Consider the following 72,089-nt stretch of genomic DNA (forward strand, 5'->3'; position numbering starts at 1 on the left):
TCATCATCATCATCATCATCATCATCATCATCATCATCATCATCATCATCATCATCATCATCATCATCATCATCATCATCATCATCATCATCATCATCATCATCATCATCATCATCATCATCATCATCATCATCATCATCATCATCATCATCATCATCATCATCATCATCATCATCATCATCATCATCATCATCATCATCATCATCATCATCATCATCATCATCATCATCATCATCATCATCATCATCATCATCATCATTATTAAACTGATTCTAAAAGCAACTCCGCAGCTGGTTTTTGGGTTGGGAACAGCTTTAGCTGAAATATTTAATCGTAAATCAAATTCATCTCCTAATAGCGTCACATATCATTCTACTTACAATTTTTCAGTTTTTCTTCCTGTTTTCCTTTAGGCTAGTTTTCAATCCGTTCTCATAGTAACTCCGCAGCTGGTTTTTGGGTTGGGAACAGCTTTAGCTGAAATATTTAATCGTAAATCAAATTCATCTCCTAATAGCGTCACATATCATTCTACTTACAATTTTTCAGTTTTTCTTCCTGTTTTCCTTTAGGCTAGTTTTCAATCCGTTCTCATAGTAGGCTTTAGATCTTCACCAGTAGCTAAATTATAATACGGGAAATAAAGAAATTCTTCCGAATATTTGGTGTTTTCTATATGCACAATCTAGAATTCACTTCGCTAATTCAATATCAACTTAATCCTGCTTATCATCATCCCTGACGTCTACCATCACATCTGCAGTCACTGTCAAAGTTGAAGCATCCCTCGCACAGTACGTTCCATGCGACCCCTGTGGTGCTTTGTCACATGTATTCGCCGGGGGGTACTCGTCGTCACATCCCCCCGCCCGTAAAGCGCTCTCCTGGTCAGATTTACGTTCCTCAATGACGTCGAGTAGCGCAAGTTTTACCACCGGCCTACGAAATACTCCTTTAACAGTCTGCACCCACGCTTGACGTACACGTCCGTCTCTGCCGCAGACTAATACTCCTTTAACAGTCTGCACCCACGCTTGACGTACACGTCCGTCTCTGCCGCAGACTACACGTTCCACCTTTCCTCGCAGCCACTGACTCCTTATGGTTTCGTCCACGACTAGAACCAAATCTCCAACTTTTAGATCCCTCACCTCGTCGAACCATTTTGAGCGCCGGGATATGACCGGAAGATACTCCTTCAACCATCGTCTCCATATACCGTCCGCCAAATGCTGGGCCAGCTTCCATCCACTCCTCAATGTCGAACGGAAGTTCACAGATTCGACTGGCAACTGCTTTACCCCGCTTGAACTGCCGAGCAGAAAGTGATTAGGGGTTAAAGCCTCTTGTTCAGCAGACTCAAGCGGAATGTATGTCAGCGGACGGCAGTTGATCATGGCTTCTGTCTCGATTATCACCGTTTCTAGAACTTCGTCATCTGGCCGACGTTGAATCTCAAGAATAGTTCCGACCGCAACCTTAACGGAACGGACCATCCGTTCCCACACTCCTCCCATATGTGGGGCCCCGGGAGGGTTGAACATCCAACGTGTTTTGGAATTGGTGAATACGGTCGCCATATGATGATTTCGCTCCTCTATCTCGCGCTTAAGTTGATTGTCGGCTCCGTGAAAATTCGTCCCGTTATCCGAATATATCTCCGCCGGAGAACCCCTTCTAGAGACAAACCGACGAATTGCCATTACGCACGATTCAGTTGTCAAGTTATGCACCACTTCCAAGTGCACGGCTCGGATGGTTAAGCAGGTGAATAGTGCTATCCACCGCTTGCAATTGTTTCGTCCTACTCTCACCAATACTGGCCCGAAGTAGTCTATGCCCACGAAGGTAAAAGGGCGTACAAAGGGTGTTACCCGTGCTTCAGGCAAGGGTGCCATTGGTGGGGAACGAGGAACGGCACTGCGGATACGACACTCCATACATCCACGGGACACTTTTGCGATAAGCGAACGTAGCTTCGGAATCTCAAATTTTTGTCTCATTTCATTAACAATAGTCTCACGGTTGGCATGTCGGAAGCAGCGGTGAAACCAATCCGTAATGAGGAGACTGATTCGATGATCCCGAGGTAGAATGGTAGGGTACTTAGCTTCATCCGGTATCCAAGAAGCTGCACCAAGACGACTTCGTTTACGTAATATTCCGTTCTGGTCCATGAACGGCCACAGTTTATGTATGCTGCTTGATTTAGGAACGCCTACATGGAAATCCTCTGGTCTTCCACTGGTCTTCTGCAGCAATTGAATTTCTGTACCGTAGAACCCTCGTTGCGCCTGTTTCCATAAAAATTCTTCCGCGGTCTTCAACTCCCATTGTTTCAATGCACCACGCTCCAAGGTCTCGCCTCGTTGAGACCGTTGAATGTTCTTAACGAATCGGTGAACGTATGCCGTAGATCGAAGAAGTCGTTCCCATCTGCTGAAACGATCGACGTCCACGAGTTCATTCGCTGCAGGAAGATGCACATGGCACGAACGGAGTTCTTCTTCTGTAGTCAGAATAGGTTTACTTCTTTGGGGCCAGTTTTCTTCTGGCTGTTGAAGGAACTCCGGTCCGACGAACCATGGGTTGGCCGGATCAATTTGTGGTCCGGAGCCCCATTTAGTGGCAACATCCGCCACATTCAGTTTCGATGGAATCCATCTCCACTCTCCAACTTCCGTGCTCGAAAGTATTTCTCCAATCCGGAACCCCACATACTGATGATAGCGACGTTGTTCAGAGTGAAGCCAAGCTAGTACCGTCGCCGAATCAGTCCACAGGAATCGTTGTACTACAGGAAGACCGTGCATAGAAATTACACTGGTCAACAGGCGAGTTCCTAATACGGCAGCTTGGAGCTCCAAGCGCGGGATCGTTAACATTTTCAGTGGTGCCACCTTGGATTTTGCACCGACAAGTGCTACTAAGGGACCGCGACGAGATTCCACTCGGAAGTACGCTACGCTAGAATAGGCTGACTCACTAGCATCGACGAATACGTGCACCTGAAGTGACCGGTACACCTCCGCCTCCGCTGTGGGGAAGTAGTAGCGTGCTATCTGGATTGAGCTAAGTTGATGCAGAAGTTTGCTCCACTGGAGCCACCTATCGTATAGCCGCTCATTGATTTTGTCGTCCCAATGAGCCCCGGAAGCCCAAATATCCTGCATTAGGATCTTTCCGTGTATGAGATAGAACGCAATCAGTCCTAGGGGGTCAAAGAGGCTCATAACCACCCTCAGAACCTCTCTTTTCGTAGGAACGTGCCCCTCCCGAATGATGACCGCTAAGTCACTGCGCATTGTTAGGTCGTATGTAAAGCAGTCACTTGCAGGGGTCCATCTCATTCCAAGAACGGATTCAACACCTTCTGATTTGTCCAGGAATAGCGATTTGTCAGCATCTTCGGATTTTTCTCCAACTTCAACAGCTATTTGAGAGTCGTTTGATAGGAAATTGCGCAACTCAAACCCGCCTTCGTGATGTATCATCTTCACTTGCTTGCCAACCAAAACAGCCTCCGCGTGGGAATCAAAACTATCCAGATAGTCATCTACGTAGTGATAATGGTGTATCGCGTACGCAGCTCGCGGATATTCATCAGCAAACTCATCAGCATTCACATTTTTAACATATTGGGCTGAGCACGGAGAGCTGGTAGACCCAAAAGTTGCTACGTCCATTACAAATACTTTGGGATGGTGGTCAGGGTCATTTCTCCACAGAAACCTTTGGTATTGTCGGTCCTCTTTTCGAATTCGTATGCGATGAAACATCTCCTTGATGTCAGCTGTCAGCGCGTAGCGGTATTTCCGAAAATGGCAGAGTATGGATGGAAGCGAGGACAGCATATCGGGTCCCTTTAGAAGGGCGGAATTTAGGGAAACACCTTGAACTGACGCTCTTCCGTCCCACGTCAGTCGAATCTTTTTTGGTTTTTTGGGGTTTTTATGGACTCCCAGGGGCAAATACCATGTTTGATTTGGCTGCACAGCCGCCAACTCTGACTCGGAAGCGACATGAGCATATCCCTTTTCGAGATACTGCTGTATTTGAAGACGAACGTTGTCGTACGTCGTTGGATCCTTGCTGAGCTTGCTTTCTAATGCACGAAGCCGTCGGGAAGCCATGCCGCGGCTGTCAGGAAACTGCACATTCTCGGTCTTCCATAGGAGGCCCGTCTCGAAACCAGTTGGAACTCTGCGAGTAGTCCTCTCTAATATCATGCGAGCTCTTTTATCTTCGTCAGACTCCAGAACTTTTTGGGGACTTGTAACGCCAGAATTTTCCAGGGTGAAAAAATCACGTACGATCTCACTCAATTCTCGATCCGGATCGGTCCATCCTCCAAAGTGAAACCCACAAATTACTGACGACGTTGGTGCCTGTGAACATCCATAGATACTCCACCCAAGGCGGCTTTTTGCCGCGATAGGATCCTTCCATCCTCCTTCTCTAACTTTCAGTGGCACCGTGAGTTTCAAATTGTCAAGACCAATGAGGATCTTTGGGGCGACGTTCATATAATCCTGCAACGGCAAACCTTTTAGGTACGGGTACCTCAAAGCCAAGTTCCCATAACACATTGACTGCGATGGTAGCAAAAGTCCTCCTACAGTCCGAACATCCGTTAGTTTGAATCGTCGAATCGATCCTGCTCCGGAAACTTCCATACAAACTCGCTGGGATTTAGACTCGTTCCTCTTTATGTCTCCAGTCCATTGAAGACTCAATGGTTCTGTGGGACCATCAATTCCCAGCTGCTTAGCGATGACGTCTTCTAGAAGGGTAAGCTGGGAACCTTCGTCAACGAATGCGAACACGTGAACTTCGCACCCGTTCCCATATAAAGTGACCGGCATGATTCTGAAGAGTGGTCCTGCCGTCGGCTGCAGCTCTCCTAAATGGTTATTCAAAACGGCCACATTTGACGGTCCACTATTAGGGTGCAACAATGTATGATGTCTCATTCTGCAATCTTCAAATTCGCATCCTTTCCATGTTTTGCATGGCCATCGTCCGTGTTGATTTAAGCACGTCCTACAAAGTCCATTCTGCTGTACTATTTTGTACCTTTCATCGATCCCCATTTGTTTGAACGTGGAGCAGTCCCAAATCCTGTGTCCTTCCACGGAGCAGACCACGCAACATTTCTTCGACGTCCGTTCGGTTGAGGCTTGTGATTCAGAATGGGCATGTAGAAACGCTCGTTCCTTTGGCTTCGTCTGGTTCGTCTGTTTGCTGGATTTTTCGGAGAAAACATCATCCGCTACCTCATAGGCCAGCTCCACCATCGTGGACATAAACTTTCCAAATGCAGTTAGATTTGGCTCGTGCAGTGAGCTCTTATACGCGGCCCATTTTAAACGGTAGTCCACGGGAAGCTTGGTAACTAGGTCGTGAAGCAACGACGGATTATTCAAATGGGAAACTTGTCCAACATTCCGTAAGTGCTCGACCAGGCTGTCAACTGCTAATCCAAATTCGATGATGCTGTTTAGATCGTTTGCCCTGGGGGGTGGCAATTGGCGAATGCGACCTGTCATCACACGTATCAGCGTTCCAGGACGCCCATACCGCATCTCCAAGGTCCGGATGACGTGGGGAACGCTGCTAGGGCATAGCAACTTGCTTCGTACTGTTTCTAATGCCTCGCCCTTCAAACAGCGCTGCAATCTGATGAGATTCTCATCATTCGAGAAACCACAGGTAGTGGTCGAACGCTGAAAGTTGCTGTACCATAATGGCCACTCTTCTGGACTGCCCGAAAACGGCGAGAGGTCTTTGCCCATGACCTGGCGTGCTGCAAGTTGTCGATTCGTTGGCCCATCATACTCCTCCGCTGGTAGACAACCACCTCCGTGTGATTTTGAAGCGTTGGATTCGGTTTCGAACACGTCCTCTACACGATCGTTTCTGGGTTGACCTTGCGAACGATATTCTCGTTGCGTCCGAATATTGGAGGCATCAACTCTGGAATCTTTGACCGGAACATCGATACCGCTTCTATCAAGATTCAAATCGGCCAGCTGCTGTCTTAAACCTGGTTCGATCCCAGAATGATGGGGTTGATGTAACGTTTTTATCGGAATCTTGTTGTGTGCAATATCGGCATCGGGAAGAAGTTCGTTGTTTCTTTGACGAGACGGTGGGCGCACCTCTGGAGCTGCTTGTGATTCCCGCTCGCACATTGCACCTGGAACGATGGCTGACGTGGACGGTTTAACTATCCCCTGCGACTGCCGGTCTGAATTCTCCAGCCACTCCACTACGCGTTTCCTCGAGTCCGCAACGCTTGACATTTCGCTCGTACGACTACTGCCACACTGCGATATCTGTCGTACCAGCTTGGCCTTATCTTCCAGCGATTGTCTTTTGATAGCCATCTGTTGCTTCCGATACGCCAGTTCTTCAGACATCTTTCGCTCCAAAAATTCCCTCTCGTCAGCAAGCTTCCTGGCTTCGAATGCCCTCTCCTTCTCCTTCAGTTCTTGCTCGTGCTTCAGTTGCAAATCCTTGATCTCCTTCTCCGCTGCTAATACTTCTTCCTGAATACGCTGTTGTTCTTCTAAAACCTGCATTTCCATCGCCAACCGCGCACGCACACTTGATGTAACACTTTTATCGCCAATCGTCTTCTTCGTCCTTCTGGACGTCTTACTCCCAGCCGTTGACTTACCAGATCTTTTGGTGTCCTTTTCAGGCACCGCCAGCTTGGAATTCCCATTCGATGCTACTTCACCTGTCTTGGATTGGATAGCCAGAACGTCTTTGGTTTGCTCCTTAACATGGCCATATTCACCTTTCATCAGGGGTTCGCAGGTCGAACAGTACCACTCCCGATTCTTGACTTCGGCATTCACTTTCGCGCATGAATAATGGTACCAAATCTGGCACGAATCACACGCGACCATATCATCAAATGAATCCGGTCGATCACAAGCGGTACAGCTCCTATGGGCCTGGGAATCGTCCCCTACTTTTGCCATTGTTCCGAGACACACCGGTATGAAAAATTCTAAAGGATATTAAACTGATTCTAAAAGCAACTCCGCAGCTGGTTTTTGGGTTGGGAACAGCTTTAGCTGAAATATTTAATCGTAAATCAAATTCATCTCCTAATAGCGTCACATATCATTCTACTTACAATTTTTCAGTTTTTCTTCCTGTTTTCCTTTAGGCTAGTTTTCAATCCGTTCTCATAGTAGGCTTTAGATCTTCACCAGTAGCTAAATTATAATACGGGAAATAAAGAAATTCTTCCGAATATTTGGTGTTTTCTATATGCACAATCTAGAATTCACTTCGCTAATTCAATATCAACTTAATCCTGCTTATCATCATCCCTGACGTCTACCATCACATCTGCAGTCACTGTCAAAGTTGAAGCATCCCTCGCACAGTACGTTCCATGCGACCCCTGTGGTGCTTTGTCACATGTATTCGCCGGGGGGTACTCGTCGTCACAATCATCATCATCATCATCATCATCATCATCATCATCATCATCATCATCATCATCATCATCATCATCATCATCATCATCATCATCATCATCATCATCATCATCATCATCATCATCATCATCATCATCATCATCATCATCATCATCATCATCATCATCATCATCATCATCATCATCATCATCATCATCATCATCATCATCATCATCATCATCATCATCATCATCATCATCATCATCATCATCATCATCATCATCATCATCATCATCATCATCATCATCATCATCATCATCATCATCATCATCATCATCATCATCATCATCATCATCATCATCATCATCATCATCATCATCATCATCATCATCATCATCATCATCATCATCATCATCATCATCATCATCATCATCATCATCATCATCATCATCATCATCATCATCATCATCATCATCATCATCATCATCATCATCATCATCATCATCATCATCATCATCATCATCATCATCATCATCATCATCATCATCATCATCATCATCATCATCATCATCATCATCATCATCATCATCATCATCATCATCATCATCATCATCATCATCATCATCATCATCATCATCATCATCATCATCATCATCATCATCATCATCATCATCATCATCATCATCATCATCATCATCATCATCATCATCATCATCATCATCTATACCCCAAAGAAAAATAAAATTTTAGAGGACGAATGACGCTGCTGTATTTGGGTTCACATTACCCATATTTGAGTATACACTATATTTTTAAATTTACCATGGCACAACGTGATCATTAACCAACAAACGCTTCTTGTATCCGTTTGGTTTTCTCCCATATCAACCGCTTCGATAGCCGAGTGGTAGCGTGCGAGCTTGGTGATTTCAAGGTTCTTGGTTCGAATCCAGTTGCCAACAGAAACTTTTTTTAATTGTAAATTGGGTCCATGGTAAAATTAAAAATATTATTCTGTTTGAAATGAAACGAAAATCAGTCTGCACAAATTTAGCGGCGTTGTGTATTTAAATTGACCATCAGAATAGTACTTTCAACCTGAGTCTCTCGGACTGACTCAATATGCTCTCTCAGCGGGAGCCAAACATTGAAGATGGAGGTTATGTTAAACCTTGTTGAACCTGTGTGATTGATTGAAGAGTATTGTTATCTAGGTGCTGCGGATGTAATCAAAATTGTTGTCACGATATCTCTATTTGCCGCTGTCAAGCCGTTGGAAAGCGAGGAGAAGGATAAACATTGTTTTGAGCCTATTTTAGCTAATTTTGTAACAACTATTCATCAAAATTTCCATCGCGAATGGAAAATAATAAACTTTGAACACCGGAACAAAATTGGAATAATGGTGGATTGATCATGTTTACCATTTCCGAACAGCGTCGCGACGGCGTGTTTGACAACCGAGCTGAGAGGGGTGGTTGCAAGAAAATTGAACGCTCGTGAGTGTTTACAAGCTGTGTGCCGGGAGTGTGTAGGTGTGTGTTGGCTAGCTTGAAAAATAAAACCGTTTTTATTCGCAGTACTCAGCTTTCAACCGCAAGCCGTCTTTCAGTGTAGTTTTCATGTTGCCTGGTTTACATGGAGCAAGTGACCTGATTCAAGTCAATGGAAAATGCCCAATTGAACGCAAATTGAACGTGTAAACACCACCTTTCATCTCAGTTGAGCAACTGATGCTTGACTTGTACGAGAGTTGAACATGTTGAACTATTTCGTTCCAGTCAAACGAAATCATCTCACTGAACCCGCGGCTCCCCAAGTAACCACGGTGCTGAAGCCTTATTGCATGCAGATATAAGGTGTATTTAGTGCAATCATTACTTTACATGCAAACTTAAGGTTGATTTAAAGTGGAAGTGGGCAATTATAGAATCAAATTAAGATTATACTGGTATAATCTTGAAGCAGTCGCATAATTGCCCATTTCCACTTTAAATCAACTTTAAGTACCATGTAAAGTAATGATTGCTCTAAGTACACCGTATATCAGCATGCAATAAGGCTTCAGCATCGTGGTTACTTGGGGTGATTTGGATTCAAGTCATCTGTCAAATGAGCTGAATTCAATTCAGTTTTCTTACGCATCGCACGAATTGAACAATGTAAACACTTAGCTTGCTTCAACTGAGATGCGTTCAAGAGCAATCAAGTGGCCGTGGCCGTTCGAGTCGGTTGCTGAGCCGACACATGATTCATTTCGAATGAATATTTTTTAGAAGTTTGCAAGTGAAATGCTCGATTCAGTTGAACAATGAAAATGTGTGTGGTATTTACGCATATTTGAGTAGAACTTGGAGTAGGTACACTTTTTGGAAAATAAATATTAGGTAAATCACAGACAAAGAGACGTATTACATGGAACAAAGTGCGATTAAAATCATCATCACAAAAGTATAATCACAGATAACAGACGTTTATGCTTCTATTGGCAATGTGTGTAAAAATGCTCAACAGCCATTTTGTATGTAACGAGCAGCTGAAACTCATATGGCAATCATTTAGAGATGGCGCAGTGATCGATAGTCAGTGATCGCTTTCAAGATTGCATGCACTATGCAATTTAACATTCAAGATTGTTTTCGATCTTGAATGAAACTGGAACTTTGAACTATTCTTGCATTCAAGTTAGATGTAATGTCGCAATAAGTTGAGTAGATGGCGGTTGTGAGCCAACGTATATTGTCGGGCCGCCACCAAACCGGACTTCGCACAATCAAGTCGCGACGCGACCCAACTCGCGACGTTTTTTAATCATGTCAAATGTAGTGCGCATCCTTCCCGTTGTTGTCAGCAACACAGCGCACTAGATGCGAAACAGTTGCGACACTTGTGGACCAAGAAAATGGCAATTTTTGATTGAATGTTGGTCTTGATTCCAACCGGATAGACAATATCGTTTTGAACATTTACACAGGATTCTGCGAAAAATTTGTACTAGCATAAACATCTGCTATCTGTGGTATAATCGCTTAATGCTATTTACGCTGTGTTTCGCAAACTTGTTCGCAAACGCACTGAGTAGATGGCGGTAGTACGCAAACTCGTACGCAAACGTCAAACAGGAGCATAAACGATGCGAGCGCCATGAGCGAGAGATTTACGAACTACAGAATATTTTAATAATCCGTTGAAAAGAGAAACAATGGGAAGTGGGTAGAGTAAAGACCACAGACAAACAGACGTAACACTCTTCAAAACGGCTTGGCACATGCATTTAACGATCAATTCAAATTTCATTTGATTTGTGCGATGGTTCCACCAGAAACACTACACGGTAAGAAAGAAAAATGCTAAAATGCATAAAATATTTACTAAAACCATATCGATCTGTCCACCCATTGGAATGCATATTTTAAGTTTATTTAATCAATGCATATATTTCGTTTTTGCATTGGGATGCATATATCGGCTTTATTCTTCTAGAATGCATATTCGATTTTGTTTTTGTTTTTTTTTTTTTATTCTTCGCAACTATAGCAAGAAAGCAATTACATACACATTTGGCTAAATTTAAACTTTATTTCCATTGTAAAATACAATTATTTCAAAACTCAACAATAACAACTAATGATACGCATGATCCATGTGATGCACCAGCAGTTCCTAGCAAGGCTCCCAAGTGCTCCTGAGGTTCCTCCACCGTTCGAAGTTTTCCGGTTGCAGTAATTTCATGTTTTCGTTGATGATAAAATCTGTTATGGAAAGAAAAATATTGTAATTGATTGCTTCAATCAAATATCCAGCTTTTACTTGCCTCAATTAGAAAATTCGCGGAATCCTGGCGAGGTTCCAAGTTGTTCCCGAAGTTCCTCCACTGCTTCGAGTTATCCGGATCCGTTCAGACAGGCATTGGATCTTTTCGGAGATGGCAAAATCTGGTATAGAAAGAAAAATATTGGATTTTATTTACTACCAAACAAATATAAAGATTTAACTTACCGAAATTAGGAAAATCCAGCAAAATATCCTCGGACGACAAAAATCCATTAAGAAGCAATGGCGGTTGGCAACTGAAATATTTTCATAAGTCCTTAGAATAATAACAATGCTCCGATATGCATGGAAACTAATAAATTTCAGATATCCTTTGGAGTGTATAACATAAATGAACGTAATGCATACATTTCACACATGTCAATGTTTAAATCTACGAAATGAATAATTATTATTAAGAAATAAGCTAAAAAGTATATTGATATTTATCCGTGTAGTGTTCGATTGGTTTGACGTTTACCAGTGTTCACGTTGCTGAATGATGCAAACGAAAATTACAGGCAATTTGTGTAGTAGTGTGTGTGTCCGCAAAACGTCGAATCGAAATCCATCATGGCCAAAAGTGTCGCGCGTCGTTCTACCAACAAGTGGCAGTGCTCATGAAAATGACATCGGGCAAAAGTTTCCGATGAATTTCCTCTAAGGGTGTGAACCATTTCGCTTGTTCGTTTAACTTTTAGTTAAAATTTGACACTTGGATAGTTATTTGCCATCGAAAAGTTGAAAAATAACCACGACGGTGGCCCATTTGAAATTTGACAGAGTAGTTATTTGGAACAAAATACAGTACGCAGCCAAATCATTGCGAACAAAAAATAACTATCGAACTGTCAAGACTAACCCTGCTCGCGAGTAGGGTTATTTTCAAAATAACTATCGAAGTGTCAAATTTTAACTAAAAGTTAAACGAACAAGCGAAACGGTTCACAGCCTAAGAGTTACGGCTGTTTGTCTGTGGGTAAAACTAATAGTCTATTTTACGAAACGACAACAGTGTTGATATTGATATTAACACTCACGGGCTTGGGCGCAACCTCCTGTCAAATTTTCATTCATGAAATGAGCGATCAGCTGATCCGAAACGTCTCGTAAAATGGCTCATTCTTTGCGTGCAGGAGGCTGACTTCCACTTAAACAAAATATGTTTAAATTTGATATAATCTTTTTTGTTCAGTGTTACTTGCAGTGTCGTCGAGACTGAACAAGTTTTGACAGCAAGTCGCGAACCGTTTTTTGAATGTCGAAGACGCACCGACGATCTCCGAAGCGAAGCACGATCTCTCTTCGGCGGGCGAGCGTCGCGACGGTTGATGAAGCCGTAAGCAGCACAAAATATTGACAATTTTGAAAAGTTTTAATAGAAGATGCCAAGGTGTGTCGAGCGATGCAAACAGGACGGTCATTAATAATCAACTACACTCCAAAATTCTTCGCATAATAGGCCGTCCGCAATGCTGTTTTATTTTGTATGGTGAGTTTTAAAAATTTTAAAACTCGCCATACAAAATAAAACAGCATTGCGAACGGTCTAACACCCCAATCACAGGTACTAGAAGAGCCTGCTTCCGAGATCTGACTGTGCGTTCTTTGGAGGCTTCATTTAAATATAGCGCATTTCAGGCCAAACATTTCAATAGGTCCTATCTGCATTTGAGAGGCTCTCTTTGTTTACTTTCTCTTTCAATTATTGCAATGTAATGGTACACTTTTCAACTATTATTGTAGTACATATTAAAAGACGATTATTTTGACCATCGTTCAATGCAAGGAGACAATCAAAATACAAATAAACAGCTGAGATATTAACGAAAGAGAGGGAAACCAAAGAGAGCCTCTCTTCTGCAGATAGGACCTTTAGACATGTTTGGCCTGATTTAGTTCACCACTGGACTATCGCACTAGTTTTCAGGAGTGCGAAAACGCTAATAAAAGTGCGCGATTGCATTAAATAAATCAACTCGGTGTCTTCAGAGCACTTGTTCACCATAGATTGAAGAAATAGTGCGCCGAAGACATCAACCTGATTTGATGCAATCGCGCACTTTTATTTACGTTTTCGCACTTATGAAGTGGCAGTTCGCAGTCCAGTGGTGAACTAAATGCGGTATATTTTATGCCGACGGGCAGTTTAATCTTGTATTGATTAAAGTGCGTTTGCGTCGTTTGGGAACCGCTAACCGCCCAGCCAACGCGACGCCAGCCTGCACAGTGTTTCGTTCAGTCAGTTCGACGCGACGACGCCCGCCAGCTCAGTCCCACTGCGAGTGCCGATCGGTTCGGTTGTGTTCTGGTGCGGTAAATGACTTCGCGGTTCTCCTTTGCGCCGTGTTGGTTGGTGGGTTGATTAGTGTATTTTCCTTTTGCTGCTGCATTTTTGCACCTCCCCCTGACCCATCCGCTTGTATAGTGTCCGAGTCCGAGTCTGTCAAGTTCAAGAGTCAGTGCGTTTTATCCGTGCGGATTTCCCAGCCAAAGAGGGGGAAAACTATTTAAAAACCACAAGTATTTCGGGTGCTCTTGTCGCGGTTTCAGGTGCAAGTGGCGGAAACGATTTTTCACTGTTGTGCAAAACAATATTGCACACCACCGCAGAAAATCTTGAAGTGTTGAGAAAAGTGCAGCCAAGTGGGATACATAGATCCGTGGGTGAAGAAGTGCCGTGCCGACCAGAAGAAGAAAGCAAAAACCTCGGTGTAACCGAGAGGAGAAAGGAGGAAAGGATTGCAGAGCAGATTCTGCTGCTGCTGCTGCTGTCACTACTGCTGTGCGTTGGCCGGGGACGGGTAGGTGTTTTCCTAGCGCTGAGCGTTGAGTTTGATAAATAAAATTAAGTTGAAAAGTGAACGCCCGAGTGATGCAAGATTTGCAAATTAGAGACTGCTTTCATTGACAGCTCTATCGTGGGGAGCCGCTGCGGATGAAAATAGGAGTAGGTACATACAGTAGCAAGCGCTCGAGCTCTGGGTTACGTGCCTTCAGAAGGGTTTGTTTTAATACAGTATGAGACAGAAAAAAAAGCTTATAAAACTTAATCGGTACCTTATTGACAGTCATGCGATCTTAGTTTTTACACAGACTGTGGAATTCGCTTACAGTTTACCATCATCTGTTAACCATATTATTAATTGAGAATTAATCGACAATTTTCATATTTTGACATGATTTAATCAGTTAATCTTATTTAATCACTTTCATGTTTATCAATTCGTAACTTTCTAATTCTATATATTCCATTATTTTACTTGTTAACATTAAGGCCTTCACTTGCGAAAGTTCTTTGATGATCTAGAAAATTTTTGGAAAGTAGTTCTCTACAGAACCATGCTTCATGGACCTATAGAATGTTACACCGTATCAGTAATGTAACAATAATCTATTGATTTTGCTTATAGATCTTAAGGTCTTTAATCGCAGAAGTTCTTGGATGCACTATATTATATAACTTCTCTGCCGAACTATGCTCCATGAACCTAGGGGCAGCAGGGACTAAAGTCCTGGGGCCTGACGCATCCCCCCGCTTGCGAGTCAGCCGCGTAGTCGCCGGCTAAGAATAGGACTACTAACCCCAATTCAAGGTGTCAAGCGACCCGTGCTGAGGAATGAGTGATCGAGGGGGTGAAAAAGATGCTCGATCTTTAACGGAGCCTGTGGGGTACCTGGGCACCCCCCACAGTAAGCTGTCCCTTACCGCGTTAATGCAGGGCTCTGGCGTGGTGAACATTCTTTCCCGTGCTACTCGTGGGATTTAATCATGAAGTCAAATAAAAATCAGAATCTAGGTGGAAATAGTGGTGGGATCAACCCCTTCGCAAGAAGCGGGTTGATGAGATCTCCGACAAGGAGAAGTGAGGAGATAGGCGCTGGGAGTTGCGTACGCAGCTCAAGCGTGGGTGCTCCAGTCCACTTCCCGGCAAGCCAGCCGGTGGAGGTTATGGACGGAGCGTGGTTGTTGAGAACCGTCAACCGAGGATCCAAAGGACGGTCCGCAATAGAGGTGGCTGAGCAGCAGCTTGGCAAAATCATCGACTTTGCGTCCACTAAGTCGAACATAAGCAAGGACCTGAAAACGGCCTTGCTTCGACTTAGGGCGTCGATCGACGATGCCAAGCAGGAGCACGCGGCACATCGCGTTGCTGACTGCTGCAGCAGCGGAGCCTGCAAATGAGAAAGTGCCGAAGTTTACCCAAACGGAGGCCTTCTCCTTCGCAGGAAGTCCGAATAAGGCGGAAGCGACTGCTCGCGACAAACGGGGCAAGCAATCGCAGAAGCGGGCGAGGCAACCGTCAGGCGAGGAGCTGTCTGGCGGTGCCCGCAAGGCCAGGCGAATCATTACCCCGAAAGTCGGTAATAATGCCGGAAGGTCGGACCCCAGCCAGGGTTCCCGGAAAGTTGGGAAGGGTGGGCCTGAAAAGGCTGGCCCGTCCCGGAACGATGGGAACAAGGGGTTGCGACCGCTAGTGGGCCCTCAACAGCCACAGAGTAGGGCGATCCATGGGGAGGACCCCCCTTGGACGAAGGTAGAGCGGAAGAGGAAGAAGAAGGCGAATCCGCAGGTAGTAGCGCAGGACGCCAAGCCAAGGCGTAGGAGGGCAGGTGCCAAGCGCGAGAAAGGCGACGCTATCGTCATCAAGACGGAACAGTCCAAGTACTCGGACGTCTTGAAGATGATGCGAAGCGAAGCCAAGCTTGAGGGTCTTGGAGCCGACGTACGCAGTATTAGACGTACTCGTACGGGCGAGATGATCCTGGAGCTGAAGCGCCAGAAGGAGCACAAGGGCGCCGCCTATAAGAGGCTGGCAGAAGAGGTCCTTGGTGAGGGTGTGCAGGTGAGGGCTCTGACACATGAGGCGACAATGAAGGTCAAGGACATCGATGAGATCACCGAAGTGGAAGAGCTCGTCACGGCACTGCGGCAACAGTGCGATGTGCAGGTGGCCGCCGCAGCCGTTAAGCTACGGAAAGGGCCAGCGGGGACACAGATAGCTTTGGTTCAGCTACCTGTGGCGGACGTCAAAAAGTCCGTTAAAGTAGGGAGCATAAAGGTGGGTTGGTGTGTATGTCACCTGACATTCCACGAGCCACCAGAGGTTTGCTTCAGGTGTCTGGAACCAGGACACAAGTCGTGGGACTGCAAAGGCCCCGACAGGCGCAAACTGTGCAGGCGATGCGGCGCTGAAGGTCATAAGGCCCAAAGCTGCACGAGTCCGCCCATCTGCATGATCTGTACCGGGAAATCCTCGAACAACAGACATCCGATGGGTGGCCCAAGGTGCCCGGCCTTCAAGAAAGCCGCAGTGAACAACAAATCACAGTGCAGGTAACGCAGCTGAACCTGAACCACTGTGATGCGGCTCAGCAACTGCTTTGTCAGGCAGTTTCTGAGTGGGAGACGGATATAGCCATCATATCGGACCCATACCGAGTACCCGCCGGCAACGGCAACTGGGTCGCGGATGGGACCAGAAAAATGGCGGCGATATGGACGACGGGTAAATACCCCGTTCAGGAGTTGGTGTCTACTACCTGTGAGGGCTTCGTGGTCGCCAAAGTAAACGGGGTCTTCTTCTGTAGCTGTTATGCGCCTCCGCGGTGGCCGATCGAGCAGTTCACGCAAATGCTGGACCGCTTAACGACCGTGCTAACAGGGCGAAGGCCGGTGGTAATAGCGGGCGACTTTAATGCCTGGGCCGTGGAATGGGGAAGCCGTTTCACGAACCAGCGGGGTCAGATCCTGCTAGAAACACTGGCCATCTTAGATGTCGACTTGGCTAACGTCGGTACCAAGAGTACCTTTAGTCGAAACGGAGCGGAGTCAATTATTGACGTGACCTTTTGTAGTCCTGGCCTAACAAGTAGTTCGAACTGGAGAGTAGATGATGGCTACACTCACAGCGACCACCTGGCGGTTCGCTACAGTATCGACTACAATAACAGCAGACAGCGGATAGAAGAAGAGGCGGCTAGGCCAAGGCCAAGCCCTCGCAGGTGGAAGACATCATACTTCGACGAAGGGGTATTTAGGGAGGCGCTCCGCCGTGAGCGAAACTTAATCGGTTTAGACGGCGACGAGCTGGTAGCGGTGCTCTCACGTGCGTGTGATGCGACCATGCCTAGGCGAGTCCACCCTAGAAATGGGAGGCCACCGGCTTACTGGTGGACCGACGCGATTGCGGACCTGCGCCGCGCCTGCCTACGGGCTAGGCGGCGGATGCAGCGAGCACGATCAGAGGAAGAGCGAAACGAACGGCGGGTGGTGTTCGCCGCTGCAAAAGCCGCGCTTAAGACCGAGATAAGAGCAAGCAAAAAGGCCTGCTTTGAGGGTCTCTGTCAGAGTGCCAATACGAACCCGTGGGGTGACGCCTACAGGATCGTTATGGCCAAGACGAGAGGTGTGATGGCTCCTACAGAGCAATCTCCAGAGATGTTGGAGGGGATCATTGGAGGACTTTTTCCGCGTCATGATCCTAGTCCTTGGCCTCCTTTCGTAGGACAGCCGGGGGCTGGGGCTGGCGATGAGGAGAGGGTCACCGATGTGGAACTTGCGGGGATAGCTAAGTCCCTTAGCGTAGGTAAGGCCCCAGGTCCGGACGGAGTTCCGAACCTAGCCTTAAAAGTAGCTATTGCAGAGGCTCCCGAGATGTTCAGGTCTGCTATGCAGAAATGCCTGGACGAGGGAGTTTTCCCAGAAGCTTGGAAGAGGCAGAGCCTGGTACTATTGCCAAAGGCGGGGAAACCACCCGGAGACCCGTCGGCATATAGACCAATATGCTTGATTGACACGGCGGGGAAGGTGCTCGAAAAGATCATCCTCAATAGAATGTTGCGGTTCACCGAGGGCGAATATGGTCTTTCGAGTAACCAGTACGGCTTCCGGAAGGGGAGGTCCACCGTAGACGCTATCTTGTCGGTTACAAAAACCGCCGAGAAAGCACTCGAGCCTAAGAGGAGGGGAATTCGCTTTTGCGCGGTAGTGACTCTGGATGTAAGGAATGCGTTTAATAGCGCCAGCTGGTCTGCTATTGCCGATGCGCTCTTGCGTCTGGGGATACCGGAGTACCTGTACAAGATTCTCGGAAGTTACTTTCAGAATCGTGTACTAGTCTACGACACGGAGGTGGGTCGGAAGTGCTTTCACATAACCTCAGGAGTCCCGCAAGGTTCCATCCTGGGTCCGGTGTTATGGAATGTCATGTACGACGAGGTGTTGAGGTTAGAGTATCCAGTGGGAGTGGTGATTGTCGGATTTGCCGACGACATTACGCTCGAAGTCTACGGTGAAACGATCGAGGAGGTAAAGTTGACTACCCACCACTCGATCAAGGTTGTGGAGGCGTGGATGCGGTCCAGGAAACTGGAGCTGGCTCACCACAAGACAGAGGTGACGGTTGTTAACAACCTGAAGTCGGAGCAGCAGACGGAGATCAGTGTAGGAGACTGTACTATCCTGTCAAAGCGCTCCGTCAAACACTTGGGCGTGATGATCGACGATAAGCTTACCTTCGGTAGCCACGTCGATTATGCCTGTAAAAGAGCCTCCACAGCTATTGCGGCACTGTCCCGGATGATGTCCAATAGCTCTGCGGTGTACGCCAGTAACCGCAAGCTTCTGGCTAGTGTTGTTACATCTATACTTAGGTATGGCGGCCCGGCGTGGGGCACCGCGCTAAGTACTAAATGCTACCGACGGAAGCTGGAAAGTACTTACAGGCTTATGTGCCTGAGGGTTGCGAGCGCGTACCGTACCGTGTCACACGACGCTCTCTGCGTCATTACTGGTATGGTGCCTATCAGCATTCTTATCAGTGAGGACATGGAGTGCTTCGAAATGCGCGGCACAAGAGGCATACGCAGGACTGTCAGGATGGCCTCTATGGTCAAATGGCAGCGCGCGTGGGACAGTTCCACCAAAGGAAGGTGGACCTATAGGTTGATACCGAGGGTAGATAGTTGGATTAATAGGCGCCATGGGGAAGTCACATTCCACCTGACACAGGTCCTTACAGGTCATGGTTGCTTCCGACAGTATCTACACCGTTTCGGGCATGCGGATTCTCCCGAATGCCCAGTGTGCAATGGTTTAGAGGAAACGGCGGAACACGTTTTGTTCGTGTGCCCGCGTTTTCGCACAATGCGTGACCGCATGCTTGCCACATGCGAGGAGGACACAACTCCGGACAACTTGGTCCAGAGGATGTGTAGGGATGAGTTTGGCTGGAACGCCGTTTCAACGGCTATTACCCACATCGTCTGGGAGCTACAGAGGAGGTGGCGCGTGGACTCGGAGAATGGCTAGTCCAGATGCAGTACAAGAGGTGGTCCAGGGGTTCGGAGTCGGCTTCGTAAGTCATACCGGTGCCCTGCGGTCGAGATCGACCCTTACAACGATTAAGTGGCCGCGGAGAGGAAGTCCCGGTAGTGGTGCTGTCGTGGCGTCGGTCTACTGGGTTGGATCCGAGCCCGCGGTTGGAAAGGGGTCCCCGGCAAGGGTCGGGGTAGGTGAGATCCTGCTGTCTGCAACCTACGGGTGCATCTGATAGGGCCTGAAGGGTAGTGATACCCTTCCTTACGGGCAGGTCAGATCGGGTTGCACGTGGGCATCAGTTCTTGATGTCCGCTCAGCAGTAGGGCGCGGGCGGGGTTGACCCTGCCCGCCTTCCGAGGACAAAGGGAGTGGCGAGGACCACTCGGGAAACTGGCTAAGCGCCAGCATGCTACCGTGATGGACTCTCCAAAGCGAGTCATCGATGTTCGTTGCTGCAGGCTACGCAGCTAACCTTGTGGGTGCGATGTGCACTAGCCCCTCTCTGAAGCAATACCTTCTTGGTGGTTCCGGAGAGAGGTAGGGTTTGGCGACCATAGGAATGGTTTAGTGGGTACGAGGAGAGAGTAGTCCTGGATTTTACTTTTGTTGTAGAAGACGGCCTGTCAGACCTACACTACCCTAACCTTCTGTTAGGGTGTCTGTGGAGCAGATTATCCCCCTATGAAAAAAAAAAATGCTCCATGAACCTGTAAGATGTTACATCGTATCAGGAATGCAACAAAAATCTATCAATTACGCGTGTTAAATATTAAACTCTTTACTCGCGGAAATTCTTGGATGATCTTGAACATCTTTAGAAAGTAGTTCTCTAGAGAACCATGCTCCATTGACTTGTAGGATGTTGCAACGCATCAGTAATGTAACATAATTCGTTGATTATGCTTGTTGATCTTAAGGCCATTTTTCGCGGAAGTTCTTGGATTACCTAGAATATCTTTGAAAATTACATCTCTGTAGAATCATGTTCCATAATTCTGTATGATGTTAAACCGTACCAGTAATGTAACAACAATTAAATAATTACGCTAGTAGATCTTTGAGCCTTTAGTTGCGGAAGTTCTTGGATGACCTAGAACACGTTTACAACACTTGATCAATTACGCTAGTAGATCTTCAGGTCTTGGCTTGCGGAAGTTCTTGGATGATTTAGAACACGTTTACAGAACCGTGCGCCTAGTTCTTTGGGGAACCATGCCCCATGGACCTATAGTATGTTACACTGCATCAGCAATGTAGCAATAACCCATTGATTTCGCTTATAGATCTTAAGGTCTTTAATCGCGGAAGCTCTTGGATGCCCTAGACCATCTTTGGAAATCAAGGCTCTATAGAACTATGCTTCAAGGACCTGTAGGATGTTACACCGTATCGGAAAAGTAACAAAATCTATTTATTGTAGGTAGATATTAAATACTTGAAAAAAAATTATTGGATGACCTAGTACACCTTTGGAAATTAGTTTTCTACAGAACCGGGCTCCATGGATCTGTAGGATTTTACACCACATCAGTAATGTAGCAACAATTAAGTGATAACGCTCGTAGATTTTCAGGCCTGTACTTGCGGAAGTTCATGGAGGTCCTAGAATATCTTTGAAAACTACGTCTCTACAGAACTATGTTCCAACAGTAACAGTCATGTAACAATAATTTATCGATTACGTTTGTAGATCTTTTTTTTTTCTCTCTTTTCGGAACATAAACCACTGCGACCAATATTTGATCTATTGTGGCATATCCCGTGTCATTTGTATAGTGCATGTCGTATTACTTTATCACCATTGAGAAGTTATAAAGTATTCGGTTTTATTACAGTAGTCATTTTCAACTTGATCGCAAGGGAGGATTCTGATTGATAGGTTCCGCTTTGAACACGCTCCTTTTTCAGTCAAAATCGGATCCCCTAACGATAAAGTTAAGAAATGATACCGATATTGACCATGCATCGGAACCCTAGTCCTTACTGTTTCAAACTAGTGAACACCGAATAAAAGATTAGGAATACTAATCCATTTGTCCCTGTTTCAAGGTCTATCTCGGCCACACCTAAAACCGAGACCTATCACTTTCAACAAGGTGTAAAATGTAATAAGGACCAAAGTGTTTTCCTTTGATTACTAAGTTATGCTGTTCCACTAGTTGGAAGCAGTTAGGACTAGGGTTCGGTTTGGTAGATCTTTCACCGCAACGCAACCCAAAAAGGCGATCTACCCACGCTACGGACTCCGTAAAAGATCGAGCATATTTTAAACCCCCTCAACCATTCATCCCTCAGCACGGGTCGCCTGACACCTTGGATTGGGGTTACCTGTTTGGTGGACTTTTACCACCGGAACAGGTGGTCCGTAGTGCTATTCTAAGCCGGCAGCTACACGGGCAAGATCTTAAGGCGCTTACTCGCGAAAATTCTTGGATAACCGAAGTTTTTTGATGGCTTAGAACATCTTCAAATTAGTTCTTTACAGAACCTGAAACCACCTGTAGGAAAACCCACCATTTCACCCCAATAATGACAGTACTCTGGGACAGTAGCATTCTTCCACGCAGCTGATCGTATTGAACTTCCATTCCAAGGAAATAATTCAATCCACCGCAATCCGTCATCTTAAATTCTTCGATCCTTGATTATGCGTAACATGTAACTCAAGGGGATCATATTACACCAAATATACAGTTTCTTCATCGGTTCTTCCTCTCTGAACATAAAGACGATAATCGTGCTTTGATCTCTGGAAATCTAGTTCCACAATAACGCGGTTGAACTTCTCGTCCCAGCAACGGTGGTATTGCTTATAGGCCATAGAGGGATTTATGCAGCTCACATACGTTACCAGGTGTAGCCTTCGCGCTCGCGCCTTGACAGCGATAGTCTCGCTTTATCTTTGTTCGTATTGCTATTCTTGCCATGCTTCCTACAGAATACCCAACGGTCCAATGCTCCAGTAGGACATCATACCAGTTTTCACACTCCGTTGTCCTTCATCGCGTTGAGCTCGTCCTTATTTACAGCAACCTAATAGTCACGATCATCACGGTTAATGAATTCATAATAGAAGATCGGAGGATCTATTGGAAGGACGTTTCAACAACTCTTATCACCAGAAGATCTTTTCAAACTTCTTCCACTTTCGACAGTTTCACGACTCTTATCATCCAGCTTCCTTCTCAGTTGGTTCGGTACCCACACCCAGACATAGGCCTTGCACCCGAAGATTCGCAGATTCCCTTTGGTTTGGCTTTCATCCCCAACGTTCGGCTGATGTAACCTTCTTCGGAATTGCAGCCATCGGACGCCTGTTGATCAGGTACGAACACCACATGTTCTCAGGGATTCTTGAATCAATCAACATACTTCGAATCTTCTTCACCTAAATGATGGCGAAATGATTGTAGTCATAGTCATCAATCTATCAATCTATTGGTCCACAGACGTCCAAATGCACACGCTCCTGGGAACGGATTGCTCGTTCATGACTGTTATTGTTGACGGGTCTCTACACTGTTTGCCTTGGATACACGTACCGCAAAAACCAACGTTCTTCAGCTTCTGTCGGCAAACACGCTGCATGTGTCGCCGTACGCCTCACCGATGACACAGCAAACGCTGCATTACCTTCTCGAGAGTTGGGTCGCCTTCGTTCATTTTTCAACACCGTTACTCGAGGGTCAAAACTGTCCGGTAGAGTAGGGAATAGTTGCGCTACCAAATCTACTCTAACTTGGCACCCACCGTTTTCAACTGCCGCATCAGTTCATCAAACATCTGGCAACTACACCTCATCGACCATCATTTACGCATCCAGAGCTTCCACAATACCGTCTGAATGGATCAATGAAGCCAACTTCTCCAGCATTCCAAATGATTATTTCAGTTGAGTTTGCTGTCAAGAAACACGCCTAAACCGTATCTGAAAGCTACAAAATAGTTCCTTTCAATCTTAAAGTTCCAATCGAGTAGTTTCTCTTTCGTGTAAATGGTACAATAGGCCTTCCACATAGCCTTGGCCGTTTGCTTCTCCCGGACTATCTTCGAGATGAAGCACACTAGCGTAGATTTTGCCTTTCGATCGTTCCGAGTCTGCCGCAGGCAAATCTTGCTCAAGTACTTCATGTACTTCGACGACCGACGGCCTCCAGGTGTAGTTTGACTCTGTACTGCAGTACTGCTAGTTCCCCTTTGAGTAGATGCCCATAACCTGAAGGAGTTCGTTTATTCAATAGCTTAAGGTACAGGTCTGTAGACTAGTGTAGGCTCTACACTAGTCTACACTTCAGGAGGGCTTGGTAAAACATTCCAGATAGTCAGACGACCAATAGATTGCTAACGATCGTTTACACTGAACCGCCCAACTAACCAAAATTGAGTTTTACGCAACTCCATAGTTTGGCCCAATAAGTTAAATTTGAGTAAGTCGTCTAAACACACACTAGGTAGTTTGCCTTTAACTCCAGCAAAAAAATACTAATAGAAAGATTTTAGAGATTTTTAAGCCTTGCATTGCGATTTTCGAACGGTAACTTCGAGTCGGTATACACTGCAACTCTGTTGAAGGTCTATCATCAAACAGTTTCGACTTTGGATTAGTAGTAATAGGAGGCAATCAGTGAAGTACTAGATTGAAAGTAGTGAGCTGGATTTTTGTATGGTGAGATGTTCAATTCTCCATTTTTGCAATGAATTGGTGCAAACAGCGTGGGTTATATGATTTCTTGGCTAATTTGATGCTGTTTGAGCAAAAGTTTGGGTAACTTTGTTGTTGTATTATTTATTTAATGCAAGTTCAACAACACAGTTACCCAAATTTTTGCTCAAACTGCATCAAATTAGTCAAGAAATCATATAACCCACGCTGTTTGCACCAATTCATTGCAAAAATGGAGAATTGAACATCTCACCATACAAAAATCCAGCTCACTACTTTCAATCTAGTACTTCACTGATTGCCTCCTATTACTACTAATCCAAAGTCGAAACTGTTTGATGATAGACCTTCAACAGAGTTGCAGTGTATACCGACTCGAAGTTACCGTTCGAAAATCGCAATGCAAGGCTTAAAAATCTCTAAAATCTTTCTATTAGTATTTTTTTGCTGGAGTTAAAGGCAAACTACCTAGTGTGTGTTTAGACGACTTACTCAAATTTAACTTATTGGGCCAAACTATGGAGTTGCGTAAAACTCAATTTTGGTTAGTTGGGCGGTTCAGTGTAAACGATCGTTAGCAATCTATTGGTCGTCTGACTATCTGGAATGTTTTACCAAGCCCTCCTGAAGTGTAGACTAGTGTAGAGCCTACACTAGTCTACAGACCTGTACCTTAAGCTATTGAATAAACGAACTCCTTCAGGTTATGGGCATCTACTCAAAGGGGAACTAGCAGTACTGCAGTACAGAGTCAAACTACACCTGGAGGCCGTCGGTCGTCGAAGTACATGAAGTACTTGAGCAAGATTTGCCTGCGGCAGACTCGGAACGATCGAAAGGCAAAATCTACGCTAGTGTGCTTCATCTCGAAGATAGTCCGGGAGAAGCAAACGGCCAAGGCTATGTGGAAGGCCTATTGTACCATTTACACGAAAGAGAAACTACTCGATTGGAACTTTAAGATTGAAAGGAACTATTTTGTAGCTTTCAGATACGGTTTAGGCGTGTTTCTTGACAGCAAACTCAACTGAAATAATCATTTGGAATGCTGGAGAAGTTGGCTTCATTGATCCATTCAGACGGTATTGTGGAAGCTCTGGATGCGTAAATGATGGTCGATGAGGTGTAGTTGCCAGATGTTTGATGAACTGATGCGGCAGTTGAAAACGGTGGGTGCCAAGTTAGAGTAGATTTGGTAGCGCAACTATTCCCTACCCTACCGGACAGTTTTGACCCTCGAGTAACGGTGTTGAAAAATGAACGAAGGCGACCCAACTCTCGAGAAGGTAATGCAGCGTTTGCTGTGTCATCGGTGAGGCGTACGGCGACACATGCAGCGTGTTTGCCGACAGAAGCTGAAGAACGTTGGTTTTTGCGGTACGTGTATCCAAGGCAAACAGTGTAGAGACCCGTCAACAATAACAGTCATGAACGAGCAATCCGTTCCCAGGAGCGTGTGCATTTGGACGTCTGTGGACCAATAGATTGATAGATTGATGACTATGACTACAATCATTTCGCCATCATTTAGGTGAAGAAGATTCGAAGTATGTTGATTGATTCAAGAATCCCTGAGAACATGTGGTGTTCGTACCTGATCAACAGGCGTCCGATGGCTGCAATTCCGAAGAAGGTTACATCAGCCGAACGTTGGGGATGAAAGCCAAACCAAAGGGAATCTGCGAATCTTCGGGTGCAAGGCCTATGTCTGGGTGTGGGTACCGAATTAACTGAGAAGGAAGCTGGATGATAAGAGTCGTGAAACTGTCGAAAGTGGAAGAAGTTTGAAAAGATCTTCTGGTGATAAGAGTTGTTGAAACGTCCTTCCAATAGATCCTCCGATCTTCTATTATGAAATCATTAACCGTGATGATCGTGACTATTAGGTTGCTGTAAATAAGGACGAGCTCAACGCGATGAAGGACAACGGAGTGTGAAAACTGGTATGATGTCCTACTGGAGCATTGGACCGTTGGGTATTCTGTAGGAAGCATGGCAAGAATAGCAATACGAACAAAGATAAAGCGAGACTATCGCTGTCAAGGCGCGAGCGCGAAGGCTACACCTGGTAACGTATGTGAGCTGCATAAATCCCTCTATGGCCTATAAGCAATACCACCGTTGCTGGGACGAGAAGTTCAACCGCGTTATTGTGGAACTAGATTTCCAGAGATCAAAGCACGATTATCGTCTTTATGTTCAGAGAGGAAGAACCGATGAAGAAACTGTATATTTGGTGTAATATGATCCCCTTGAGTTACATGTTACGCATAATCAAGGATCGAAGAATTTAAGATGACGGATTGCGGTGGATTGAATTATTTCCTTGGAATGGAAGTTCAATACGATCAGCTGCGTGGAAGAATGCTACTGTCCCAGAGTACTGTCATTATTGGGGTGAAATGGTGGGTTTTCCTACAGGTGGTTTCAGGTTCTGTAAAGAACTAATTTGAAGATGTTCTAAGCCATCAAAAAACTTCGGTTATCCAAGAATTTTCGCGAGTAAGCGCCTTAAGATCTTGCCCGTGTAGCTGCCGGCTTAGAATAGCACTACGGACCACCTGTTCCGGTGGCAAAAGTCCACCAAACAGGTAACCCCAATCCAAGGTGTCAGGCGACCCGTGCTGAGGGATGAATGGTTGAGGGGGTTTAAAATATGCTCGATCTTTTACGGAGCCCGTAGCGTGGGTAGATCGCCTTTTTGGGTTGCGTTGCGGTGAAAGATCTACCAAACCGAACCCTAGTCCTAACTGCTTCCAACTAGTGGAACAGCATAACTTAGTAATCAAAGGAAAACACTTTGGTCCTTATTACATTTTACACCTTGTTGAAAGTGATAGGTCTCGGTTTTAGGTGTGGCCGAGATAGACCTTGAAACAGGGACAAATGGATTAGTATTCCTAATCTTTTATTCGGTGTTCACTAGTTTGAAACAGTAAGGACTAGGGTTCCGATGCATGGTCAATATCGGTATCATTTCTTAACTTTATCGTTAGGGGATCCGATTTTGACTGAAAAAGGAGCGTGTTCAAAGCGGAACCTATCAATCAGAATCCTCCCTTGCGATCAAGTTGAAAATGACTACTGTAATAAAACCGAATACTTTATAACTTCTCAATGGTGATAAAGTAATACGACATGCACTATACAAATGACACGGGATATGCCACAATAGATCAAATATTGGTCGCAGTGGTTTATGTTCCGAAAAGAGAGAAAAAAAAAGATCTACAAACGTAATCGATAAATTATTGTTACATGACTGTTACTGTTGGAACATAGTTCTGTAGAGACGTAGTTTTCAAAGATATTCTAGGACCTCCATGAACTTCCGCAAGTACAGGCCTGAAAATCTACGAGCGTTATCACTTAATTGTTGCTACATTACTGATGTGGTGTAAAATCCTACAGATCCATGGAGCCCGGTTCTGTAGAAAACTAATTTCCAAAGGTGTACTAGGTCATCCAATAATTTTTTTTCAAGTATTTAATATCTACCTACAATAAATAGATTTTGTTACTTTTCCGATACGGTGTAACATCCTACAGGTCCTTGAAGCATAGTTCTATAGAGCCTTGATTTCCAAAGATGGTCTAGGGCATCCAAGAGCTTCCGCGATTAAAGACCTTAAGATCTATAAGCGAAATCAATGGGTTATTGCTACATTGCTGATGCAGTGTAACATACTATAGGTCCATGGGGCATGGTTCCCCAAAGAACTAGGCGCACGGTTCTGTAAACGTGTTCTAAATCATCCAAGAACTTCCGCAAGCCAAGACCTGAAGATCTACTAGCGTAATTGATCAAGTGTTGTAAACGTGTTCTAGGTCATCCAAGAACTTCCGCAACTAAAGGCTCAAAGATCTACTAGCGTAATTATTTAATTGTTGTTACATTACTGGTACGGTTTAACATCATACAGAATTATGGAACATGATTCTACAGAGATGTAATTTTCAAAGATATTCTAGGTAATCCAAGAACTTCCGCGAAAAATGGCCTTAAGATCAACAAGCATAATCAACGAATTATGTTACATTACTGATGCGTTGCAACATCCTACAAGTCAATGGAGCATGGTTCTCTAGAGAACTACTTTCTAAAGATGTTCAAGATCATCCAAGAATTTCCGCGAGTAAAGAGTTTAATATTTAACACGCGTAATTGATAGATTTTTGTTGCATTCCTGATACGATGTAACATCTTACAGGTTCATGGAGCATTTTTTTTTTTTTTTTCATAGGGGGATAATCTGCTCCACAGACACCCTAACAGAAGGTTAGGGTAGTGTAGGTCTGACAGGCCGTCTTCTACAACAAAAGTAAAATCCAGGACTACTCTCTCCTCGTACCCACTAAACCATTCCTATGGTCGCCAAACCCTACGTCTCTCCGGAACCACCAAGAAGGTATTGCTTCAGAGAGGGGCTAGTGCACATCGCACCCACAAGGTTAGCTGCGTAGCCTGCAGCAACGAACATCGATGACTCGCTTTGGAGAGTCCATCACGGTAGCATGCTGGCGCTTAGCCAGTTTCCCGAGTGGTCCTCGCCACTCCCTTTGTCCTCGGAAGGCGGGCAGGGTCAACCCCGCCCGCGCCCTACTGCTGAGCGGACATCAAGAACTGATGCCCACGTGCAACCCGATCTGACCTGCCCGTAAGGAAGGGTATCACTACCCTTCAGGCCCTATCAGATGCACCCGTAGGTTGCAGACAGCAGGATCTCACCTACCCCGACCCTTGCCGGGGACCCCTTTCCAACCGCGGGCTCGGATCCAACCCAGTAGACCGACGCCACGACAGCACCACTACCGGGACTTCCTCTCCGCGGCCACTTAATCGTTGTAAGGGTCGATCTCGACCGCAGGGCACCGGTATGACCTACGAAGCCGACTCCGAACCCCTGGACCACCTCTTGTACTGCATCTGGACTAGCCATTCTCCGAGTCCACGCGCCACCTCCTCTGTAGCTCCCAGACGATGTGGGTAATAGCCGTTGAAACGGCGTTCCAGCCAAACTCATCCCTACACATCCTCTGGACCAAGTTGTCCGGAGTTGTGTCCTCCTCGCATGTGGCAAGCATGCGGTCACGCATTGTGCGAAAACGCGGGCACACGAACAAAACGTGTTCCGCCGTTTCCTCTAAACCATTGCACACTGGGCATTCGGGAGAATCCGCATGCCCGAAACGGTGTAGATACTGTCGGAAGCAACCATGACCTGTAAGGACCTGTGTCAGGTGGAATGTGACTTCCCCATGGCGCCTATTAATCCAACTATCTACCCTCGGTATCAACCTATAGGTCCACCTTCCTTTGGTGGAACTGTCCCACGCGCGCTGCCATTTGACCATAGAGGCCATCCTGACAGTCCTGCGTATGCCTCTTGTGCCGCGCATTTCGAAGCACTCCATGTCCTCACTGATAAGAATGCTGATAGGCACCATACCAGTAATGACGCAGAGAGCGTCGTGTGACACGGTACGGTACGCGCTCGCAACCCTCAGGCACATAAGCCTGTAAGTACTTTCCAGCTTCCGTCGGTAGCATTTAGTACTTAGCGCGGTGCCCCACGCCGGGCCGCCATACCTAAGTATAGATGTAGCAACACTAGCCAGAAGCTTGCGGTTACTGGCGTACACCGCAGAGCTATTGGACATCATCCGGGACAGTGCCGCAATAGCTGTGGAGGCTCTTTTACAGGCATAATCGACGTGGCTACCGAAGGTAAGCTTATCGTCGATCATCACGCCCAAGTGTTTGACGGAGCGCTTTGACAGGATAGTACAGTCTCCTACACTGATCTCCGTCTGCTGCTCCGACTTCAGGTTGTTAACAACCGTCACCTCTGTCTTGTGGTGAGCCAGCTCCAGTTTCCTGGACCGCATCCACGCCTCCACAACCTTGATCGAGTGGTTGGTAGTCAACTTTACCTCCTCGATCGTTTCACCGTAGACTTCGAGCGTAATGTCGTCGGCAAATCCGACAATCACCACTCCCACTGGATACTCTAACCTCAACACCTCGTCGTACATGACATTCCATAACACCGGACCCAGGATGGAACCTTGCGGGACTCCTGAGGTTATGTGAAAGCACTTCCGACCCACCTCCGTGTCGTAGACTAGTACACGATTCTGAAAGTAACTTCCGAGAATCTTGTACAGGTACTCCGGTATCCCCAGACGCAAGAGCGCATCGGCAATAGCAGACCAGCTGGCGCTATTAAACGCATTCCTTACATCCAGAGTCACTACCGCGCAAAAGCGAATTCCCCTCCTCTTAGGCTCGAGTGCTTTCTCGGCGGTTTTTGTAACCGACAAGATAGCGTCTACGGTGGACCTCCCCTTCCGGAAGCCGTACTGGTTACTCGAAAGACCATATTCGCCCTCGGTGAACCGCAACATTCTATTGAGGATGATCTTTTCGAGCACCTTCCCCGCCGTGTCAATCAAGCATATTGGTCTATATGCCGACGGGTCTCCGGGTGGTTTCCCCGCCTTTGGCAATAGTACCAGGCTCTGCCTCTTCCAAGCTTCTGGGAAAACTCCCTCGTCCAGGCATTTCTGCATAGCAGACCTGAACATGAAATGGTGCAATGAAATGGTGCAAAAAGCGTGGGTATTATGATTCATTGACTAATTTGATGCTGTTTGAGCAAAACTTTGGGTAAAAGTGTTGTTGTTTTCTCCATTTCTTGCAACATAAACAACAAAGTTATCTGAAGTTTTGCTCAAACAACATCAAATTAGGCAAGGAATCATAATACCCACACTTTTTATACCATTTCATTGCAGAAACAGAGAACTGACCTCATCATACTAAAATTAAGCTCATTACTACAAATCTAGTACTACACCGAACGTGCCCTATTGATTATTAACGAGTTGAAAAGTACGCAACAAATTCAGCTTCTGTTTTGTCATGTCATTATCTTTTACCAGTAGGGATAAAGAGTAATCGTCGCGCCTTCTTTGTTGCTTGTTTTGTGCCTTTTTTGTGTGAGAATTTTCTTCACTGATTCTCGCGAAAAGTTTCATCGCCTGGTGCGGGAATCGAACCCTCACCCCATAGCATGGTGCGATTCGAAGCTTGGTGACCCTAACCGCACGACTACGACGCTCCACAAGGGTAGGTAATTAATAAATTGTTATCCGATTTCCAAATGATTTCATCTCCGCCCTTTCGTAGTGTTTGACCGACCCACCTCCATTTACGTTCTTAACCCTCTACAGGAAACCTTAAATGATGGTCCATTTCGGAAACCTGGGGTCCATTTGGACCCCAAATTCGTTCTTCTGTATCGCATGATCCTGATTTATTAGAATATCGGTGTCTTCAGTAAAGAAGTTAGGTTGGTCAAGGACTTACAGATGCTGGAACGTTTAATTCGGAATTTCATATATAGGTGGCGCTAGTGAGCATGTATTCAGTATTTGAGCACATATATATCAAGATCCTGACCACATAGAATTTTGGTGTCTTCAGCAAAGTTGTTTATTAGGTAAAGTGTTTACTCATGATGGACCGTTTGTTTGAAAATTTCACACATAGATGGCGCTACTGAGCGTGCAAATTTTATATGAATATAACTCAGGATCCTGATCACCTAGAATGATTGTATCTTCGGCAAAGTTGTTGAGTTGCTCAAGGACTGACAGATGCTGGTCCGTTTGATTCTGAACTTCACACATAGGTGGCACTAGTGAGCATGTAAGTATTAAGTATATGATTACATTTATATCAAGATCCTAACCACATAAAAATTTGGTGTCTTTGGCAAAGTAGTTTATAGGGTCAAGTGTTTACCGTTTGTTTGAAAATTTCACACATAGATGGCGCAGCCAATCGTGCAAATTTTATATTTCATATACCAGGATCTTGAGCACCTTGATCTAGAAAGATGATATCTCCGGCATAGTTGTTGGGTACGTCAAGGACTAACAGGTGATTTAGCGATTGATTTGGAACTCCACGTATAGGTGGCATTACTGAGCACGCATTTTTCATATATCTGATCACTTAGAAAGATGGAGTCTTCGGAAAAGTTGTTGCGTTGGCTAAGTACTTACTGACCATGGGCCGTTAAATTTGGAAATTTGCCATACGTAGATGGCATTGGTCAGCATGCAAATTGTATATGTCATATATTTCAGGATTCTGAGCTCAAAGAAACATGGAGTCTTCGGCAAAGTTGTTGGGTAGATCAACGACTAACAGTTAATCGACCGTATAATTCGGAACTCCGCATGTAGGTGGTGGTACCGAGCATGCAAATTAAATATCTCATTTATTTTAGGATTCATTGTCATAACTTTCAGGTTTACCCATTTTGTTGAACAAGTTACTTTTTGCGTCGTGGCTCACGCTGTACAACATAGTGACAAACAGTAAAATTTATGTGTGGGTATAATGTTTGTTCTACTTACATGGCAAAGTGGCCGTGCGGATAGCATTGTCAAACATACTCGATGGTTTGTGCAAGCCAGCGCTGGAGTCGTAGTGGATTAAAAATTCTATTGTTGAATGAATTTTAAGAAATTTTAATCATTTGCAGCCTATTTGTAACTAAATTTGTAATTGGCTGATTGTGGAAACGACCGACGGATTGGCAGAGTTATCCCTCTATGGTTGGCTTTTCGGTCCGGATAAGTTATAAGCGGGGTGAAATTATTTCATCCGACGTTTCGACCCTTGATTTGGGTCTTCTTCAGGGATTCTTCGGATGAAATAGTATTACCCCGCTTCTAACTTATCCGGACCGAAAAGCCAACCATAGAGGGATAACTTTGTAATTAGCACCGCCTAGAGATGAAATTGTGCATCATCAAACTGTAAGCTCTTAACATACCCAACAGTTTTGCCGTGGAAACCATCTTTCTAAGTAACCAGCGTCCTGAGATTAAAAAATATAAGCTCTTTAGCGCCACCTATAAGTGAAATTTCGAATCAAACGGCCCATCAACTGTTAGTCTTCGACCAGCTCAACAGTATTGCCGAGCACATCAACACTCCAAATACCACGCGAAGAGCAACATGTGCTCTAATACCTAAAATTGTTATTGCTGCGTTATTCTACGAAATGTTATGGACGAATTTCGCGCCAACCCTTCTATGGGACTGGCAGCACCCTCTCAGAATCGGACGAAACTTTGTGGGCATAAACAATAGGTCTTTCTAAGCAACTTTGCATATTTTGTTTTTCGAAATTTTTCAAGAGTGCCACGAAACACGATGAAAAATATTCACTCAATGTAGACATGAAAAAAGTTTTTGTTAGAAAAACTTTTTCCCTTAAATATGTCACAGCAACATTGTTTGGCGAAAATGTAGGTAATTGAAATACCTTTCTCCAGAAAAAAAATCATCGATTTAAAAACATAGGGTTTTTTGTAATATCGGGCCTGATTACGAGTGTCACTTCACGGTGAAAACCAAAAAGTGACACCGGTAATAAGGACGGTGAAAGTGATTCCCCTTTGATTAACCCACAACTTTTTCACCGTGGATTCGCAATGTGTCACCGTGATCGATTTTCACCGTGAAGTGACACTCATAATAAGGGCCATCGATTTAAATTTTTAAAACCTATATTTTTCAGTGAAGGAATCAATTTTGTATTTTTAAGATATTTTTCTAAAAAACTTCATGGAATTTCACGATAGTCCGCCATACAACACTTTTTTGTAGGTCTTGTCATATTTGAGTTACATCGATTTGAAAAAAATCTATGAAAAAAAATTAGGCCCTCTTCAAATGTTACTCTTGAAAAATTTCGAAAAACAAAATATGCAAAGTTGCTTAGAAAGACCTATTGTTTATGCCCACAAAGTTTCGTTCGATTCTGAGAGGGTGCTGCCAACCGTTGGTCGAGTTGGCGCGAAATTCGTCATATGAGAACATCACAATAACAGTTGGAGGTATTTGAGCAGAGTTTGGTATTGATGTAGTATTTGTTGGTTTAGCAGTGAAAATAACCGAAAAACAAGATTTGTTATTACATCATGAAGTCATCGAACAAATGTAACATTTAATAACAATAAAGGTTATTAGTTTATTATTCAATAACTTTGGGATAACAAATAACACAAATAACAAATAACACTTGAAATTTTAGGTATGCATTCATTATTGAAATAACAAGATTTGTTATTTTCTAGCTGTTATTTATACTAAATTTTGGTATTCGTTTTTGTTATTTTGCCTCTTATTAGTATTTAAGATAAATACCTTGATATGTTATTCTCTTGTTATTTTCTTCTGCTCGGGAAGTAATTAAAACCCTGAGATATATGGGTGAGAAATTGTGTTATTGTTGTGTCTTTTTGTCTCTGATGTCACAAGATGTGATGTCTCGCGATCCACAGGTATGTGTTGGGCTCATCAAAATATTTTAACAGTCCCCTGTGAACATTCTGTGTATGCACTGAGTGGTGTTTTTTTTTCTGAGTGCGCGCAGAAATTGTGCTTATGACTTGCAGGCTCTTGTGCTATATGAGATATACAAATTGCATGCCCACTGACACCATCTATGAGCAAAATTCAGAGTAAAACGACTCATCATTTATAAGTTCTTGCAACTTATTTGCAGAATCTTAAATTTTACTAAATAATCTGAATCCTTGTATGTTCACTAGCGTCATCTAATGACAGAGGTTCGAATCAAACGGTCCATTATCTGTAAATTCTTGACTTACCAAGCATCATTAATAAGGACAGTAGAAACGGTAAGAGAGTTATTAGGACCCTGGGATATTTGAAGTATTAAATTTGCATACTCAGTGGCGCCACATATGTGTGGATTTCCGAATCAAATTTTGCATCATCTGTAAGTTAAAGACCTATGAAACAACTTTGCCGAAGACACCATCTTTCTGTATGATCAGGATCTTGAGATATATAAAATGTAAAATTTGTATGCTCACTAGCGCCACCTATGTGTGGAGTTTCAAATCAAACGGCCCATCATCTGGAAGTAATTCACAAACACAACAACTTTCTCGAAGGCGTCATCTTTCTAAGTGATAATGATCTAGTGATATATGAGATACAAAATTGACATGCTCACTAGCACCACCTAGTGGTGGAATTTCGAATCAATCGGTCCATTATATGTAAGCCCTTGACTTACTGAGCAACTTTCCCGAAGACGTGACGCTTCTACAAGCTCTAGATCTTCCGATAATTTCGTTTGAAGGCTACTAAATTGTTTATGTCATATAGCGCCATCTAGTGAGGAAATTTCGAATTAATCAATTAACCGCCAGACTACGCATGACTTACCGAACAAATTTGCCGAAGACATGAATATTCTAAAACATCAGAATCAAAAGATATAGAGAATTCAATTTGGGGTCCAAATGGACCCCAGGTATACAAAATCGTCCGGTTCAACTTTGACATGGAATAAAAATCAAAGTATGCCATGAAATCAACTTTATTTTTGCTTAAATAATAGAACTAGGTCTAGTTTGAAGGTATTGCAAAAATAAAATCAATATGTTTTACCAAACTTGTTTGCCATTACTCCAAAGTTGTCTGGGGTCCAAATGGACCCCAGGTATCCATTAGAGGGTTAATTTTCGGCAGATACCGGTTGCTGATGGCCCGAATAAAAGTAGCGAAAGTAGCAGGCATCGGTTGATAAAAACTTGTAGCTTCTGTGTGGTCTCTGTTGGCTGACACGCACACGTATCGCTGACGCGATCTGACTGCGAAGATATTGAAAGTTTGCGATGTTCTCCACTGCTTGCCCACACACTTAATTTTGAATACCCGAGCAGAAGAAAATATCAAAAACATAATAAAATATGTTATTTTGACTTAACAACTGTATGATAGAACCAGTAATTTTTATGTTATTAGCATAACATATTATGTTATGAACTTGTCTGTCATAAGCGGCAAAATAACAAATATCAAAACAAAAAAAAATGTTCCTGGAAGGCTAACTTAATAACATGTTTTGTTATACCAATCACAACTTAATAACAGGTAATTTGTGAACTTGTTACTGTTGTGTTATTGTTCATCATATATTTGTACATTCTCTATAGTAGAATAATAACTAAACTTGTTCTACAATAAAATATATTATTTAAATGTTATCTTGTGGATATATCCCAATAACTTAAACATAACAAAATAAGATTGTCCAACAAAACATGTTATTAAAAAGATATATTTTGTTAAGTTAACCATAACAAATTATGATATAAAAACACGTTATGTGATTCTTTTGTTATCAATTTGCTATTCTCCTCTGCCCGGGTACAGTGTTCGGTAATTTTTTGACGTTTTTGACAGTTGGTGTACTGAGCCTCAGCGAATTCGATAACCGAAACAACCGAAAAAGTTCTGCTGTTCTATTTTCGTCAAAAAATACCGAACAGGCAGTTCAGGATTGAGTGTGTAAGGTCACCTATCCACTGTAACGGGGAGCTGTCAAATCGTATGGGAAATCCGCGTCGCGTCGCATGACGCGTCCACTCTGGCCTTACCCTTAGGGCGCCCTTATAGTTACGCGTGAGAATGGGAGTGCGCGTGTGCGAAGCCGCAAAGAAGAATATCAACAATAGCAAATCCACGAAAATCCTATGGACGCGCACTCTCACTTTGAAGCGGCACTATGTCAGCGCGGTTAGAGTTCATCAGAGTCGCCGCTTAGCTTCCATCACTTCTCCTCGACGAGTGAACTCCTGCTGTTTCCCTGAATCTTGATAGTTTCACATTGATCAGGGGTTTCGTCAGCATGTCGGCCACCATCTCCTCAGTGGAACAGTACTGCATTCGGATGATCCCATCTTCCTTGAGCGGGTATACGAAATGGTACTTGGTGTTCACATGTTTCGAACGATATGTTGAACGTCCAGACACCAACTGTTTAATACAAGATTGGTTGTCTTCATGGATGATGATCGGCTTGCCTGTATAAACTGAGAAGTCCGCTAGTAACCGGTCGATTCATAGCAGTTCCTGGCAACTTTCTGCGACCGCCACGAACTCCGCCTCCTAACTGCTAAGAGCAATGCACGTCTGCTTTCGGGATCCCCAGCATATTGGTCCACCGCCTAACAGGAACAAGTACCCGGAAATGGACTTACATACATCACCACGTACATCACCAGGTTGGAATCGGTTTTCCCCCAAAACGAGTTCGTGGTCCATGGTTTGCTTGAGGTAGCGGAGTATTCTTTTTGCTTCGGTCCAATCTGCCTGTGTCGGTGCACTCATTGATCTACCCAGAATGGAAACATTAACTGCAATATCCGGGCGAGTGTTTACAGCCACGTACAGCAAAGATCCGATGAGACTGGCATATTGATGGTTGTCAGCCAGCTTATCTGCCTCCTCCTTTTGCTGAATGTGTCCAGGACCCATGGGGTATTTGAACGACTTTGCTTGATCCATGCCAAAACGTATCAAAACCTTTTGAATGTACGTCTGTTGGTTCAAGGAGTACCCTTTCTCCGTACGTCTCACCTGGATGCCAAGGATGGTTGATGTCACCTAGTGATACCATTTGGAAGTGCTTGTTTAGATTTCAAATGATTTCTTCATATTCCCCTTCTTCATGGCAGGCAATCATCATGTCGTCAACGTAAACTATCAGGTAGGTGTACTTCTTTCCATTTCGCCTGACGAACAAGCACGGGTCATTCTTGGACTGTTGGAACTTCATCTGCTTCAAGACTTGATCAAACTTCTTGTTTCAGATATGTCCAGCTTGTTTCAGTCTGTACAATGATTTGCGTAATGAGCATACGGCGTTCCGGTTACCATCTTCATATCCAGGGGGTTGACGCATGAAAATCGACTCCTTCAGGTTCCCGTTGAGGTAAGCGGTTTTCACATCCGCGTGTTTGACCAACATTCCTCGTTGACTGGCAACCGTTAGCAGCACACGAAACGTTACTTGATGGCCCACTGGCGCAAAAACTTCTTCGTAGTCTGTTCCGAACTTCTGATTAAAGCCTTTTGCGACAAGACGGGCTTTATATCTTGCTACGTTGCCGTCTTCGTCTAATTTTCGCACAAAAATCCACTTGCAGCCAATCACTTTTCGATCCGGTGGTAGATCCGCCAAATTCCACGTACCATTCTCGCGCAACGACTTCATCTCATCGTCCATAGCTGCCTTCCATAGTTCAGCTTCGGGGCAGTTCATTGTTTCGTCGTACGTTTTCGGTTCATCAGTTAACTTTTTCACCATTCCAGTTGTCTCTCGGAACCGTTGGGGCGGCACACCCTTTGTGCTACGCGATGATCGTCTAACCGGCGTGATTGCTGGATCAATTATCTCGTCGATGTATCGTCGTATGTATCAGATCCAAGTTCTTTATCGACTGCCGCTCCGATTTCCGCGGGAAAGGCTTCCGTGCAATTTTCTCTTCAGCGCAACATTCGCAGGTCCGGAAAACGTCACATTTCTTGATAGCCACGCTTTTTGTCAATCCTTCACGAGCAACCCACAGAATAGCGTCCGGATCACGGTGTCGTAGCTTGCGATGCCAAGAATGGATGCAGTCTTTCGTGTGATGCGCAGCCTTCATGCTTCGCTCGGCGCTAGTCTCCAGTTGATACAGTCCACCTTTCTTCTTCGTAACTGTTGCTATCATGCCTCCGCATCGAATCACGCGGCCTCGGGTTTTCTCAAACGTAACTTCGGCTTCCTTATTGACGAGACTCCCAACGGAAATCAAATTGGATTCCAAATCCGGTAGGGGAGGAAGGGGTAACCCCGTCACCTTAAGCATTTGGATTTATCAAAATAAATGTAAGACGAAAATTGATATTTTCAGTACGCAGAATATTTGATTCATTAGTTTTTTATAAGACTTGTGCATTGGAATTTTCAAATTATGTTAATTCTGGCGAACAATGCACATAACACAACCATATTAAATATTGATGTTTTTAATTCAGTGCGGGTAAGACCGTCACCCCTATGGGGTAAGTCCGTCATATATATTTTTATATTGATACTTTTGAAAATTTCAATTTTTAAATATTTTCAATACATTTTTGAATTGCAGTGATGGTTTACCAATCATTCTACAGTCGATACTCTTGTTAAATCACTGGTCGGGGGGCACAATTGGAATCCGCTTTTAATAGGAGACTAAGCTTATGGAATTTGGGCTTTTTGGGGGTGTAGCCAATTATCCGGGGTGTGTTAAGAGATAGCGCAATACTTTCTTCGGCAAAGTTTTAGGGTTTGAAAAGATCTACCATTTAGAACTTTGGTTCATATGATTAGTTGGTAACTTGGTCGCCAGAGGCGCCACCAACAGTTTGATGCCAAATTGCACTACAGGAACCATATTAGGTTGTCAAGCAAACGTTACGATATGCGACAGCTCAAGACCCTGATAATTAGAAATAGTGTCTTCGGAAAAATTATTGGATACGCTAATAACTTACAGATGATGAGTTACAAAGTTCGAAATTCCTCTACTGGGCGGCGCTAGTGAGCATATAAATTTTCCAAACCTCATATCTCAGAATCCAATGATTTGGTGTCTTCGGCAAAGCTGATCAGTATGACATAGACTTACATAAAACGGGACACGTGTTTCGGAATTCTGCCACTAGGCGGCGCTAGTGAATTTGCAATCGCTGAAAAAACAATCCACAAATTATGCCCTTAGAAGGTCCAGAAGGAACAGGAAGAGTCCAATCAGGAACTCCTGGAGAAATCCTAGTAGATTTGGATAAACCGTAGGAAATACTGAAAGAAACCTTAGAAAAAAAAACCCCGCAGGAATCCCAGGAGAAACCCATATGGGGTCGTCCATAAATGACGTAGCATTTTTTTTTGACGATTTTTGACACCCCCTTCCACCCCTCGTAGTCTATTTTCAAATACGTAATACATAGCTAGTAGCATAATTCGAGACTCCAACTCACCCCCACATAAAATGCTACGTCATTTATGGGCGACCCCTATAGAAATTTCCCTGGTTGGTCATCAGTTTGTAGTTGCGTGGCATCTAATAGAAATGCCTAGCCAGTTCAACAAACATCTGGTGATCCGAAGAGCATGACGGTGTTACCCCCGCCGATGAGTGACGGGCTTACCCGAAAAGGCCACTTTTCTTAAATTATACCGTAATTTCTGAATAATTGTTGAAACTGACCATTCGATGAATCTTGGCACTAAAGAATAGTACAGAAGAGAATACATAATTAATGAAAGTTAATTTTTGCACTTCTTTTGTATTCTAGAAGCTAAATTCTATCGACGAAATATTACATCCGCCGTTGGTACTATGACGCGTGCGTTTGTTTTGTTTATTTTCTTCGTGTTTGACAGGTTAATTTTGGTATCATTTGTCTCGAAAGAGTAAAAATGGTAAAAACAAATAAGGCGTGTGGCCAAAAAGCTACTAAATAACTGTTTTCTGGTAAAATCATTGGGGTGACGGGCTTACCCACCCTGACGGTGTTACCCGCTTTTCCCCTACGTAGTAGACATCGCTGAGGATGATCTCTTGTTGATCTCCGTTCTCATCGTAACAGAACAAGTGACCGGAACCGACACCCTTGGCATCTGTCTCGTTGCCGTCAGCCAGAGTGATTGTCACGCCCACAGTTTGCTTCATTTCATCGAAGAATGTTCGGTCGCAACACATATGCGAGGTGGCATCGGAGTCGACTATCCAGGTCTTCCGGTACTGAGCCCATAACCTATGGGAATTCGGGAGTTGAATAAGACCTTAGGTTGTAATGAAACTTCCTTCTTCAGCAGAATGAACAATTTATTCTAGAGGACTGACTTATATACATGTCAAAAATAATCATATAGCCTCAATCAATATGATGAAGTTGTAGTACCCGTGTTGCTGTGCCTCACCTCGACGGGAAGTTTCGCCTTAGAGTTCATCAGAGTTGCCGCTTAGCTTCCATCATATTCAGCTCCATTGTTAGAATCTTATCTAATATGGTAGTCTTGTCCCTGGGTGGGTGAACCTTTATTGTTTCTATTCAGCAAATCTTCGAAGTGTTTCTTCCACCTACCTGGCAGCTACCATTGCTTTGTCTGTCAGTATATTTCCTTCCCTGTCAGTGCACGTGGCGGGCACTGGCGCACTCTTATGCCGCGCGCCATTTTGCATAAAACTTTCGCATGTCGTTCCTATCCATGCTTTCTGATGCTTCGGCAATCACATTCTTCTCATGCTGACGTTTCTTACTGCTTCTGGCGGCATTCTTCTCGTTCGTCACTCATTGGCAATACAGAGCCGTTCTACAAGTTTGAAGAGCAACTCATTTGAAGAATAGCCGAAGAAATCATATTTTTTTATTCTTATTGTATTTCTCATGGACCATATGTACAATCCTTGACAATCAGTTTTCTTACAATAATGTTCTATTTATTAGTGTTTGTGTTCGTATTTGGCTTCTACCCTTGAATCGAACAGATTGCAATATTTCATGCCAAAACAAACAAACGTTTATCGTTGTTTCTTCCACCCCACACTGTGGTGAAAGATCGCCTCGTCTTGGCTTCGCGCATACGACGCATTCTTCACTGCTTGCTCGCATGTTCGCTCGGTTGAGGAGCCCTCTAGCCAGGAGGGCAGAGGGTTGGGTGCGCCCTCCGTGGAATGTGAATGCTATCGCTGATTATGCTGATGAGAGGTAAAATCAACACTACCCTGGTTGTTGTTGTTGGTTTGGTGCTGTGCAGAGCTCCTCTTCTACTGTGGTCGTGTGGTTGAAGCGTAAAAGAAGATTCAGTCAGGTCGGTGGAGTATAAACTCTAGATTGAGTTTAAATAAGGGCGAAAGTAACATGAGAGAGTTCTCTTCATCGACTCTCTCTTCTTCAAATTAAAGTGACAAGATGCAAGTTTTGTTGAACTTTTTGGGCATAAATCGCTAGGTTGCGATGCAATCTAGCGTCTAAGTGTAAAAAAGTTCGATTGAATTTGCATCTTGTCACTTTAATTTGCAGAAGAGAGAGTCGATGAAGAGAACTCTCTCATGTTACTTTCGCCCTTATTTAAACTCAATCTAGAACTTGTTTCCCCTGCTGTGATGTGCTGTGCTGCTGCACTTTGCGCTTTTTGGGGTGGTAGTGTAGGTATGGTGCGTCATCAACCCCCTTTCGACACAAACGAGAGGAAGTAGACAGAGGGGGGCTGGCCCAGGCACACTATCCGAAGTTCGTCGAATAAATCGAGGATGCTGTCCAAGGCCGCATGGCTGCTATCGCTATGAGTGGTATTCTAGGGCTGGTAGCGACGACTTGCTTTTTAGTCTATGGCTTACTACCATGTCGTCAAAAAATGTGTTCATGTTAAAAGATGTATCATACAGAGGTTGATTTGAATGTTCTCTGAGCACTTTCACAGTTATGAACTTAGAGCTTTATTTGTCAAATGACATTTTTTTGCATTCATATCGCGTGGTAGCCATGGCGATACATATCTCCAATGAGTATCGTAGAAATGAATATGCAATTGAGGTCATTTCAAAAATACATGACACATTCTACCGTGACGTTACAACGTTTTGATGCATTCGTAGTCAAATTTTCCACTATAACTTATGAAAACGAGCGTAAACCTTAAAATATTTTTTCATATTCGGATTCCTTGTAAAATTTCTGATATATTTGACCTATTGAACATTTAGTTTTCATTAGAAAAAAGGTTCAAAATGCGTATTTGTAGCGTGACGTTACAACGCGCTAGAATCCGTCCCTCTCTAACGCGCTACCAACATCTTAAAAAATCTGCTCGCATTTTTATGATATTCTGATTTTTTTTTCCAGCATTGAAATTTATTGGTTTGTTCTTCAATTCAATGGAATAAAACATTTAAATTTCGGATTTGTTTTCAAATAATCGACTTTTACATTTCGTGACGTTACAACGCCCGTGCAGTTTCAAACAGGGTTCTGCTCGCGTTGTAACGTCACGAAAATGCACATCATGTTAGAATCAGAATAATCAGCCAAATTTACCCAAATTTGTGAATACATCATTTCATCTTCACTGCTTCAAGGGGAACTTTATTCTATTGAAAATCCGTTTTGTGATAAATGGCTCGGAGGGCTAAGTTATTGCTATCAGTAGTTTGAATCTACGCATTCGTAGTCAGATTTTTCACTATAATTCATAAAAAACAACTGTAAACCTCAAAATATTTTGTCACATTCAGATTCCTTGTGAAATTTCCGATATGTTTGACCTTTTTTTTTATCTTTATTATCGAGACTTTCATCCCGAGGCTGGTTCGTCTCCGCGATGTTTGACCTGTTTAACATGAAGTTTTCATTAGAAAAATATGTTTAAAATGCGTATTTGTAGCGTGACGTTACAACGCGCTAGAATTCGACCCCCTCTACCGCGCAACCAACATCTTGAAAAATTTGCTCGGATTGTTATTTTAAACTGAAAATTTCTTCCACCATTGAAATTTATTGGTTTGTTCTTCAATGCTGTGAAATAAAACATATACATTTCGGATTTGTTTTTGGATTTTTACATTTCGTGACGTTACAACGCCCGTTCAGTTTCAAACAGGGTTCTGCTCGCGTTGTAACGTCACGAAAATGCGCATCATTTTAGAATCAGCATAATCAGCCAAAATTGCCAGAACTTGTGGATATATTATTGCATTATTTTCACTACTCCAAGAGCAACTTTATTCTATTGAAAATCCGTTTTGTGATAAATGGCTCGGAGCGCCAAGTTATTGTTATCAGCAGTATGAAAACTCCTTTATGAAGGTTAATGGTACCCATCTTCGGCCTAGTACCATCCATATTCATATAACTTTGTCCCAAAGACTAAACCGTTGATATTACTTACTCCTGAGGAAGATTACAAGTGGTAGTCGAAATACGCGTATCTGTCAAAGGATGAGCAATTAGGGCGGAATTAAAAGGTACGAAACTGATTACACTCATTCGAAGATTTTATAAATAGTTACAACATGTTGAATATTTTTTGAATAAATATAAAGTGCATGATTTTTCAAAATTTCAACTACTTGAACCAAACGGCTTTTAAACTGAAAATTCTGGACAAGATAAACAACTTTTCCAAAGACATCAACATTCTAAAAGTCCAAAGTCTAAGTAATTAGAGTCCTGAGATATATGAGTTTCAATTTCGTAGGTGTTACGGCTGTTTGCCGGTGATTCTTGTTATATAAAAAAATAGATGTAACACTGACGTAATATCCATTCCATATATTTCAAGATCCTAACTATTTAGACAGTTGGTGTCCTAGACAAAATTGTTTGGCTGGTCAAGAACTTTCAATTGATGGGCCGTATGATTTCAAATCCTTCCACTAGAAAGCGCTAGAGGGCATACACATTTTTAGTTTTACTTATCTTAGGATCGTGATTAATTGGAAAGATGGTTGCTTCAATAAAGTTGTTTGGTAGATCAAGGACTTTCAGTTTAATAGCCGTATGCTGCCATACAGTGGTGGTAGTTGCAAATTTTCAAAAGCATGCAAATTTTATCAATTACCTAAAACACATTCAACAAGCTGTAACATTTTATAAAATATATCAAAAATTCTCAAATTTTGACTGATAGTTTCTCATTTTGTTATATGTAATTTCTAAAAATTTGGACTAGATTGGTTAGCTCTACACAAATATGGAGCGCTTTAAGCAGAATCATATTTTTGACCGTTGTTCTATTAAATCTTATACCTTAAGAATAAGTGAATCAAATCAAATTAAATTTTGAAAGTTAAGAGTTATATATTGATCTTTGATTACTATTTGATTTGAATACAATGTGTTCAAAGTAAAAAAAAGTTGCAGCTTGTAGAATACTTTTCAAGAAATTCTAATCCCTTTACTGCTTTTGCAAAATAGAAACTAACGTCTTCTAGTGGCAATGTCTCGCATCTATTGGTAAATCAACTGCAAGTCCTTTACTTACCAAACAACTTTGCCGAAGAAATCGAATTTCTATGTAGTAGGGATCGTGAGATGTATCACTTTTATAATTTGTAAGTTCTCTAGCGCCGCCTGTTGGTGAAACTTTAAATCCAACTACCCATCAACTGTAAGTCTTCGACCAACTTAATAACATTGTAATTTTGTCAGTGTTTCGTCTGTTGGCTACTGATATCACAGAAATTTTCGGTTTGAATGGTATTTGATTACGATTAAAAAAATTTACAATATCACAGTACAATTACATCGTAGACTTTGGCCAAACACCATCTCCCCCGTCCTTCAAAAGTCTACGTAGTTTATGAACGGGCAATGGTACGCAATTTATAAACGATCTCTTGAAAAAGAGTTCATACACAACGAGAACGAAACTGTTTTGAATATAAAACTCCAATTTAGAAGCCGTCCAAGCCAGAAAGATTTGGTCTTTTCCACAGAACCTTTTTTCGTGACGTTACAACGCAAACTTCAACCAGGATAAACTCAGGCTTCCGTGAACCGATTTTCTTTCTTTTAGTCTCATTTGAAAGATATTTTCGAGTACAAAGAGCATACAAAATTTCATATTCGTAACGTTTTCCGTGTTTGAATCAAATTTAAAAATGTTGATTTTTCGTGACGTTACAACGCAATAAAAACCCATACTATGATCAGCCATATTTCAGAGTTGTAAAGTCTTCCGATTAAAAATCTTTTTATGCTAAAAAATCTACATATATTTATCTACAAATGATGGAAGACTTTTGAAAAATCAGTGTGTTGGTATTTAAAATACGACAGTTTGGATGAAAAGTGTGCCTAAATGACTTAAAATCACGATTTTAATGTTAATCTTAATCGTCGTTCAATTTATATTTATTATCATACTAATATCATGCCGAATACATTTTTGGATGGCAAAAGTAATGTAGAATGTGATAAAAATGTCAAATATGCCATAACTCAACTTTGAAAAATTGGTATTGATGATACGGGGCCCGTAGAATGTGTCACATATGTTTGATTTGACTATTCCTCCTGTTCAATGAACAAACATCTATAGATACTCTTAAATTTGAGTCCATGTAACGTCAGCTTTGTGTTTGTCAGCCCTGTATACTATCCGGTGGCAGTTGACGACAAATGCTCGTCGATAGATGTAGGTATATGAAGCGAGCTCGTCGCGGGCATCCTGCCTCGAAGGCGATAAAGACGATCAATAACAAACCCAACAAGCCTCCCTCTTGGATGGTTAGCCAGCGACGACAACGTGGTGACACGCAATGTTGTGGAAATCAAAATTCGGAATCATTCACACCAGTGTAGGTGAGAAAACGAACCGAAGTGAAGGTATTTCTAATTGTCTCCAAATTATTGAATTTGATCAACTTTCCTTTTTAGGTTGTGGCAAAAAAATAAATACATGACATGATAAAAATTAGAATGTATACAATGTTTTGAAAGTAAATAATCAATACTGTGTGTAACGTAACTGTTATAATTTCACTAGAGAAATTCATTTTGCAGCACTCGAGCCTTACGTGTGCATGCACAAAACGAACGAGAAGGACAGCACGAATCTACCTGCCACTTAAACTCAATTTGTTCAACACTAATTGCAGCACTACTGAAGCCGATGTCAAACACGTTAGATCTCTTGTTTGGTCAGATGGGTGTAATTGTCCACTGTCACAAGTCACAAGAAAGACACTCAATTCCACTCTTCATCATGGTTTTTAATTTGGAATTGCTGGATTAATCATAGAATGGTGTATTTTTTTAGAAATATCTAGGTACCTACTTAGACAAATTGTGTTCTGTGGCTCAAGAGTACCTGAACGTGTTTCTCATATGATTTCTCTGAGAGCTGTTGGTCATATAGCATTATCATGATTGACAAACAAGCCAAGTAGATTTTACATAAGACCAATTTGGCTTTCTACTTTATCCATTTTTGATCTTCTACAAAGCTAATTTGGTTTCCACAAAGCCATTTGGCTCTCCACAAAGCCATTTGGCTTTCCACAATGCTATTTTGGCTTCCCACAAAGCCATTTGGATTTCCACACAGCCAGTTTAGCTTTCCACAAAGCCAGTTCGGCTTTCCACAAAGCCAGTTTGGCTTTCCACAAAGCCAGTTTGGCTTTCCACAAAGCCAGTTTGGCTATCCACAAAGCCAGTTTGGCTTTCCACAAAGCCATTCTGGCTTTCCACAAAGCCATTCTGGCTTTCCACAAAGCCATTCTGGCTTTCCACAAAGCCATTCTGACTTTCCACAAAACCATTCTGGCTTTCCACAAAGCCATTCTGGCTTTCCACAAAGCCATTTTGGCTTTCCATAAAGCCATTTGGCTTTCCACAAAGGCCATTTTGGCTTTTCACAAAGGCCATTTTGGCTTTCCACAAAGGCCATTTTGGCTTTCCACAAAGGCCATTTTGGCTTTCCACAAAGGCCATTTTGGCTTTCCACAAAGGCCATTTTGGCTTTCCACAAAGGCCATTTTGGCTTTCCACAAAGGCCATTTTGGCTTTCCACAAAGGCCATTTTGGCTTTCCACAAAGGCCATTTTGGCTTTCCACAAAGGCCATTTTGGCTTTCCACAAAGGCCATTTTGGCTTTCCACAAATGCCATTTTGGCTTTCCACAAAGGCCATTTTGGCTTTCCACAAAGGCCATTTTGGCTTTCCACAAAGGCCATTTTGGCTTTCCACAAAGGCCATTTTGGCTTTCCACAAAGGCCATTTTGGCTTTCCACAAAGGCCATTTTGGCTTTCCACAAAGGCCATTTTGGCTTTCCACAAAGGCCATTTTGGCTTTCCACTAAGCCATTTTGGCTTTCCACAAAGCCATTTTGGCTTTCCACAACGTCATTTTGGCTTTCCACAAAGCTGATTGGATTTTCTGAACAATCATTTTAACTTTACGTAATCCCGATTAGTCGTCTCCTTGAGCAATTGTGGCTGCTGCGAAACAATTTTCGACAGAAATGGCAATTCGATAGATATTTTTTCTTTGCTCTTGTAGTCTTGGAATCGGTTTGTAGTTATCTGGCCATACGTAAGCTGTCCTAGATTTATTTTAACATAAGAAAATATCAATCGAACAAATATTGCATAATGTTAAAAAAAAACCTTTCATGTTTTGAGCAAAAAGCTGCAGCTTAGGAAAGCCTCTTTCTTGTCTCCGATCCTTCATATAATATCTGCGATACTTATCGAAGCTGAACGATTTTCCCATCAGACGGGAGGAAAAAGCAAGATGAGAAAACCGCAAACCGACGACCGTGTTGTCGTCGTCCCCATCTCCCGGTGGACCACTACTGAGCGAACACGGTTCACCTCTGGAGCAATAAATCATCAAAACAACATTTATTTCCGCTGTATGCCACGACCACCACCAGAAGCTTTCCTTCCCATTTCTTTGCAGCAGATCGGTTGCCGGAAAACGTTCGCATCATTGCCGCTGTTCCGCGTCCCGAGTAGAGAAGGATTCCCTTAGGAATTCATGATGGTTATTTTAAACATTCCGTTCCTCCAAGAATTACTTTAGGAATTCCTCCAGGGATTTCTTCCAGGGATTCCTCCAGGGATTTCTTCCAGGGATTCCTCCAGGGATTCCTCCAGGGATTCCTTCAGGGATTCCGCCAGGGATTCCTCCAGGGATTCCTCCAGGGATTCCTCCAGGGATTCCTCCAGGGATTCCTCCAGGGATTTCTCCAGGAATTCCTCCAGGGATTCCTCCAGGAATTCCTCCAGGGATTCCTCCAGGGATTCCTCCTGGGATTCCTCCAGGGATTCCTCCAGGAATTCCTCCAGGGATTCCTCCAGGGATTTCTCCAGGGATTTCTCCAGGGATTCCTCCAGGGATTTCTCCAGGGATTCCTCCAGGGATTCCTCCAGGGATTCCTCCAGGGATTCCTCCAGGGATTCCTCCAGGGATTCCTCCAGGGATTCCTCCAGGGATTCCTCCAGGGATTCCTCCAGGGATTCCTCCAGGGATTCCTCCAGGGATTCCTCCAGGGATTCCTCCAGGGATTCCTCCAGGGATTCCTCCAGGGATTCCTCCAGGGATTCCTCCAGGGATTCCTCCAGGGATTCCTCCAGGGATTCCTCCAGGGATTCCTCCAGGGATTCCTCCAGGGATTCCTCCAGGGATTCCTCCAGGGATTCCTCCAGGGATTCCTCCAGGAATTCCTCCAGGGATTCCTCCAGGAATTCCTCCAGGGATTCCTCCAGGAATTCCTCCAGGGATTCCTCCAGGAATTCCTCCAGGGATTCCTCCAGGAATTCCTCCAGGGATTCCTCCAGGAATTCCTCCAGGGATTCCTCCAGGAATTCCTCCAGGGATTCCTCCAGGAATTCCTCCAGGGATTCCTCCAGGAATTCCTCCAGGGATTCCTCCAGGAATTCTTCCAGGAGTTCCTCCAGGGGTTCCTCCAGGGATCCCTCCAGCTCTATACACATAAATAAAAACTAAAAAAAAAGATTCCTCCAGGAATTCCTCCAGAGATTCCTCCAGGAATTCCTCCAGAGATTCCCCCAGGAATTCCTCCAGAGATTCCTCCAGGAATTCCTCCAGAGATTCCTCCAGAGATTCCTCCAGGAATTCCTCCAGGAATTCCTCCAGGGATTCCTCCAGGGATTCCTCCAGGAATTCCTCCAGGGATTCCTCCAGGAATTCCTCCAGGGATTCCTCCAGGAATTCCTCCAAGAATTCCTCCAGGAATTCCTCCAGGAATCCCTCCAGGAATTCCTCCAAGAATCCCTCCAGGAATTCCTCCAGGAATTCCTGCAGAGATTCCTCCAGGGATTCCTCCAGGAATTCCTCCAGGGATTCCTCCAGGGGTTCCTCCAGGGGTTCCTCCAGGAATTCCTCCATGAATTCCTCCAGGAATTCCTCCAGGGATTCCTCCAGGGATTCATCCAGGGATTCCTCTAGGAATTCCTCCAGGGATTCCTCCATGAATTTACCAAGAAGTTTTCCAGATAACACAAAATCGATATTCTGTAGTCATTTTCTCCTGCTCGGGTTGGATCTTTCTCCTCCATAGTGTACACAGTAGAAACAGTTGCACAATGCACTCCGAACAGCTTGATTGCTATCGTTTGAACCTGGCGCCGCGTCAACAAAGGTATACCAACAACTAACAACAACAACAACCACAAACCAGGAACGAGTCAGTAATTCGGAAAAAAATAAGGAAGCAAATCAAGGTCGCCTACAGCAGCGTCGTCGAGTCGGCTTCCAGTCCCCTGCTAGAACACCACAACAAACATTGCTCTCTTCTTCATAGTCAAGCGCGTTCAAACGAGGTCGACGGGGATGGAGAGAAAAAATATTGCCAATGCCGAAATTTGGTTCAAGGTTGTGGTGGGTATGAACCTAACTTGATAGGACGCCTTTTCTTGACACGTTGGTTGGTTGCGAAAAAAATATTGGTTCTATATCGCTAAATAGAGTCTTGTGTCGCCGTCGCTCGTCGACGTCATACCCGTCTGTCAGCACTCAGCGCAGAATTTGGGTATCGATTTATCACGCTTTGGGTGGCACGTGGAGGCAGGATGGAACAAAATTGATTGTCCATAGCACAGAGGTATTCAATGACAGTATGTATGGCAATTCGAGGGGTGAAATCAATTAAACTTTGAAGATGATAAATGATGGTTGATGCACAAGGCGAGTGCAGACAAGCAGACATAATACTTGGTGGTGCTTCGATCGTGCAGATTCTTTAAAAGTGTAAACAGAAAGGAATCACCCAAGTAGTAAGTCAGTCGAACAACAGCTTATTCAGCCAAAATTTTCGAAATCAAGCTTAAGAGCGGCTTATTCATCTGTTGTACAGCAATAATATTTTTTGGGCATGGACTTTGTTTTATCACTGTTGTCTCAGTACACACTCCGAAGTGAAGTAATCAACAAAGATTCCTCTAGTATGCCTCCAAGGATTCCCTCATATAATTTTTATATGCAAAACATTAGCTATTGTTAAGAGTCAGAATGATATAGTTGGGAAGCCTTTGTCGAGCAATTTAAAAAATAACTCACAAAATGTGAGTACATCATTGAAATACGTACATCGATCTGAATCTGCTAAAGTAATGTGTCCACCATTGAAATTGGTTGACTGTTAACGTCTGTCTATCTGTGAAGGTTGTACATGTGATGTACCAATATTGCCGTTATCATTCGATAACGAACTGACTTGAGCTTTATCAATTATTCAATTAAGGTGACTTCGCAGCAGGAAGGTGCTTTTTTATTCTTTGTCAGATGAACCTGAGAAATAAAACTGTTGATCCACAAAGAGGTGACCAGGAGTAGTTTTTGATTGAATTCTTCCCGTGATTTCTCCTACAGTTCTTCCATAAATTTTTGGAGATTGGTTGGAGTTTCTTTTTAGATTTGTTCAGGAGTGTCTCTCAAGACTCCATCCAGGGATTTTTCCCGATTTTTTGCAAAGTTTTTTTTCCCTAAATTGTTGGTGTTTTTTCCGGGACTTCTACCAAAGTTCCTTTTTGCATTTCGAGGTTTCTGCAAGTACACTTTCCGGGATATCATCTATAGTTTCTTGAGGGATTTCTTCCGAACATTATAACCAACATTCTCCAACAATTGCTTCTATTTGTGATTTTCTTGGAAAACTTTCCATTGGATTCTTCAGGGGTTTTTGCGACATGTTTTTCGGAGTTTATCTTAGAATTTATATTCAGATTTTTCCCACAGTTCCAGTTTCGTGGAAACCGCCCATAAGCCTTCAGGGGCTCTGGGAGTTTCTAAGGAGAAATTGGCTTCTTTAACGATGTTGAGATAATTCGATATTCTGAATCTGCATGTCAAACTGAGCTGAAATCCAAATTTTCATGAATTTTGGAGCCCGGGAACCTATTTAAAAATCAATTTAAAGTTTGTATGAGAGCAATTTGTCGAATCACCCCTCGTCGCAGTTTGTACTGGGCGGAGCTGTCAAACAGTTGCCCAGCTGTCAAAAGGTGATTTCAAAAAATCTCTTTGAAATTGATTTTTGGTACCAAAATAAGGTTCTAAAAATCTGAAAAAAATCATAGTGGCTCAGAAAAAGGTGCTCTTTCGTATAAAATCAAAAAATTAATACATTTTTCATAATTTAAAAACCCAATTCTAGGGGAGTTTCAAAGAGGTTATGGGGAGCTTTTCAGAAATGGCGAGAGAGTTTCAGGTATGTTTCAGGAGATCTCAGAAGCATCCAGAAGGTTTTTGGAGGCATTTCGAAGTTTCTGGGAATTTCGGAGGTTTAAAAGGTATCACACGGAGCCGCCAAACTGCCCAAATTTGAGTTCTTTTGACGCAACCCCATAGTTTGGCCCAATAACTCAAATTTGAGTAAATCGAATAAACTGACACTAGGTAGTTTGCCTTTAACTCAAGCAAAAAAAAAATATACACTGAAACCTCCATTTAAGTCGATGCATGGCTGATCGAAAATAATTTTTACCGTACAGGGAATGACTAAACTATACAGTTTTATATTTTTTGACAAATCTCCTTTGTCATGCGAAGTGTTAAAAAATATAAAATTCTATATTTTTGTCATTGCCTGCATGGTAAAAATTATTTTCGATCAGCCCTGCAACGACTTAAATGGAGGTTTCAGTGTATACTCAAGAGTAGGTAAATTCAACTCAAACGTGAGTTTTTTCAACCCAATTTTGACAAAAACGATATTTACCCAAAATTGGCTTATTGGGCCAAAGTACCCCCGGTGGGTCGATGCAGCTCGCTTTGTTTTTGACAACACCGGTGGGGGAGAAAGAGAAAACAACCTAATTTTGGATAGAATGTTTAATCGATATACTTAGTTTTGAGTAAAATAAACCCAAAAAAATAGGTAGTTTTAGTTCTCCGTGCAGAGCTAGTTTCAGGGAGTTTTGGAGAAGTTTCAGATGATTTTATGGGATTTTCAGGAACGTTTCAGGGGTTTCAGGATGATTCAAGGGAGGTTCAGGAGATATCAAGGGCGACTCAGGGGCTCTCAGGGGGTCAGAGGCATTTTAGGTGCTCTTAGGGGGGTTCATGGAGTTCTCAAGAAGAATCAGAGAGCTATCTGGAGGATTTCTGGGAGATTTCAGAGAGTCTTAGGGATTCTCGAAGGTGCCTGATAGATTCTATAGGACGTTTTAGGGGATCTCAAGGGGGCACAAGGTGAATTCGTGGGGTTCTTAGGGATGTCATAGGGAACATCAGGCGATTTCAGGAGGTTTCAGGGAGTATCAAGTAGTAGTTCAGGGGTACCATGGAGTGACAAGAGCGTTGCAGGGAGTCGAGATTCAGGGTTTTCTGGGGATCGCAGAAAGAATTAGGATACTTTAAACTTAAAACGCCCCTGAAACCTCCCTTCAGGCTCCGCTGAAACCCTCTTGGTCATCTCAAAAAACGCAGGGGCAATTTTTTTTCTCGAGAACTAAGTTCCCTTATTCAAAGCACTGACTTAATTTTTTGATCTGCTTTAATTTATGCACATTTTCAATTTAGGCACACCAGTCCATGGCATAAGAGGAGGTTCCAGTGTGTGCCAAGAAAAACACATGTTAAATCCGGACAAAAACTCTCGAAGTAATGATTAGAGCAGGGGTTTTCAGGCCTTTTAGCTTGCGGTGCACTTTTTGGGATAGAAATGTTTCGCGATGCAGCTTCTTTCCAAGGTCATACTAATTGAATTGCGTCTGACAAAGATTTCAAGATATTGTCGTTTTTCCACCTCATCGAACGCGACGATGTGAGTTCGTCGATAGGGAAACGCTACGTATCGCGTCGCGGTGCACTTGTCAAGGCTTTGCGGTGTACCAAGTGCACCGCGTTACACGATCTGAAAACCCCTGGTTTAGAGAAATCCCAAATGGAACATCCTAAACAATCCCAGGACAATTTTCGGTAGAGGTTCTGGGACAAAAAGAGATCTAAGAGATGGGAACCCCTCATGACGATCACAGGAAGATATATCAAAATCAAGAACGAGGAATAGCATGGAAACATTGGAAACCCCTTGTAGAAGTCGTGAGAAAAAAATATTAACAATAACTCCTGTAGAAATCCCAAAAGGAGCTTCGAAATAATCCCGGAAGAATTAACCACTAGAAAGAATCTTCAAAGATAAATTTCGGAAGAAAGTTCGAATTAAATTTGAAGCGAAACTTCAAGAGAAATCCCGCGAGAACCTTTAAGAAACATCCCAGGAGAAGCTGTAGACGATAATTTCACTCGATAATCTTCACGATAATTTCCTCCCTGGGCTTGGATTATATCTTCCAGGAAGCTTTGATTTCAGGCATGTAGTCGATGTGCTTTGCAGTAATGATTGGAATAGCTGAATGTATAATCAATGGCAAACAATTCTGTAAAAATCAGATCTTCAAGTCATCGTCATCTGATATAGTTATACTGATCATGATGCTGCATAGTATATCGAACATTTGTCGAAGTCATTTATGTGCCGGGAAAATATAATTCCAAGTTGGTGAGAATATTACAAACTGAGGGAGGGTAATAGGCCCAGTCAGACCCCTGAATGGGCAGTGTGGGTTAGTGTGTGGGAATGCCATTGAACGTTTGTAATATTCTCCGAGGCTTTCGAAATCCAACAGGGCGCGTCCCCGGGTTGCGGATAGGGGGAAAAGGGAGATTTTTCGCATTTGTACTGTAATCAGCCAATGTGATATTATCTCCTATGGTGTTGTAGTGCGAATGAATGATCTCATTCTATAGGAATTCGAACCTTGTAGTGTATTGTTTATTAACTTCAATTTTCTAAGATTGACAAGGTTTTGAAGACAAACATGAGATGAGAGAATTGCCTAATAGGAAAGTCACATCAGCAAAGCTTTTACATATGCGAATGCTATCCATGGGGTCATGTCTAGCATTTGATATGTATGGCAATGACTGGTTCTTACCTAGCAGGAGTACTACAAGACCACGCGGACAATTCGATAAAGGGCTTAATTGGGGATAATATATTTTCCAGAACTGAAGGAACATTTTTTCCGGGTGACTTGTGAGTCGGAGAGGGTGGAAGTTTCCGTTTGTTATAATTGACAAAATAAACAATCGGGCGTTTTTTCTTTCTATGACCTGCTTGACATTGTGAGGATCATTGTTTTTTTTTTGGTTTTGGAAGGTATGCGATTCACTATTGAGCCTTTAAATTATTTTGCATCTGAATAGCATTGATATTGTCAAGTCTGTACCAACACCCAATCCCACACCAAAATACCCTTTTCCTATCCCATGGCGTTTATGTGGTCAGCAAAGACTATTCAGCCATTACCCCTCCTTATCATCGGCTTTGGACTGACTTGCGCTCTCATTGCCCCACCAAATGCTGCAAAATGAAAATGAAAATGAAATGATAATCTTCACGATAATTTCCTGAAGAAGTTTCACGGGAGAAATACCGTAAGGGAGCCTAGGAGTGAAAACATCTGATAAAAAATACCGGTTGAGCTGCTGAAGAAAACCCATGAAAAACTCTTGAAAAATTCTGGGAGGAATTAGAAATCACAGGAATAGCTACTGAGGAAATTCTGCGAGAAATCGTTCGAAAATCTCTGGGAAAACTCTTGAGAAAATCCCGGGGGGAACACCGGAATGAATTGCGGAACATAATTCAAGAGGAGTTCCGGAAGAAACTATCAGAAATTCAGCGACAATATCTGAGAAATACCGTGGGAAAAACTGCTGTAGTAATACTGAAAAAAAAAACAAAATTTCTTGGAGAAAACGCTGGAGGAACTGGGAGAAGTCTAGCGAAAAACTATACCTATGAAAGAAATCCTACAAGATCTCTATGAGAAACTTCAGACGAAATCAGTCGCAATTCAGGAATCCTGGAAGATTCCCACGGAGGAATCCCGAACATAATTGCTGAAATATTGGGAAAATACCAGTAGAAATCTGGAAACACCTCTGAGAGAAATTTTATTATGAAATACTAAGAAAAAGGTCATGAAAAGGGAGGAATATTTAGAGAATTTTCGGAAGGCATTTCAACTTTCTAAAAAAGTTCCAGAAAGATTCTCTAATAGAATTTGTAGAGAAATCCTTATGGAGAATTTCTCCAATTTCCCAGATTTACCCGCGTTTACCTACATTTTGCTTGATTTAGGAGTAGGCTTCTTGTTTCTTTTCCGAATATCCAGATTTTTTGGGATTCAAGCAGCACTGCGCGGGAAAGAGTTAGTTGGACAGTTCTGCGTCGTGCATGTAGTAATGGTCTTTACTTCTGAGTAGATGCTACGAGTAGTAAAGTTCGCTCGAGATTTCTGTTGGAGTTCCTTGCGGGATTTCTCCCGTAGCTCTTCTCGAAATTTCTCTTAGAGATTAATAGAGTTCCAGAATTTCACTGATATCACAACGTAACAAAAATTAGCTTTTGGTCTGTCTCAAGAGCGAACTTATGTGTCTCTGACAGATTTTGGGCCGCTGAATCCGAATCCGGGCTCAGATTTGTTCCAGCACGTCACAATTTTGAGCTATAGGGTGCGGGCACCGGTTTTGGCCAGTCTAAGGGAAATCATTTTTAAAAAATAACCAAAAATCCTATGAAAACAACCAATGCGTCAAATAAAAGGTTTCAATCTATATTTTGGAAGAAAAATGCAGAAATCAAGCCAATACTTGATTTTTGTATTAAAAGTGGCACTGGCCAAAATAGAAGCTCTGCCGCAGTTTTGGCCATATTCTTGGTAACTTTGGTTTCTATTTTGACCAATCACGTGTATTTCTTATGGGAGTGGCCAAATTAGAAGCACCCTGGCCAAAATAGATATATGGGAGCAGATTTTTTAAGGAAATATATTTTTTTCTTCCAGTTTTTAATCAAAATGTGTGGTTTTCACAGCTGTAATCATCATATTGTATTAGGATCTACTAGTAAAAATTAAATTTACGCCGGTTTAGATCGCAACAGGCTCAAAACCGCACTATGGCCAAAACTCCGGACTGGCCAAAACTGAAGCTTCTACCCTACCTCAATTCATAGGGCAAAATATGCGATTTTGGGATTTTATGACTGCCAGCCATTAAGCATTTCAGCCTATTGGACGCAGTGGCTTAATTTCCCCAACAGGGGAGGAAAAAAAAAAAAAAAAAGAAGCATGGGAAATTTTTTTAGGCAATCAAAAGGTCTCTCTCTCTCTCTTCTTGGCGTAACGTCCTCATTGGGACAAAGCCTGCTTCTCAGCTTAGTGTTCTACGAGCACTTCCACAGTTATTAACTGAGAGCTTCCTCTGCCAATGACCATTTTGCATGCGTATATCGTGTGGCAGGCACGAAGATACTCTATGCCCAAGGAAGTCAAGGAAATTTCCTTTACGAAAAGATCCTGGACCGACCGGGAATCGAACCCGTCACCCTCAGCATGGTCATGCTGAATACCCGTGCGTTTACCGCCTCGGCTATATGGGCCCTTCAATCAAAAGGTAAATTGGCCAATCCACTTATCCGCGAGCGGTAATGGCGGCGGCGGGTAATCCAACCGGTTCGGATTTTGACGTTTCTTGGGGGAAAGTCAAAACAGTTTCATTCTCCTCTTCACCCCTTCACCCACCGATCGGTGGCGCCAACCGATTGCGATCCCCAAGAAACGTCAAAATTCGAATCGGTTATTTGTGCCCGCCGCCGCCATTACCGTTCGCGGATAAGTGGATTAATATCTAAATTAACGACTCATGCAAAATGTTTTGTTTTACCAAGTCAAATTTGATAGATTTAAGCATTTTATGTTAGTAAGTAAACTTGCAAGCAACTTTTGGAGGGTGACTTGTATGGGAAATATCGTACCTTGAAACTGTCAAACTAGATTTGGTAAAACAAAATATTTTGCATGAGTCGTTTATTTAGATGTTAATTGACCAATTTACCTTTTGATTACCTAATAAAAAAATTTCCATGTTTAATGGCTGGCAGTCAAAAAAGCCCAAAATCGCATATTTTGTCCTATAAATTGAGAGATAGCTCAAAATTGTGACGTGCTGGAGCAAATCTGAGCCCGGATTCGGATTCAGCGGCCCAAAATCTGTCAGAGACACATAAGTTTGCTCTTGAGACAAAAAGATGTTGCGCTGTGTTTTCAGCAATTTTATACTGCGAACAGTGAAACACAACTGCGATAACCAGATTTGAATAAGTTGACCCATCCGGATCCCCGTGACAGGTTCCGCGGGGCCTCATTGGGACCACTTCTAGTTTTCAACCTATACATGCCGTACGACATATCAATCTTCATGATTTCGAATGACTGAGTCAGAAACGATAGACTGAAGTCTGTATCAACTAATATGGCCACCCGGAACATCTGGCATAGGTTCTACGGGAGTGTCATCGAGAACATTCCTGATTTGCAACCAAAACATGTCGTGCGGCGTATCAACCTTCATGATTTTGAGAGAATGGGGCAGAAAAAAATGACTGAAGTATGTATCAACTGATGTGGCTGCTCCGGAACACCTGGAAACGATTCCGCGGGGGCCTCTCAAGCACAGTAACGCACAAAATTTTGAAAAACAGACCCCTCCATCACCCCCCCCCCCCCTGACCCAAGTACAATCCGAAATATCTCCGGAATGGCCACTCGATTTTAATAAATTAGCACAAATTTATGATCGATTGAGGGCGACTTAAAAAAAATCGGATGGAAATTGACGAAATGCCAGCATTCTGAAAATGAGTTGTCGGGGGTCGGGTACGTGAAGGTTAATCGCAAATTGTTGTGCTTTGGTAAAGGACGGTAAGGAGGTAACCCCATAACAGCGATCTAGGGGTGTACCACCTACGAATTTGTTCGACTTGCCTAATGCTAATGCTAATTAACAACTTACCAAAAACAAATAATTTTCAATTACCGTTGTTAATTGATTATCTTACAAATACACAACAAATGTACTTCACTTTTTCATCCCATATATGAACCATAATAAAACAATTAAAAAACTACAAGAGGAAAGTTGAGTGGAAAGACTTGTTTGATTACTCGGATCTTTATGATTACCCCCCATAAATACTGAAAATCTGTGTTTGTTTAGGGAAGATTCAAATATTACGTCCATCGTTTTTCGGGTTCTCCAGACCCCCCCTCCCCCCTCTGTCACGCAATTTTCCTATACCCAATACACGTACTGTCACACTTTTCTAGACCCCCCCCCCTCCCCCAAATGTTGGACGTAATTTTTGAACGTTCCCTTACTGCTTGTCAACATTCCGCGATAAGAGCCGCCACTGTTCGCTGCCTCAAAAATCCCGCCTTTATAGTCGAGTAGTTGTCGCGGCTGCGCTTGTTCTCTGATAAGAATTTGCTACCAGTTCGTTCACGCACTTGATAACAACTGACAAGTGTGACTCACAGTTAGAGCAATTCATTGGGGTGCGTGGACTGTGTTAGATTGCGAAGTGTGATGTTCAACGATTTGTCATTGTTATCAAATTAACTTCATAGGAATAGGTCAAAGGTTTGCGATTGGATTTTTGTGTACAGCTCTGCCACCGTTCTGAATGTTCTGGTAATAATGTTCGCAAAGCGCATAAATTGACCGGATTTTGTGAAAATCGTACCTCGGCTGTTGAGCTCGGCTCATCGCATTACACATTCCAGAGCAATGTGAAGAGTAGTAGGCATAAGAGTCTGTTACCTTGTTGCAGTCTCCGTCGAGATTCCAATGAACTGGTAACAGGATAGTTCACGCAGTTTTTAAAGCTTCAAAGTAAAGCCGTTTTTGTCCATGATTTTCCATAGCTCTGTACGTTTGTTGTACTGTCATACTCCACCGTGAAGCCGATGAACAAGAATTCACGGCGGCTCCACTGGAAGGTTTGCCGTACGGTAAGATCTAGTCGATTGTCGATCGGCCGTCGATGAAGCTAGCTTGATAATTGCTCACGAACTCATTCGTTCTATGTGACAGACGACGGAAGTTGTAGGCGGTATTCAAAATGGTAATTGCTCGAATGGCATCTAATCCCCCAGCGTGACAATTGGATTATTACCGCCCTCTGCTACATTGAACAAGTTGTTTGCAACTCCATTAGAGATTTGTGTAAATGTAAATGCTATGCTATGTTATGCTACGAGTAGAGATCACAAGCTGTTCTTCATAAGTTTATAACACCTATTTTATGTGATTAGAACTTACGCGACTTAACTACATTTATTTCATTTTTATCTTTTACAGGGAATCCTGTATGTCACTACGCTTAACGGCTCCAGCAACAAGTCATAAATCAACGGTAGCGATGTTAATGCTGTATTAAAGCCACATAAATACAACACGGCCTCAGAACCAGCTAAAGTGACCGGATCGTTAGATTACTTCAAACCTCTGACGTGGGAAATGATGATCCAGAAACAGAGCACCATAACATAAATAGGTAGATGAAAAGTGAAATTCCCCCCTGGCGGTAGTGTAGAAATAGTGAAATAGGTTTTCGATAAATAGTAAAAAAAATTGAGTGCACCACGCGCCAAACAAGGTGAGCAAATTGAAATGTAAATACGGGCTCTACCGCTCGCTCGTTCGTCTGCCGATCGTATATTTTGGTTCGCGGATACCAGGTGTACCCCTGTTGTGTTGTGTACCAAGCAGCAAGTGAACCAAGAAGAAAGGTGAAAAGTAAGCGCGAAAGTGGATGTGCATGTATATCGAGAGCTCCCCACTCGTTGTTGTTTCGTTGATCCGCTCATAAAGTGCCCTCTCCCATCCAATCGGTTTTGGTGCAATTAGTGCTGTGCTGGGTGTAGTATATACGGCAGTACCACGTGGTCATCTACGCTTTCCACACCAGCTTGCGGAAAGGTGCGTGATGGGAGCAATCTTTCGTCGCTTCCCATCATCGTCGTCGACGCCGTCGTATACTTCCATCCTAAGCCGCCGCTGCCACCGAGCTGCGTAGAACGAAGTGCTGCGAGGAGAATTGCCTACACCACGCAACACTACACATCCGTAGAAAAACAGCAGTAGTTTTGCTTGCCCCAAGGTAGGTGTAACTCGTGGTTGGTAGTCGTAGGTCGGGTCGTCGTCACGTCACTGCTGGGAAATTATGTCTCTATTGAATTTAATTGCGGTATTTGCTGCACTCGTGGTGGCGTTCGAGTCAGAGCAGTTTGTTCTTGGCGAAGTGATAAATTGAGTTAAATGCTGCTAAAACTAGTCTTACTTTTTTTTTTGTTGATCAAACGTCCCAACTGCAACAGAGCCTGCTTCCATGAGGATTCCACAGTTATTAACTTGACCCTTTGGGGCCTATTTTTACCAAGCTATTAACGTATTCAGAAATATCGACATTACAAAAGTAAGTGAAATATATTTTTGGGGTGTACTAAGTCATAAAATTTGCTCTTGAATTTGAAGCATAATGTCTACACCTGTAATTGTAACTATTTTAATCCAACAAATGTCTCTACCATATTTAATAATCGTATCACAAATTTTGAGGAAGGTCATCCAAATCCATTAGTTGATACTAAAAGATCTTGACCCTGTAATAGATCTTCCTTCCGATATATATATACTTGGGGGATTTTCGGCCTTGCAGTCTTCGGTGTGCAATCAAAACGACATATGTTTTCTATGATTGCACACCGAAGACTGCAAGGCCGAAAATCCCCCAAGTTCAAGAATCTACAGTCGATATCATCCACAAGATATATATATATATATAGATCGGAGCTACCAATGATGTTTATTGAAACTCATAGATGATGCATATACATTACAAGATTACGTATCTCAAATTCGCCATAGTTGATTTTCAACCTTTAATGATGCAAATCAAGAAGAAAAAATCGTGAACTACAGATCACGATCACAAAAGATGGCTGCCATCATTCAAACTTCACAATTTGCGCAAATTGTGAAAGAAATAATTCATTTTCCTTAACTTTTCCGCTTCCATGCGCCCTATTTTGCCATAGTGTACCAGTTATGGCTAATCCCATAAGGAATGCATGTAAATAGTGCGAAGTGGAACCCAAATTTACAATTATGTCCATAACTGGTACAGGGTTCCCATCATTGGCACACGCCGTAATAAATACTAAATGTAGTTTTGGCTCGGTTTCTGTATTTTTCCTGTAAAGTATGAAAACTAATCTATCATTAGAAATATCGATGACATTCATCGGTATTCTTCTTATTTTGTAGAAATACCCAGGTAACCACTAAGCATTTGAATAATCCGTGTATCAGTCCGTATTATGCATTTAAACTGCTTGCTGCCCTACATAAGCAGTTCGAATGCATAACTGCCTTGAGTTAGCATAAGCTGTGCTGCTCAAATGCTTTTGGCTGTTAATTAGCATTTCAACTGCTTGAAGTGTTTTCACTTGGGAGCAATCAGAATGCTTTTCAACTGTTCTTTAAATGCTAGGATCAAAAAGGTTTGGAGATATGTTACGCATTTGGCAACACATATTGTCTCTCTCTTACAGAGCCTATTCTTCTGTTTATAAATTTGTGCATCTTATTTGTTTCTTCATTTTCCCCTACTCATCCAAAAGCACCAAAGAAAACATTACTGCTACTGGATTGGATTGGGAATTTGTCCATCAAAAAATCACCAATTATTTATCATTTCGTCGGAAAATGTATGCCGAATAGGTGGATGCTTTGGTGGATCAGAGGATTGTTTGAAAGAGGGAAGAAAGAATCATATTCCACAGATATTTAAAAGAAGGGATCGTTATGCTCTACCACAATGATACATCTCAATGAAAACAAGTTTTGGATGTTGAATCTGAAGCTGTTATCGAATCATTATATTGGCGATTGAATCATGCACGCCACCGGAACAGCTTTAGCATCGTGGATCATGAGCAACAGAATTAGAAGCAGATATGATTCATCAATCTCCGGATCGTTAATTCAAACCTACATCACTACAAAAATCAGCAAAAAAGTACCACCTAGCACCGGCTGGAATATGGAAGGACGATGAAGCGGGGAAGCAGGCTGAGAGAACAAGAAGCAGACGTCAATCTATTTTTGTTTTTTTTTTTTTGCTCGACGAGGCGTTACGCTTCTTTGACATTTCGTCACGACGTTCCTGAAGGAATAGCACTAAGACAGTCCGTTATTTTGCCAAAACCTGCTGTGAGGTAGCACTATAGGCGCATATACGGCTTATTAGCATTAAACGCCTTGTCGTAAAGGCTACTATAATGCTGAAGGAATGCTATTTTAAATGCTTACTGGTTACTTGGGTAGTTTTGCTTATGTAGTGCGATAACTGATACAGGCACCCTAATCTGTTTTCGCCCTTGTGAAACCCGAATTCTCACAGTAGCCACTGCTTCAAAAAGGAACGAACTTAAAAATTTTATAGAGCTCCGATCAAATCCGAAAATGCAAACTTTTAGCCGTCCGGACGAAGAGAAGCAGTAAATGAAGTTTTGTGACCACTGCCAGCGGTGGTTTATCATTTCTTTGTGATATCAGTTGTGCATCTGTAACGAAAATGCAGCGCTGCAAGATAGATTGACAAGGCTCGAAGCGGAGAAGCAGCAGCGGGAAATGAAATGATTCTGTACAGGAAACGTTGGTGATGCAACAGGAGCTGTTTAGGGTGTGCCAGCAACTGGAGCAAGAGAAACGGGAGATGAAACTCGAGTTCGAATAGGCGCAAATGTAGAAGTAGAACATCGAATGGAAGGAAAATGCGGAAAATGTGAGAAGTTCGTAAAGCGGAAGAATAATAACGGAATGGGAATAATGGAGTATGGGAAAGATCTCGTGAGCTACAAGTCGAGGAACAAAATGCATGGAAAAGCGGATGCAATGGATCACAAGCACTCGGTCTGCTTTACCGATCAGGAGTGAAGCAAAGCAAGAAGGCGAAGACAGTTAAGGATGTTTTGGATTCGAAAATCGCAAGTTTCGAAAAACAAGTATCCGCTGGAAGATTCGAAAAGAAGAAGGTTCGGAAGGTTCCGAAGAACGGAAGAAGCTAGAGAAAATTGTCGGTAAAGTGGAAAAGGCAACGATGGGCAGAAGCGAGATCCGCGGAAGCGAATTCCTGTTCAAGAAGTTGCCAACGTTCTCCGGAAAGTTGAAAGACTGGCCGATGTTCATCAGTATTTAGCAACGAAAGCATGCGGCATGCTGTTCACGGATCTGAACGATATCTCAACATGCTGTTGACGATGGTTTGCACAGCCGCTCCTCCGATAGTGGATCAGCCAACAAGTTTCATTAGAGAAGTAGTTCAGTAGTAGCATCGATCATCTACAAGTAATCGCGGTAATTGAGCACTTGTCAACCCGATGCTATCAAAAAACCTGTTGGATGGCATTCAGGTGGAATAGATATGATACAGCAGGAATAGCAAAGTTGTGATAAATCGCATAGGAGATCGTTATTGGAGAAAGTTCTAAATTCCAGAGTGCTAGTTTTGGAACGAGTTTTTCCCGATTCTCTAACATTCAGCTGCGGTTGTGCGGGAAAATTTAAACCAAAACTAACTGGACGAAAACACTGTAACTATTGAGTACCTGAAAAATGTCTCAAATAAACGGACCGAATCGTTGGATAACATAAAATAATAGTGTTTTGGTTTTGTCAAGAATGAGAAGCCACCACGAAGCAAAAGCTAGTTTGGATCAAATCGACGGAACTGGGAAATGAGAACAGCAAAATAGTTGCGCAACATTCCTGTAGCCCGGTGTCTAATGAGTAGCTAAACGAGCTCATGAAAAGCTATTATACAGTTGGAGGACTCCGCTATTTCCATAGCCTTGTTTCCGGAGCCGAAAGAATACAGAAGAGCGAAGGAGATTTTGAACAAAGGACGAGAAGGATGGTGAAATCACGACAAAATTGAATTTCTCTACAGCTCCCTATTGCTTGTACTCTAATAAACCCAACCTCAAAATAATTGAAAATTCTCATGCGTTTTAAAGACGCGTAGCCCGTCATCAGCATCATTGAAATCTTGCTCGAAATTTCAAAGTTAACCAATTCTTGGTTACTGGTTACGCATATTTGTATGAAAATGTATCAACTCATTCTCATATGCTCACTCGTGGTGAGTGTGATGCTGCGTGGCGGCAGAATTGCCCGTTTTGTATCACTTCAAAAACGCGAGGCAAACAATCATTGAAAATCGAAAAGCCAGATTCATATGAAAATTTTGTGATGCACCAAGTCACCTTAATAGGTCTAACAACCTCAGACGATTTTGATAGATCACTGATAACCTCATCAAAAAGTACAAACACGAAGCGACAACGTCGGAGCTGCTAGCGTAGGATTACAGCAAGGAGTGATACGTTCCGCTGACCGTCGTCTACTTCTCGAGAATGAACATGTTTCGTCTGGTGTGGAACGCCAGAGTGGAAGTAAGGGGAATGTCGCTCAATTGGAAATTTCTGAAGTGGCCGGATATAACAGCCTTGCCTACGGTAACATTACAAGTTACAGGAGCAACACGTCTCGTATAACACAGAGATGTAGTACCAGCTGCGGATGCAAGAAGGAGACAATTGAGCGAAAAGATTCCAGTTCTGAAACGATCCGTTAGAGAAGTCGACCGACGTAATAGACGTGGCGATCTTTGAATGGACGAGCTTACCATGCTCGGTGCAGTTCGTCAAATATCTGAAAGTGTAGGAGTTAGCAGGACAGTTAACAGCGGGGCGGCCGAAGCTATAGTTGAAAACTACTACATTGACGACTGTTTCGATAGCGTGATCACGATCGAGGAAGCTATGAATCGGGTGAACAAAGTACTACTATACATCCACTCTAGAGACGGTTTTGAACTTCCCAACTATGATTTTGGAGGCCATGGTAGAACGAAAAAAGAACCAATGTGTACATAAGGAGTCAGGATCTGAGCGAGTACTGAGGATGGTGTGAAGTCTGACTAGTGACGAGTTCTCGTTTCCCATCAAGCTGAGACAAGATCTGGCACCATCAGACGAGAAGTTACCTATCAAAAAGATCCTGCTGAACTAAGTGATGAGCTGTTTGAACCCGTTAAGACTGTTATTCGTGATGACGAAGTCGAAGTTAGAACCGTTGCATCACATGTCATGTCAGTATCGTGATTAAAGTTGCAAAATGCAGTGCAAGAAGTGAGGCTGGTGAACTCCGTCAGCGAGACATTATGGATAGAGATGGAACAGCGTTCCATGTGGTCCGACTCGAGGACTGTGCTGTCTAAGATTCAAGCCAACTATCATAGGTATAAGCAGGCCCGTATTAAAGATTGTGGGGGCCCAGGGCCCGAGCGGATGTGGAGGCCCCTCAGAGGTACAAATGCGATGAGCCAAAAAGTTTTTCTTTGTTTTTTACCAGTACTCAAGCAAAAGGGTAAAATAAAGTTAATGCTTAACAAGCAAAACGGTTTTTGTGGGGGCCCCTAAAATGTGGGGGCCGATAACCAACTTTGAGCTGCTACATCTCCGGATTCAATGAACCGATTGCAATGAAATTTTGACCATTCATGACTTATATAATGATCTCTGAAAAGCATTTAACTTAACTTGAAATTTTTAACAATAGAAAAAGTTATAGCAGTTTTATTTTTTTCACGATTTTTTAGCAAATTCTGCATTAACATATCTAAAGGGTCTAACTCGTTTTGTAAACAAACATTGTTTCTGTCGGAGAAAACTTTTCGTCAAACGAAATATTCTTCATTGGACCACTGGATGTATGTATGTTGTCTGTTGTCTAGTGTAAGTTATGTTTATAGTCTGTAAAGCCTCTGGCTGGCTAACAATGGTTGTGTAGTATATTTTTTTAAGAAATTTAAAACAAAAAACATAGAGTGATAAAACGATTTATGCTAGCGCCACTCTATAAAAACTGTGGGAAAATGTTCCAATTTCGGTAAAAACAGTTTATCCCTGATAGAAGAGTAAATTACCAACAACCTTGCCGAAGACAGTGGTTTCATACAACTCCGGCCCCGAAGGATTTTAGCTTTCTGTGATCATTGACCATTGACCATTGATTGCATTCGTAAATCGTTTGGCCGGCACAAAGATATGCAATTCTCTGAGAAATCAAGAAAATTTTCTTCACGACAAGATCATGAAACAACCGGATCAACTTAGCATGATTTTGCCTCATTCTACTGTGGCTAATGTTACGCCTTTATATTCCAAGTTCTGAAATCCTGGACACTTAGGATGATTCTGGGTCAGTCGGAGGAATACCTTATCAGCTTTGCAGTTTTATTCACAACATAGTTGATTACTATGTTTTGAGTTGCAGACTGGATAGACAAATTCAAATGGAATAATCGCGAAACAGTCCACGTAAGATGAACGCTACCTTAGTGGTGGTAGAACCAATAGTGATGGTAGTGGCTATTTAGCACTATTTTGAACTAAAAGTTAGCTGACTTTAGCTGAAAAAGTTATTGTTTTGTTAAAAGTTGTTACAGAATTCTAGTTTTGAGCTTATGAACAATTTGGAATAAATAAAACAGTTTTAAGTACAGCCTTTGAAGGTAGGGAATGAGTGATGTTATTAGGCTCACACGAGTCACATCTATTTTTCTGTGCATCAAATGTCAGTTAACGAATTCAGAAGTGATAAAAAGTGAAACCACTCCGTTGGCTAACACCATATATTACTCGGAGTTAACATTGGGTTCACAAGATTGGTGAGGTTTCTCGAACCGCTTCGTCAGTTTCAGGTTTTTTTGACGATTGACTAAATCAACAACCATTAGTACAGTGGAGAATGCAGCGCGGGTACGAATCAGCACCACCACCGCGTATGCCAACAGGTTACCCAACAACAGTAGGTAGGTGGTAGTAACTCGTCGCCCAACAACGACGATAGACCGCGACGAGTTTGTCGCCGGCAAATACATGATATGGTGTGGTGGTAGACAGCTACCTACTTGTTCGTTTGCTCACTTAAGTGGGGCCGCACTTTTTTTTCGGCTCACCTTTTTGCATTGACACAGCATTTTTGCAGACATAGTTTTTCACTTAATGCCAAATGTTACCAGGCAAGTTCCATCCATTGCATTGTGGCACGAATATTGCTGTCATTCTGCTACAGCAATAACGAAGCGGCAACTTGAAGTGCGACTAGAGGTGTTGATTGTGATGGGGAATTTTGAACATCGGCGAAATGAATATTTTTGTTTGTTTCAAAGATAATTGATCACAGTGTTGATAATTTTACAAATTCCAATGCAATCTCAAGGAAAACGGAAAATACAAGTTGAAATCTGAATTTCCAGAACTGTTTATGGAAATTTGGCATTGTCAGGTGGAAGCAGAGTAACTCTCGCTGAAAGTATAGGCTAAACCATACATGCACCATTCATTCTGCAGAGTTGCTTGGGGCCTAAAAAGGCATGCAAAGTTGACCCACCCTACTAGATACTACATGGCGACCGTTGCACTGAACAAGGCGACCACACAACCACATAAAATACTATGGCCTTTTATGGTGTTTCCATTATTTTGAAAGTTTATATTTCAATAGTAACCTGTTGGTTTCAATGGGTGCACGACATGATATACAAAACGCAGTAACTCACTCACTTGATAACGTACTCTTGAAAATAAACTGAATGAGTTCATCCAAACAAGAAAAGCGACATCTTTATCGGTTACCGCTTTGACATTTGAATCGCTTTCGTTGTTTGAAATTTTGCCACAAAAAAAGGAACAATTTCCACAGCAAGAAAAAAATGGATTGTGATTTCTTAGAAAACGCGGATTCGCAGTTAAATTTTTCTGATAATTGTGTATGAATCCAGTCTAGAGTAATCACCACTCATCGTGTGTGCAACATATGACATATTAACGAACGGTGACTAATCGGCGTCATTAGGAATGATTACGATTCGCTGCTGAAATCCCATTTCTGTTCTTCAACGGAACCGATTGCCATCCATCCATTGTACATATTTTGAAATCATGTCACAGTAATCCACACAGAAACGGCACGTTCGCCACAGATGATAATGATGCATGCCAGGACTGTTATTAGTCGGGCGGCCGGGATTGATGGACGGTCGGCCAATGCGATGAAATAAACGTTTGTTATTTCAACATCGTGCTGTCGTCGTCGTCGGTGGCCGGTCAACCAACCACTGCCATCGCAGAGTGAACAAACGATTAGAGTAAAAACGATAATTGATAGAGCACATTATTCGGTGAATAAACCGGAAAACTCGATGCAGAGATAAGACCTTTTGCATGACGAAAGCTTCTATCAATAATTAGCGCGTGATAGTGATATGGGCGTTCCGACTGGTATTCTTTATTCTTAATCAAGGACGTGATTGAAACTGCACTGCAGCAAGAGCGTTAACAATGCTGTAGCGTTGTTACCTGTTGTTACTCGTTCATGGGTATGGCCTACTAAAAGTCTCTAATATCTTATTCTGGATGTGATAATGAGCTTGATGATCTAATAGATTATATATCGAAGCTCTTTGGTTCAATCTTTGACTCGTTCCGTTCCTATGAACATATATGAAAACCGTATGAACCTGTGAACATGTATATCCTGCTCATTTTATCACAGCCATTGTTACCGCCACTTTGTGTTATTTTGTTAGTTAAACGCGCATCGTGAATGACTAATCTCGCAGAAATGCATAAATAAACTCGTTAACGTGTACATACAAACTCATATACAAACGCGAAAATCATTTGTGTTGACATAATGCGATTAAATATGTGATAACAATCAAAGAACTCATGTTTTGCTACGACTGCAGTACCAAAAAGCCCTAATTAATCCACCTAGCGGTGATGGTGCCTTTCTCATGCCTTCGAAAAATCATATCAATCAAACTCAAGTGACATATTTATGAATATCGTACTTTTATCCAATTGACAAAAGTCCTGTTCATAATACAAGCAATCATGTCGGTTAACTGGGTTCTGTTTTCGATGATATTCTTTAAAATTGTCACAGGCACCTAAAATGTGTCTATATGAACCGACGCGCAGTATAATAAATTTCCCTCGATTTTATCATTTTATTCTTATTAACTTTCTCACTAATAAGAGTACGTTACGTAATATAAACTGAACGAAGCATTTGACATTCCTTGTTTATATTACTCATGGTGGCTTTGGTCAATTTATTAAATCGAATGTGTTTTTCTGTTTATTCTTTAGCTTTTAGCTTTTTTATACAATCCACCTTTGTCTACTAAATTTAAGCAAAAAAAAATACAGAAAGGCAGCTGGTTTTCAAATCTACGCAGTATGGGTACAATTGATCCGTAATATTAAATTGTGCACCGCTATCTTGAATTTGTGCTAACATCTTGAATTTTTTCATCATACTTTTGAACTTTTCAAAAATGTGTTTGAACATTGTACAACATCTCCGCGCGTTTTCAAGTACTTTTAGCACTGAAATTGCGCTTTGAATATTCATTTTAAAGAAGAGTATGAAGAGTTATTTTGAAATGTAAGAAAATTATTCAATAATTAAGGTCTGTCACGCAAAGATAATGATAAAATCGGAACATTATTGTGTACCCATATATCATGATATTAAAGCTTAAAATTCCTCAAAACAGCCACCATTTTAGATATTTTGGCCGCCATATTGTATACTCTGGTACGCCATTTTTGGACTGCGTTTTCCCCATACAAAATTATCCCTACACTGTATGTTTTCAGAGCCCGAAACTTCTTAAAACTGCTGTCATCTTGAGTTTTGGGTCGCTAACTTGGATATTTTGGTCCCCATGCCAAGCATACCCATATTGCATGGTTTAAGAACCTAAAACTTTTTAAAACAGCTGCCATCTAAAATTTTGGGTCGCTATTTCGGACATTCTGGTCGTCATTTTTTTACTAAGGACATCTCCATACCAAATATACCCATTTTGCATTGTTTAAAAGCCTTAAAACAACCTCCATCTTTAATTTTGGGCCACCATCTTGTATATCATTGGGTCGCCATCTTGGATTTTGGTCTACCATCTTGTGCTATTTTTGGATTCCGGTCCTCTCCATACCAAATATACCCATGTTGCATGGCATTTAGGCTCTTAAAACTTTTTAAAACAACCTCCATCTGGATTTTGGGCCGCCATCTTGAATATTCATTTTTGAACTCCGGACATTTTCTCCACCCCAATATACCCATATTGCATGGTTTTAGAGTCTTAAACTTCTAAAAACAGACGTCTTTTCTAGTTGTGGGTCGCCATCTTGAATTTTTGGCCGACATCGTATAGTTTTGTGATTTTCAATGCTGATTTCCTTATAAAATTCGGCAACCATGTTAACAAAATTCCGCGCAATTTGATGTGTCGCATGATAAATTTGGTTCAGTTTTATATATGATCAGTTCACCGATGCTGATTCGGATCACTGAAATGGCCATAACTCCGGAACGCCTTGACCGATTCCGACCATTTTTAATAGCAAACAATGCGGTAAAATTCCGGTTCGATTCGAACTATAATCCGTAAGATCGGCCAATGGAAAGTCCCTTAAAAGTGAGTGAACTTTTTTTGCGCACAGACGTACATACATACACACATACAGACATCATCTCTATTCGTCGAACTGAGTTGATTGGTATATGTGACTCGACTCTCTGAGCTTTCTATCGATAATTCGTTTTTTGAGTGAACATATAGCCTTTCAGTACACTTTGGTGTATAAGATAGGCAAAAACTAAAGGAAACAGTAAACAGCCGGCAATATCGTCTGAAGTTTTTTATTTTGTTTAATTTAATGAGAAAAATTACCAAACAGATATCCAATTGATTGATTGATTTGTCTTTAAAGGGTGATACGGTCAAAATTTGGTCACACAATTTGTTTCATAACTTGAGACTGCGTACACCAAAACAGCTGATTTTTGGACCAGTATTGGTACATTATATGTAGCTTATACCATAAAATTTTCATCAAAATCGGTTTAGTATTTGCGGAGATATTGTGAATCCTGAAAACTGC

General features: G+C 42.7%; 2 protein-coding genes across 2 annotated transcripts; both read right to left on the minus strand.

Moving 5' to 3' along the window:
* Positions 1-716: 716 nt before the first annotated feature.
* LOC134286817 (uncharacterized) lies at positions 717-6,992 on the minus strand. The gene has a single exon (XM_062848497.1). The coding sequence runs from the start codon at positions 6,990-6,992 to the stop codon at positions 717-719; it is 6,276 nt and encodes a 2,091-aa protein (XP_062704481.1).
* Positions 6,993-7,495: 503 nt separating this feature from the next.
* Positions 7,496-7,945, minus strand: LOC134287282 (prostatic spermine-binding protein-like; the record flags this gene model as incomplete). The annotated part of the gene is made up of 1 exon (XM_062848938.1): positions 7,496-7,945. A coding segment is annotated over one exon (450 nt), but the record flags the coding sequence as incomplete, so codon positions are not given.
* Positions 7,946-72,089: the final 64,144 nt, after the last annotated feature.

The sequence above is a fragment of the Aedes albopictus genome, chromosome 2 (genome assembly GCF_035046485.1).
Source record: "Aedes albopictus strain Foshan chromosome 2, AalbF5, whole genome shotgun sequence".
Taxonomy (NCBI): Eukaryota; Metazoa; Arthropoda; class Insecta; order Diptera; family Culicidae; genus Aedes; species Aedes albopictus.

Excerpts from the sequence above, each read along its gene's own strand:
- LOC134286817 (XM_062848497.1), bottom strand. The coding sequence starts at position 6,992 with ATGGCAAAAGTAGGGGACGATTCCCAGGCCCATAGGAGCTGTACCGCT.